We start from the raw sequence: 72,089 nt of genomic DNA, 5'->3' as shown, positions 1-72,089 counted from the left end.
CAAATAGTTAAAATAAACTGATTCCAATCAGTTATCTTTAACACAAATTAATTAAGTTTCATTAATTGAGCTTATCTAAGGCTAATTTGACTCCATGAGTTCATTTTGCACCTTCATTTCATCTTCTTTGAGCTCCAAATGTGAGGGTGAGTGAGAAGAGTGAGCTTAGAGTCATTTTGGAGAGGAATTAAGCGCAAGTTAAAGGAACTGCTAGGAAGTGAAGGCATTGGATTTAGAGACTCAAGAATTAAGACTCTAGCTCCCACTTTGGAAAGCCTAGGTAAGAATTCAACCCTTAGATTGTACAATTCTGATGTTTAGGACATGAATTCTAGAGAATTAAGTTGTGTAATACAAGAATTGAGCTAATAAGTTGGTAGGAATATCATATCATGCATGCATGTTCATTTCATCACAATATGAGTTTGATTTCAAAGAATTCTCACATGCATGTGCTTCTCTTGCTTTTGTTTTAAGAATTCAACATGGTTTTGTGCTTAACACCTCATTTGAACAAGGTTTGAAGCTTTGAAGCCAAGAACCTTCACACATGTTATGTTCATGAAACATCAAGTTTGATTTACATAATTGACATGCTTCTGGGCCTTTATTTTTGCGAAATGATCTTCAATTCATGATATTCTACAAATTTCCAAATGTTTTCTTGAGTTTTAGCCCAAGAGGATGAGTTTTGATGTGTTAAATTCGAGTTTTGAGCTTGGGAGTGCAATCTGGAAATTCCAGAATTTTGCTCATTTGCTTGAGCAACAAATCATGCGCTCGAGCGACTACCTTTATTTTTGCACCTTTGCTCGAGCGACCAAAAGTTGGCTCGAGCATAAATTACATGCTCTTAGAAGTTTTCATGTTTTGCAGACCGCTCGAGCGACAAAAGTTGCGCTCGAGCAAAGACCTCAGTCTCACGCTTGAGTGACCAGCAAGCATGTGTTGAGCGGAAAAATCAAACAACCAGTACTTTTGCAAAGTTTACAGACCGCTCAAGCGACCAGAAATGCACTTAAGCGACCTCTCACATTTTTGAACGTTCACTGGAGCGAAGGAAGTTGCGCTCGAGCGAGGCTCTTGTTTTTAACATATGTGACTAAGTATTTTCAAGTGCATTTTAGCATCCTCATTGCATCCTAGGCATTCCTAGGCCAAGATTAAGACATAATAATGAGGATAAGATTTAGAAACACACGAAGAACGAAATGAAATAAATTAAGTAGGATCCGAGCGTGTGTTTCAGTATGTTTATCTGTTATGTTTGTGTAGGTCATGAGCCATGAGCTATTGATCCATTGGTTGCCATCAAGCTATCTATACAACTATCTGTGAGTAATAACTTAGTAAAGCTATGTTTTGATATGAAGTACTTTCTGGACATTATGATATGATACGAATTGTTTCTATATGATATAAAAGGCTATTTTGTGATTCAATGAATGATGATCCATATCTTTGACATGTACTTGTGATATCCTTAGCAAAGGCCCTCGCCCAGGGGACATAATACGGTGGCTTATAGTCATGAGGCCCTCGCCTGGGGAAAAGAATACCATGGCCAGGCCCTCACCCAAGGGAAACAATACCGTTGCCCATGTATGAGATATGTTACGCGGTACCGAGGTTTCCTTTATGGAACTTGATATGCTTGACCAAAGTGATATGTTAATGCTAATGGAAGTACCACACATGATTTGAATACGGTATGAACATGACTCTTTTTTTATACGACCATCCTTATCTCATATGAAACTGGACATCATTCATTAAAATCTTTACTCTGTTATTATTCACTAAACTTTCGCTCACTATTTATATTATATATGTAGGTGACCAGATGCATGACCAGGCTTAGAGTTGATGACCCGGAGTCTCTGTTTTCTCGGCCAACCATTGTGCCTCCTGAGGAGGTTCCGGAAAGAGTTCAATGGTCGAGTTTTGTCAACCAAGACATAAGCTTAAGACTTTTGTTGTTTTGTGACCAATTCTTTTGTTCTACTTTGTAAATAATACCAAGGTGTGATGGATGTATATGAAGTCATATATGTATATATATACAAGGTTTTAAATTATCTGTCCCATATATGTCTACACAGCTCAATGAACTATGTATGTTTCTATATTTGCTTTCACAGTCCCTTATTACATGATAATCTATTCAGAGGCCTTTGGTAATCCAAGGATTTGGCCAGTTACGATGCTAAACCTATAGGGACGGGTTTGGGTCGTGACACATCAAATGTTATTTATTAGAATGTTTAGATATGTTATATATGTTTCTATTGCACTCCTTTAGAACAATAAAATGGGTCCTCAATGTAAACTTGGAATTTATGTTAGTTTTGAGTTTATATCTATTATTAGATATCTTGAACCCTTAACATGCGATGGATTTAGAACATGTTTTGAAGATTGTCATTTTGATGAAATAGTCTTTCCATCATCAAGGAGAGAAAAGTCGCAATAGGAAACTAGACGTGAAATTGCTTGAAATATTTCAATGTTATCTTATCTTGATATTTGCCAAGTATAAGCAAGTCAATTACCAGATGCCTTCACTGACACTAAAAATATAGTAAAATCTTATATTCCAGCTGCTAATGCTCCAGCAAGAATTGATGTTCCTGAAGGACAATCTGCTGGTATAGCTGTAAATGTATCTAAGTCATGCCAGAAGTAGGGTAGACCTATCAATACAAAAGACAAAGTTTCTTGAAGGAAGAGGACAGTTGGTGTAAGAACCTGAATTTTTGGACAACTAATTAGTTTGTTAATAACAATATTAAGTCAATTAATAGTGATTATTAAATTATAATGTTAATAGCATCATAATTAATACCAATATTAAATTCCTTTAAATAAAATATTTATCTTTCTGTGATTAAATTTTTGTATCTAAATACAGTTGTGGAAACTAAATGAGTTAAATAAATAGTAACTAAATTAATCAGAGGATAGTAGGGAGCAAAATATCTAGTGACTAGGTTATATATATATATATACATTGATTTTTATTTTTGTACACACATCCAAAAAAAAAAATGAAACCAGATTTTTTGTTTTAGACAGAGGAAGGAGGCTGCTGAGAGTAAGCATGCTAAGGCATGCATACAACCACACTCTAAGCCTGCACATTGTAGGTAATGTTCCCAAGTCAAGTAGAAAAGAAAAATAAAAAATTGCCTCCAAACTCCTACAAATAGAATACTATTACACGGCTGAGGAAAAAGAAAAAGAGAGAAGAAAAGAAAAGAAAAAAAAAAGAGGAAGAGGAAAGGGTGCTTGGTAGTCACCATTTCAAAACTAATCTTAAAAATAGTTTGTAAAAAAGCTCTTGAGGTAGGAAAACTCTATCTCTATCCTCTCTTAGATATTTTTTTAAGGCCTCGTTTGGGAACATGTTTTTTTAGTAACTTTTTAGCTTTTTGGCTAAAATGTGATGTAAAAAAACATAGTATGTTTGGGATAACTTTTTGACTTTTTATGAAAACATGTGCAAAAAGTAAAAAAAAAAAGAAATCTTTGACTTTTTAGTATGGGTTGTTGATTTTTTGATTTTTTTAGTAACTTTTTGGTTTTTTAACTAAAAAAGTCACTTGCCAAACAAGGCCTGAATCTATATATTAAGGCCTCGTTTGGTGAGTGGCTATTTTAGCCAAAAAGTCAAAAAGTTACTAAAAGTTGTCACATCACCTCTCTACTTTTCTGCACATCTTTTCGTAAAAAGTTAAAAAATTACTAAAATAACTTGTTCCCAAATGAGGCCTAAATATATATAAGAGTATGCATTGTTAATACATACATAGCAAGAATAGCTCAATGCATGTTTACATTTTGATAGAATGAGAATTTCATGATTATATGATTTCTATTCTTTCTTGCAAACATAAATTAGATGGTTTAGCAACTGATTTATCTTCTTATGTGCTCAAATATTCTCCATAGTTTGAAATAATCTTGCATGAGAGTAAAATGAGATAAAGTTGGTTCACTTATACTTGAAACTTATATTTTCTTCACTGTTTCAGATTTTATTAGATGAAAAATGCTCAAATAAATTGCAAAAAACTTGTGTTAAAAATCTGTTTTTACTAGGACTATATATAGGTGTTCTATACAATGAAAAATTTCTATAAAATCATTGGACACCATTTTCTTACGGAAATAAATATTTGTTCTAAGTGTTGCTTACAACACAGTAGGAACATTGACTTCAAATAGATCCCATTTTCTCTGAAAATTTTATTTTTCTGCACGACCACTTGGGATAGTTAGATATAAGAGTTATCTTTCATTTGTCTCTAATTTCACAAAACATGGATAAGTCTAAGAGAAGAAATTGCAATTTTACTAAAATGCGACAAAATCTGTCCAAATTTATTAGAAAAATTATTTGACCATCTTTCATTGGTTTTCAGTCTTCAAACTCTTTGCAAATATGTTCTAAACTCAAATATCTAGCAAGCCATTCTGACCACACCTCTTTTTGACACCATTTGAGGCTCCTTTTTATTTTTTAAACACAAAACATCTGTGCTGGAAGTTACTGTAACTCACTGTCCTAGAAACCAATTTTGTTCCAAATTTTATTTCTCCATTTTAAAATCATTTTTAGCCCTGGTATTCTTCTTGAAATATTTTCCTAACTCAATGAAATAGTACCATTTAAAATATCGTAATATTTTCCTTATTAGGTTGATCTTATTCTTGTGTATCATTTCATTATTAAGTTGATTTGATTTCCTGTATCATTACCATAGTGGTTTTTTTTATTCCTCAACACTACGCCTCCTCTATATAAAAAGGTATTTATATTTTCCTTATTAGATTGATCTTATTCTTGTGTATCATTTTATTATTAGGTTGATTTGATTTCCTGTATCATTACCATAGTGGTTCTTTCATTCCTCAACACTACGCCCCCCCTCTATATAAAAGGGTATTTATATTTTCCTTCTTAGGTTGATCTTATTCTTGTGTATCATTTCATTATTAGGTTGATTTGATTGCCTATATCATTACCATAGTGGCTCTTTCATTCCTCAACACTACGCCCCCTCTATATAAAAGGGTATCAATGTATCTTGTATCAACATCATTAAATCATGAAAAAGAATGAAGAATTAGAACTATTGTGAGTCTAAAACTCTAAAATTGGTTGTAAAGTCCTCAACTTTTTAGCTTCTTCATAGAAGGAAACTTCTTGGTGTTCTCTCCAAGACACCATTACCAAGACTGACAACTTCTCTACGTAACAAAGGAAGTCAGGTCTCGACCTCGACGTGCGAATGAAGCTGATAGCAATGTTTCTCAACTTTTTATGGAGATCACAGGAGACAGGCATTATCGACAGCATCCTAAGAATGTCAAGAACAGGCTTCGGATAGCTGCTCTGGAATAGCCTCCCTTCATTTTGAAAAATGAAAGTGTTGAGTTCAAGATCACATGACAATATTGTTGGACAACCAAAAAGATGAGACTTGAATACTCTTCCATACCTGAGAAATCATAATTGCAAAAAAAGAAAAAAACAAGAAGAAGCTATTTCAAAAACATATCTAAATTTAAAAACAAAGTAAATAGACTATAAAAAGAGACTTTGTGGAGTCACCTGGAGCAATGCTTTTGTAGAAAGCTTCCCATGGAGTTTGAGTTATGTGGGGTGAGATAGGAAAGAGTCTCTCCAACAAAGGGCAATCCCATGGTTCCATTGGGTATGTTTGATGGCTCTTGTCTGACAAAGAAGAATTGAAGAATAGAGAAAACCAGAGGAAGTAGGACTCCTAACAGAAGGGCTGCTGCCAATGGAAAAAGTCCTGTCATATTGCCAAAGAAAGAAGAAAAGATTTACCTTTGCCCTTGTATTCGTGGGTTTGTCCTTTATGGTTGCTATATATATATCAAAAAATTGTAATCAAATCTTGATCATTTATTATTGCAGATCCTCTTTTGACTTTAATATAATTAACTTGCATTTTTTGTTAACATTCCCTATTTTTTCTTCATCAGTTATACTCCTTTCCTAATGTTAGAGAAAATTTCCTTATTAGATATTATTTTGACTATATTTTCCTTATTAGGTTGACCTTATTCTTGTGTATCATTTTATTATTAGGTTGATTTGATTTCCTTTATCATTACCATAGTGGTTTTTTCATTCCTCAACACTACGCCCCCTCTATATAAAAGGGTATTTATATTTTCCTTATTAGGTTGATCTTATTCTTGTGTATCATTTCATTATTAGGTTGATTTGATTGCCTATATCTTTACCATAGTGGCTCTTTCATTCCTCAATACTACGCCCCCTCTATATAAAAGGGTAACAATGTATCTTGTATCAACATAATTAAATCTTGAAAAAGAATGAAGAATTAGAACTATTGTGAGTCTAAAACTCTAAAATTGGTTGTAAAGTCCTCACTTTTTTAGCTTCTTCGTAGAAGGAAACTTCTTGGTGTTCTCTCCAAGACTCCATTACCAAGACTGACAACTTCTCTACGCAACAAAGGAAGTCAGGTCTCGACCTCGACGTGCTAATGAAGCTGACAACAATGTTTCTCAACTTTTTGTGGAGATCATCAGAGACAAGCATTATCGACAGCTTCCCAAGAATGTCAAGAACAGGCTTGGGATAGCTGCTCTGGAATAGCCTCCCTTCATTTTGAAGAATGAAAGTGTTGATTTCAAGATCACATGACACTATTGTTGGACAACCAAAAAGATGATACTTGAATACTCTCCCATACCTGAGAAACCACAATTGCAAAAAAAGAAAAAAAAAGAAAAAGAAAGCTATTTCAAAAACATATCTAAATTTGAACACAAAGCAAATAGACTATAAAAAGAGACTTTGTCGAGTCACCTGGAGCAGTGCTTTTCTAGAAAGCTTCCCATGGAGTTTGAGTTATGTGGGGTGAGATAGGAAAGAGACTCTCCAAGAAAGGGCAATCCCATGGTTCCATTGGGTATGTTTGATGGCTCTTGTCTGACAAAGAAGAATTGAAGAATAGGGAAAACCAGAGGAAGTAGGACTCCTAACAGAAGGGTTGCTGCCACTGGAAAAAGTCATGCCGTATTGCCAAAGAAAAAAAAAGATTTTCCTTTGCCCTTGTATTCGTGGGTTTGTCCCTTACGGTTGCTATATATATATATCAAAATTTTTAATCAAATCTTGATCATTTATTATTGCAGATCCTCTTTTGACTTTAATATAATTAACTTGTATTTTTGTTAACATTCCCAATTTTTTCTTCATCAGTTATACTCCTTTCCTAATGTTAGAGAAAATTTCCTTATTAGATATAATTTTGACTATATTTTCCTTATTAGGTTGACCTTATTCTTGTGTATCGTTTTATTGTTAGGTTTACTTGATTTCCTGTGACATTACCATAGTGGTTCTTTCATTCCTCAACACTACGCCCCCTCTATATAAAAGGATATTTATATTTTCCTAATTAGGTTGATCTTATTCTTGTGTATCATTTCATTATTAGGTTGATTTGATTTCCTAAACAATTACCATAGTGGTTCTTTCATTCCTCAACACTACGCCCCTTTTATATAAAAGGGTATCAATGTATCTTGTGTCAACATCATTAAATCATGAAAAAGAATGAAGAATTAGAACTATTGGGAGTCTAAAACTCTAAAATTGGTTGTAAAGTCCTCACCTTTTTAGCTTCTTCGCAGAAGGCAACTTCTTGGTGTTCTCTCCATGACTCCATTACCAAGACTGACAACTTCTCTACGTAACAAAGGAAGTCAGGTCTCAACCTCGACGTGCTAATGAAGCTGACAGCAATGTTTCTCAACTTTTTGTGGAGATCACCGGAGACAAACATTATCGACCGCTTCCCAAGATTGTCAAGAACAGGCACGGGATAGCTGCTCTGGAATAGCGTCCCTTCATTTTGAAGAATGAAAGTGTTGAGTTCAAGATCACATGACACTATTGTTGGACAACCAAAAATATAAGACTTGAATTGTAATGACCCCAAATCATGTGTCATATTTATCAGTAATTAATTATGTGTTTATGCGAATTAATGGAAGAATATCTGTTTGAATTGGAAAAATATCTATTGGAACTATAACTTCGGGACCGAAATTGACGACCGTAATGGGTTCAGAAAACAAAATTGAGCACGCCTATGTGATACCGGGAATTTTTAGAACCATTTGGGAAAATAAATTGAAGACTGAATTTCGTCTGATTCGTTAAGCCTTGTTTGGCTCAAGATTATGGCACAATTCTATTTTTTTTGTGATATATCTATACATAGATAAGGATGTTGACTCTTTGACTCAAAAATAAGAAAAGAAAACTCTAGAAAGAGAGAGAGAGAGATAGAGGAGAATTCGTGAGAAAGGGGAAGAAGGGGGAAAAAAGAGAATCAAGCTACATCTTCTCCAATTAAGTGCTTAAGGTAAGAATTTCTTCTCTACTCTCTTGAAATAAGGTTGAATCATCCTTAATCTCATGGCAAGTAAAAGGATTGAAAGGGGAAATGTGTTTAATTTGAGCATGCATGGTATGAATAGATGATTTATGTTTATATTTGGCATTCTTGAGGAAGAACCTCCATGGATATGAAGAAATGAAGCTTTTACATGAATAGTTATGATTCTTCACCTCAATTCATGGTTTGATCTTGTATATGATGCATTTGGATTTGTTTAGAAGCTATAATGTTTAATTCAAGTTGTGTTTCAAGTGTTTTGGGACTTGAGTTTCATCACTTTGAAGTGGTTTTGCAAAAAGGAGAGATTGAAGCTTGAGAAGAGTCCAGAATTTCAGATTTTTGCATGGTCCGCTCGAGCGGAGGGATTCCCGCTCGAGCGTGAAAATCGGCCTCCCAGCAGTTTTGGAAAATTGTGCAGTCCGCTCGAACAGACAAAGTGGCGCTCGAGCGGGGCACTTATTTTCAGGAAAACTTTGGAGGTTGTATTCAGTTCATAAATAGCATGAATTACTTGATTTTATCATGTTATTGGCATCATTTGGCACCTCATGAACATGAAATTTTATAAGGAAAGGATAGAATGGCATGAATTAAGTGATTTAATGATAATGTGTATTGAAGAAATGTGTTATCATGTTGATAATTGCAGGTCAAGAGGCGAAGACCGTGCAACCGGTTTTGGAAACCCACTGTGAGTAACATTTCTGTAAAGATATGTTAGTATGATCTATGTTTAAAAGTGCTACGTTATGCTATGGTTTTGAAATGATAAATGTTTTCTGTGAACGAATGTCCAGTTTGCGAATCTAGTATGGCATCCATAGATAGTCCTAAGTGGACCAGTTTACGAGATCTCGGTATGTGTTTAATCGGTGTCCGGGACCGGTTACTCTAGTCGTTGGACGACAAATGTTATGTTCTATGGAGTATGCCATTATGTATGTTCTGTTATGAGAAGATTATGTTTATGAATGATTTATGTTATGGATATATGAAATGTGGAATTCGTTCACTACTCCTTTACTTTAATGTTACTTGCTGAGCTTTAGCTCATTGTTTGTATATATGTAATTATAGGTGAGCACTCTGGGAGTCAAGCCTAGGCGGAGTCCGAGCTGAGCCGCCATTTTGAAGCCTACCCGGTGTTTTGGTGCCTCCGAGTTGGGGCTAGGCCGTTAGGAAGCTTGGTTTTGGTTGTACATGTGGCGTGAGCCTATGTCTTGTATATGAATTTTGATTATATGTGATGTAATGTAGTGGGTAAATTAACATTTTTGGCATGTAATGTATGTTCATATAAATGCACAGCTCTTTGGACTATTAGTGTTTTGTTTTCGCTTCCGCAAGCCCCGGTTATGTATGTTTTGTACAGAAAGGCCTGTGGTAATCTAGGATTACTGGCCGGTTACGATGCCAACCTTCTCGGGGCGGGTTTGGGTCGTGACATGAATACTCTCCCATACCTGAGAAACCAAAATTGGAAAAAAAAAAAAAAAAAAAAAGCTATTTCAAAAACATATCTAAATTTAAGAACAAAGTAAATAGACTATAAAAAGAGACTTTGTGGAGTCACCTGGAGCAGTGCTTTTCTAGAAGGCTTCCCATGGAGTTTGAGTTACGTGGGGTGAGATAGGAAAAAGTGTATCCAAGAAAGGGCAATCCCATGGTTCCATTGGGAATGTTTGATGGCTCTTGCCTGACAAAGAAGAATTGAAGAATAGGGAAAACTAGAGGAAGTAGGACTCCCAACAGAAGGGCTACTGCCACTGGAAAAAGTCCTGTCATATTGCTAAAGAAAGAAGAAAAGATTTGCCTTTGCCCTTGTATTCGTGGGTTTGTCCTTTATGGTTGCTATATATATATCAAAAATTGTAATCAAATCTTGATCATTTATTATTGCAGATCCTCTTTTGACTGTAATATAATTAACTTGTATTTTTGTTAACATTCCCTATTTTTTCTTCATCAGTTATACTCCTTTCCTAATGTTAGAGAAAATTTCCTTATTAGATATTATTTTGACTATATTTTCCTTATTAGGTTGACCTTATTCTTGTGTATCATTTTATTATTAGGTTGATTTGGTTACCTATAACATTACCATAGTGGTTCTTTCATTCCTGAACACTATGCCCCCTCTATATAAAAGGGTATTTATATTTTCCTTATTAGGTTGATCTTATTCTTGTGTATCATTTCATTCTTAGGTTGATTTGATTTCCTAAATCATTACCATAATGGTCCTTTCATTCCTCAACACTACAACCCCTTTATATAAAAGGGTATCAATGTATCTTGTGTCAACATCATTAAATCATGAAAAAGAATGAAGAATTAGAACTATTGTGAGTCTAAAACTATAAAATTGGTTGTAAACTCCTCACCTTTTTAGCTTCTTCGTAGAAGGCAACTTCTTGGTGTTCTCTCCATGACTCCATTACCAAGACTGACAACTTCTCAACGTAACAAAGGAAGTCAGGTCTCGACCTCGACGTGCTAATGAAGCTGACAGCAATGTTTCTCAACTTTTTGTGGAGATCACCGGAGACAAGCATTACCGACAGCTTCCCAAGAATGTCAAGAACAGGCTTGGGATAGCTGCTCTGGAATAGTCTCCCTTCATTTTGAAGAATGAAAGTGTTGAGTTCAAGATCACATGACACTATTGTTGGACAACCAAAAAGATGAGACTTGAATACTCTCCCATACCTGCGGAACCACAATTGCAAAAAAAGAAAAAAAAAAAAAAAACTATTTCAAAAACATATCCAAATTTAAAAACAAAGTAAATAGACTATAAAAAGAGACTTTGTGGAGTCACCTGGAGCAGTGCTTTTCTAGAAAGCTTCCCATGGAGTTTGAGTTATGTGGGGTGAGATAGAAAAGAGTCTCTCCAGGAAAGGGCAATCCCATGGTTCCATTGGGTATGTTCGATGGCTCTTGTCTGACAAAGAAGAATTGAAGAATAGGGAAAACCAGAGGAAGTAGGACTCCTAACAGAAGGGCTGCTGCCACTGGAAAAAGTCCTGTCATATTGCCAAAGAAAGAAGAAAAGATTTGCCTTTGCCCTTGTATTCGTGGGTTTGTCCCTTATGATTGCTATATATATATCAAAAATTGTAATCAAATCTTGATCATTTATTATTGCAGATCCTCTTTTGACTTTAATATAATTAACTTGTATTTTTGTTAGCATTCCCAATTTTTTCTTCATCACTTATACTACTTTCCTAATGTTAGAGAAAATTTCCTTATTAGATATTATTTTGACTATATTTTCCTTATTAAGTTGACCTTATTCTTGTGCATCATTTTATTATTAGGTTGATTTGATTTCCTATATCATTACCATAGTGGTTTTTTCATTCCTCAACACTATGCCCCCTCTATATAAAAGGGTATTTATATTTTCCTTACTAGGTTGATCTTATTCATGTGTATCATTTCATTATTAGGTTGATTTGATTGCCTATATCGTTACCATAGTGGCACTTTCATTCCTCAATACTACGCCCCCTCTATATAAAAGGGTATCAATGTATCTTGTATCAACATCATTAAATCATGAAAAAGAATGAAGAATTAGAGCTATTGTGAGTCTAAAACTCTAAAATTGGTTGTAAAATCCTCACTTTTTTAGCTTCTTCGTAGAAGGAAACTTCTTGGTGTTCTCTCCAAGACTACATTACCAAGACTGACAACTTCTCTACGTAACAAAGGTAGTCAGGTCTCGACCTCGACGTGCTAATGATGCTGACAACAATGTTTCTCAACTTTTTGTGGAGATCACCAGAGACAAGCATTATCGACAGCTTCCGAAGAATGTCAAGAACAGGCTTGGGATAGCTGCTTTGGAATAGTCTCCCTTCATTTTGAAGAATGAAAGTGTTGAGTTCAAGATCACATGACACTATTGTTGGACAACCAAAAAGATGAGACTTGAATACTCTCCCATACCTGAGAAACCACAATTGCAAAAAAAGAAGAAAAAAAAAAAAAAAAAAACTATTTCAAAAACATATCTAAATTTAAACACAGAGTAAATGGACTATAAAAAGAGACTTTGTGGAGTCACCTGGAGCAGTGCTTTTCTAGAAAGCTTCCCATGGAGTTTGAGTTATGTGGGGTGAGATAGGAAAGAGACTCTCCAAGAAAGGGCAATCCCATGGTTCCATTGGGTATGTTTGATGGCTCTTGTCTGACAAAGAAGAATTGAAGAATAGGGAAAACCAAAAGAAGTAGGACTCCTAACAGAAGGGTTGCTGCCACTGGAAAATATCATGTCGTATTGCCAAAGAAAGAAGAAAAGATTCTCCTTTGCCCTTGTATTCGTGGGTTTGTCCCTTATGGTTGCTATATATATATATATATATATATATCAAAAATTGTAATCAAATCTTGATCATTTATTATTTCAGATCCTCTTTTGACTTTAATATAATTAACTTGTATTTTTGTTAACATTCCCAATTATTTCTTCATCAGTTATACTCCTTTCCTAATGTTAGAGAAAATTTCCTTATTAGATATTATTTTGACTATATTTTCCTTATTAGGTTGACCTTATTCTTGTGTATCATTTTATTATTAGGTTTATTTGACTTCCTGTGACATTACCATAGTGGTTCTTTCATTCCTCAACACTACACCCCCTCTATATAAAAGGGTATTTATATTTTCCTTATTAGGTTGATCTTATTCTTGTGTATCATTTCATTATTAGGTTGATTTGATTTCCTAAATAATTACCATAGTGGTTCTTTCATTCCTTAACACTACGCCCCCTTTATATAAAAGGGTATCAATGTATCTTGTGTCAACATCATTAAATCATGAAAAAGAATGAAGAATTAGAACTATTGTTAGTCTAAAACTATAAAATTGGTTGAAAAGTCCTCACCTTTTTAGCTTCTTCGTAGAAGGCAACTTCTTGGTGTTCTCTCCATGACTCCATTACCAAGACAGACAACTTCTCTACGTAACAAAGGAAGTCAGGTCTCGACCTCGACGTGCTAATGAAGCTGACAGCAATTTCTCTCAACTTTTTGTGGAGATCACCGGAGACAAACATTATCGACCACTTCCCAAGATTGCCAAGAACAGGCACGGGATAGCTGCTCTGGAATAGCCTCCCTTCATTTTGAAGAATAAAAGTGTTGAGTTCAAGATCACATGACAGTATTTTTGGACATCCAAAAAGATGAGACTTGAATACTCTCCCACACCTGAGAAACCACAATTGCAAAAAAAAAAACAAAAAAACAAAAAAAAAAACAAAAAAGCTATTTCAAAAACATATCTAAATTTAAAAACAAAGTAAATAGACTATAAAAAGAGACTTTGTGGAGTCACCTGGAGCAGTGCTTTTCTAGAAGGCTTCCCATTGAGTTTGAGTTACGTGGGGTGAGATAGGAAAGAGTCTATCCAAGAAAGGGCAATCCCATGGTTCCATTGGGTATGTTTGATGGCTCTTGTCTGACAAAGAAGAATTGAAGAATAGGGAAAACTAGAGGAAGTAGACTCCTAACAGAAGAGCTGCTGCCACTGGAAAAAGTCCTGTCATATTGCCAAAGAAAGAAGAAAAGATTTGCCTTTGCCCTTGTATTCCTGGGTTTGTCCCTTATGGTTGCTATATATATATCAAAAATTGTAATCAAATCTTGATCATTTATTATTGCTGATCCTCTTTTGACTGTAATATAATTAACTTGTATTTTATTTAACATTCCCTATTTTTTCTTCATCAGTTATACTCATTTCCTAATGTTAGAGAAAATTTCCTTATTAGATATTATTTTGACTATATTTTCCTTATTAGGTTGACCTTATTTTTGTGTATCATTTTATTATTAGGTTGATTTGATTTCCTGTAACATTACCATAGTGGTTCTTTCAGTCCTCAACACTACGCCCCCTCTATATAAAAGGGTATTTATATTTTCCTTATTAGGTTGATCTTATTCTTGTGTATCATCTCATTATTAGGTTGATTTGATTTCCTAAATCATTACCATAGTCGTCCTTTCATTCCTCAACACTACACCCCCTTTATATAAAAGGGTATCAATGTATCTTGTGTCAACATCATTAAATCATGAAAAAGAATGAAGAATTAGAACTATTGTGAGTCTAAAACTCTAAAATTGGTTGTAAAGTCCTCACCTTTTTAGCTTCTTCGTAGAAGGCAACTTCTTGGTGTTCTCTCCATGACTCCATTACCAAGACTGACAACTTCTCTCCAGAACAAAAGAAGTCAGGTCTCGACCTTGACGTGCTAATGAAGCTGACCGCAATGTTTCTCAACTTTTTGTGGAGATCATCAGAGATGAGCATTATCAACAGCTTCCCAAGAATGTCAAGAACAGGTTTGGGATAGCTGCTCTGGAATAGTCTCCCTTCATTTTGAAGAATGAAATTGTTGAGTTCAAGATCACATGACTCTTTTGTTGGACAACCAAAAAGATGAGACTTGAATACTCTCCCATACCTGAGGAACCACAATTGCAAAAAAAGAAAAAAAAAAAAAAAACTATTTCAAAAAGATTTCTAAATTTAAAAACAAAGTAAATAGACTATAAAAAGAGACTTTCTGGAGTCACCTGGAGCAGTGCTTTTCTAGAAAGCTTCCCATGGAGTTTGTGTTATGTGGGGTGAGATAGGAAAGAGTCCCTCCAAGAAAAGGCAATCCCATCGTTCCGTTGGGTATGTTTGATGGCTCTTGTCTGAGAAAGAAGAATTGAAGAATAAGGAAAACCAGAGGAAGTATGACTCCTAACAGAAGGGCTGCTGCCACTGGAAAAAGTCCTGTCATATTGCCAAAGAAAGAAGAAAAGATTTTCCTTTGCCCTTGTATTCGTGGGTTTGTCCCTTATGGTTGCTATATATATATATATCAAAAATTGTAATCAAATCTTGATCATTTATTATTGCAGATCCTCTTTTGACTTTAATATAATTAACTTGTATTTTTGTTAACATTCCCTATTTTTTCTTCATCAGTTATACTCCTTTCCTAATGTTAGAGAAAATTTCCTTATTAGATATTATTTTTACTATATTTTCCTTATTAGGTTGACCTTATTCTTGTGTATCATTTTATTATTAGGTTGATTTGATTTCCTGTATCATTACCATAATGGTTCTTTCATTCCTCAACAGTACGCCCCCTCTATATAAAAGGATATTTATATTTTCCTTATTAGGTTGATCTTATTCTTGTGTATCATTTCATTATTTGGTTGATTTGATTTCCTATATCATTACCATAGTGGTTCTTTCATTCCTCAACACTGCGTCCCCTTTATATAAAAGGGTATCAGTGTATCTTGTATCAACATCATTAAATTATGAAAAAGAATGAAGAATTAGAACTATTATGAGTCCAAAACTCTAAAATTGGTTGTAAAGTCCTCACCTTTTTAGCTTCTTCGTAGGAGGCAACTTCTTGGTGTTCTTTCCATGACCGCATTACCAAGACTGACAACTTCTCTACGTAACAAAGGAAGTCAGGTCTCGACCTCAACGTGCTAATGAAGCTGACAGCAATGTTTCTCAACTTTTTGTGGAGATCACCGGAGACAAGCATTACCGACAGCTTCCCAAGAATGTCAAAAACAGGCTTGAGATAGCTGCTCTGGAATAGTCACCCTTCATATTGAAGAATGAAAGTGTTGAGTTCAAGATCACATGACACTATTGTTGGACAACCAAAAAGATGAGACTTGAATACTCTCCCATACATGAGAAACCACAATTGCAAAAAAAGAAGAAAAAAAAAAAGAAGCTATTTCAAAAACATGTCTAAATTTAAACACAAAGTAAATAGACTATAAAAAGAGACTTTGTGGAGTCACCTGGAGCAGTGCATTTCTAGAAAGCTTCCCATGGAGTTTGAGTTATGTGGGGTGAGATAGGAAAGAGCCTCTCCAAGAAAGGGCAATCCCATGGTTCCATTGGGTATGTTTGATGGCTCTTGTCTGACAAAAAAGAATTGAAGAATAGGGAAAACCAGAGGAAGTAGGACTCCTAACAGAAGGGTTGCTGCCACTGGAAAAAGTCATGCCGTATTGCCAAAGAAAGAAGAAAAGATTTTCCTTTGCCCTTGTATTCGTGGGTTTGTCCCTTATGGTTGCTATATATATATCAAAAATTGTAATCAAATCTTGATCATTTATTATTGCAGATCCTCTTTTGACTTTAATATAATTAACTTGTATTTTTGTTAACATTCCCAATTTTTTCTTCATCAGTTATACTCCTTTCCTAATGTTAGAGAAAATTTCCTTATTTGATATTATTTTGACTATATTTTCCTTATTAGGTTGACCTTATTCTTGTGTATCAATTTATTATTAGGTTTATTTGATTTCCTGTGACATTACCATAGTGGTTCTTTTATTCCTCAACACTACGCCCCCTCTATATAAAAGGGTATTTATATTTTCCTTATTAGGTTGATCTTATTTCCTAAATAATTACCATAGTGGTTCTTTCATTCCTCAACACTATGCCCCCTTTATATAAAAGGGTATCAATGTATCTTGTGTCAACATCATTAAATCACGAAAAAGAATGAAGAATTAGAACTATTGGGAGTCTAAAACTCTAAAATTGGTTGTAAAGTCCTCACCATTTTAGCTTCTTCGTAGAAGGCAACTTCTTGGTGTTCTCTCCATGACACCATTACCAAGACTGACAACTTCTCTACGTAACAAAGGAAGTCAGCTCTCGACCTCGACGTGCTAATGAAGCTGACAGCAATGTTTCTTAACTTTTTGTGGAGATCACCGGAGACAAACATTATCGACCGTTTCCCAAGATTGTCAAGAACAGGCACGGGATAGCTGCTCTGGAATAGCCTCCCTTCATTTTGAAGAATGAAAGTGTTGAGTTCAAGATCACATGACAATATTGTTGGACAACCAAAAAGATGAGACTTGAATACTCTCCCATACCTGAGAAACCACAATTGCAAAAAAAAAAAAAAAAGAAAAAAAAAAAAAGCCATTTCAAAAACATATCTAAATTTAAAAACAAAGTAAATAGACTATAAAAATAGACTTTGTGGAGTCACCTGGAGCAGTGCTTTTCTAGAAGACTTCCCATGGAGTTTTAGTTACGTGGGGTGAGATAGGAAAGAGTCTATCCAAGAAAGGGCAATCCCATTGTTCCATTGGGTATGTTTGATGGCTCTTGTCTGACAAAGAAGAATTGAAGAATAGGGAAAACTAAAGGAAGTAGGACTCCTAACAGAAGCGCTGCTGCCCCTGGAAAAAGTCCTGTCATATTGCCAAAGAAAGAACAAAAGATTTGTCTTTGCCCTTGTATTCGTGGGTTTGTCCCTTATGGTTGCTATATATATATCAAAAATTGTAATCAAATCTTGATGATTTATTATTGCAGATCCTCTTTTGACTGTAATATAATTAACTTGTATTTTATTTAAAATTCCCTATTTTTTCTTCATCAGTTATACTCCTTTCCTAATGTTAGAGAAAATTTCCTTATTAGATATTATTTTGACTATATTTTCCTTATTCGGTTGACCTTATTCTTGTGTATCATTTTATTATTAGGTTGATTTGATTTCCTGTAACATTACTATAGTGGTTCTTTCATTCCTCAACACTACGCCCCCTCTATATAAAAGGGTATTTATATTTTCCTTATTAGGTTGATCTTATTCTTGTGTATCATTTCATTATTAGGTTGATTTGATTTCCTAAATCATTACCATAGTGGTCCTTCCATTCCTCAACACTACACCCCTTTTATATAAAAGGGTATCAATGTATCTTGTGTCAACATCATTAAATCATGAAAAAGAATGAAGAATTAGAACTATTGTGAGTCTAAAACTATAAAATTGGTTGTAAAGTCCTCACCTTTTTAGCTTCTTCGTAGAAGGCAACTTCTTGGTGTTCTCTCCATGACTGCATTACCAAGACTGAGAACTTCTCTACGTAACAAAGGAAATCAGGTCTCGACCTCGACGTGCTAATGAAGCTGACAGCAATGTTTCTCAACTTTTTGTGTAAATCACTAGAGACAAGCATTACTGACAGCTTCCCAGGATTGTCAAAAACAGGCACGGGATAGCTGCTCTGGAATAGTCTCCCTTCATTTTGAAGAATGAAAGTGTTGAGTTCAAGATCACATGACACTATTGTTGGACAACCAAAAATATGAGACTTGAATACTCTCCCATACCGGAGGAACCACAATTGTAAAAAAAGAAAAAAAAAAAAACTATTTCAAAAACATATCTAAATTTAAAAACAAAGTAAATAGACTATAAAAAGAGACTTTGTGGAGTCACCTGGAGCAGTGCTTTTCTAGAAAGCTTCCCATGGAGTTTGAGTTATGTGGGGTGAGATAGGAAAAAGTCCCTCCAAGAAAGGGCAATCCCATGGTTCCGTTGGGTATGTTTGATGGCTCTTGTCTGACAAAGAAGAATTGAAGAATCGGGAAAACCGGAGGAAGTAGGACTCCTAACAGAAGGGCTGCTGCCACTGGAAAAAGTCCTGTCATATTGCCAAAGAAAGAAGAAAAGATTTTCCTTTGCCCTTGTATTCGTGGGTTCGTCCCTTATGGTTGCTATATATATATATCAAAAATTGTAATCAAATCTTGATCATTTATTATTGCAGATCCTCTTTTGACTTTAATATAATTAACTTGTTTTTTTGTTAACATTCCCTATTTTTTCTTCATCAGTTATACTCCATTCCTAATGTTAGAGAAAATTTCCTTATTAGATATTATTTTGACTATATTTTCCTTATTAGGTTGACATTATTCTTGTGTATCATTTTATTATAAGGTTGATTTGATTTCCTGTATCATTACCATAGTGGTTCTTTCATTCCTCAACACTACGCCCCTTCTATATAAAAGGATATTTATATTTTCCTTATTAGGTTGATCTTATTCCTGTGTATCATTTCATTATTAGGTTGATTTGATTTCCTATATCATTACCAGAGTGGTTCTTTCATTCCTCAACACTACGTCCCCTTTATATAAGAGGGTATCAGTGTATCTTGTATCAACATCATTAAATTATGAAAAAGAATGAAGAATTAGAACTATTGCGAGTCTAAAACTCTAAAATTGGTTGTAAAGTCCTCACCTTTTTAGCTTCTTCGTAGAAGGCAACTTCTTGGTGTTCTCTCCATGACTCCATTACCAAGACTGACAACTTCTCTCCATAACAAAGGATGTCAGGTCTCGACCTCGACGTGCTAATGAAGCTGACCGCAATGTTTCTCAACTTTTTGTGGAGATCATCAGAGACGAGCATTATCGACAGCTTCCCAAGAATGTCAAGAACAGGCTTGGGATAGCTGCTCTGGAATAGCCTCCCTTCATTTTGAAGAATGAAAGTGGTGAGTTCAAGATCGAATGACACTATTGTTGGACAACCAAAAATATGAGACTTGAATACTCTCCCATACCTCAGAAACCACAATTGCAAAAAAAGAAAAAAAAAAAGAAGCTATTTCAAAACCATATCTAAATTTAAAAACAAAGTAAATAGACTATAAAAAGAAACTTTGTGGAGTCACCTGGAGCAGTGCTTTTCTAGAAAGCTTCCATGGAGTTTGAGTTATGTGGGGTGAGATAGGGAAGAGTCTCTCCAAGAAAGGGCAATCCCATGGTTCCGTTGGGTATGTTTGATGGCTCTTGTCTGACAAAGAAGAATTGAAGAATAGGGAAAACCAGAGGAAGTAGGACTCCTAACAGAAGGGCTGCTGCCACTGGAAAAAGTGCTGTCATATTGCCAAAGAAAGAAGAAAAGATTTTCCTTTGCCCTTGTATTCGTGGGTTTGTCCCTTATGGTTGCTATATATATATCAAAAATTGTAATCAAATCTTGATCATTTATTATTGCAGATCCTCTTTTGACTTTAATATAATTAACTTGTATTTTTGTTAACATTCCCTATTTTTTCTTCATCAGTTATACTCCTTTCCTAATGTTAGAGAAAATTTCCTTATTAGATATTATTTTTACTATATTTTCCTTATTAGGTTGACCTTATTCTTGTGTATCATTTTATTATTAGGTTGATTTGATTTCCTGTATCATTACCATAATGGTTCTTTCATTCCTCAACACTACGCCCCTTCTATATAAAAGGATATTTATATTTTTCTTATTAGGATGATCTTATTCCTGTGTATCATTTCATTATTAGGTTGATTTGATTTCCTATATCATTACCATAGTGGTTCTTTCATTCCTCAACACTACGTCCCCTTTATATAAAAAGGTATCAGTGTGTCTTGTATCAACATCATTAAATTATGAAAAAGAATGAAGAATTAGAACTATTGTGAGTCTAAAACTCTAAAATTGGTTGTAAAGTCCTCACCTTTTTAGCTTCTTCGTAGAAGGCAACTTCTTGGTGTTCTCTCCATGACTCCATTGCCAAGACTGACAACTTCTCTCCAGAACAAAAGAAGTCAGGTCTCGACCTTGACGTGCTAATGAAGCTGACCGCAATGTTTCTCAACTTTTTGTGGAGATCATCAGAGATGAGCATTATCAACAGCTTCCCAAGAATGTCAAGAACATGCTTGGGATAGCTGCTCTGGAATAACCTCCATTCATTTTGAAGAATGAAAGTGGTGAGTTCAAGATCACATGACACTATTGTTGGACAACCAAAAATATGAGACTTGAATACTCTCCCATACCTCAGAAACCACAATTGCAAAAAAAGAAAAAAAAAAAGCTATTTCAAAAACATATCTAAATTTAAAAACAAAGTAAATAGACTATAAAAAGAAACTTTGTGGAGTCACCTGGAGCAATGCTTTTGTAGAAAGCTTCCATGGAGTTTGAGTTATGTGGGGTGAGATAGGAAAGAGTCTCTCCAAGAAAGGGCAATCCCATGGTTCCGTTGGGTATGTTTGATGGCTCTTGTCTGACAAAGAAGAATTGAAGAATAGGGAAAACCAGAGGAAGTAGGACTCCTAACAGAAGGGCTGCTGCCACTGGAAAAAGTCCTGTCATATTGCCAAAGAAAGAAGAAAAGATTTTCCTTTGCCCTTGTATTCGTGGGTTTGTCCCTTATGGTTGCTATATATATATCAAAAACTGTAATCAAATCTTGATCATTTATTATTGCAGATCCTCTTTTGACTTTAATATAATTAGCTTGTATTTTTGTTAACATTCCCAATTTTTTCTTCATCAGTTATACTCATTTCCTAATGTTAGAGAAAATTTCCTTATCAGGTATTATTTTGACTATATTTTCCTTATTAGGTTGACCTTATTCTTGTGTATCGTTTTATTATTAGGTTGATTTGATTTCCTGTTTCATTACCATAGTGGTTCTTTCATTCCTCAACACTACGCCCCATCTATATAAAAGGATATTTATATTTTCCTTATTAGGTTGATCTTATTCCTGTGTATCATTTCATTATTAGGTTGATTTGATTTCTTATATCATTACCATAGTGGTTCTTTCATTCCTTAACACTACGCCCCCTTTATATAAAAGGGTATCAATGTATCTTGTATCAACATCATTAAATTATGAAAAAGAATGAAGAATTAGAACTTTTGTGAGTCTAAAACTCTAAAATTGGTTGTAAAGCCCTCACCTTTTTAGCTTCTTCGTAGAAGGCAACTTCTTGGTGTTCTCTCCATGACTCCATTACCAAGACTGACAACTTCTCTCCATAACAAAGGAAGTCAGGTCTCGACCTTGACGTGCTAATGATGCTGACCGCAATATTTCTCAACTTTTTGTGGAGGTCATCAGAGACAAGCATTATCGACAGATTCCCAAGAATGTCAAGAACTGGCTTGGTATAGCTTCTCTGGAATAGCCTCCCTTCATTTTGAAGAATGAAAGTGTTGAGTTCAAGATCACATGACACTATTGTTGGATAACCAAAATATGAGACTTGAATACTCTCCCATACCTGAGAAACCACAATTACAAAGAAAGAAAAAAAAGAAGCTATATTAAAAACATATCTAAATTTAAAAACAAAGTAAATAGACTATAAAAAGAGACTTTGTGGAGTCACCTGGAGCAGTGCTTTTCTAGAAAGTTTCCCATGGAGTTTGAGTTATGTGGGGTGAGATAGGAAAGAGTCTCTCCAAGAAAGGGCAATCCCATGGTTCCATTGGGTATGTTTGATGGCTCTTGTCTGACAAAGAAGAATTGAAGAATAGGGAAAACCAGAGGAAGTAGGACTTCTAACAGAAGGGCTGCTGCCACTGGAAAAAGTCCTGTCATATTGCCAAAGAAGGAAGAAAAGATTTGCCTTTGCCCTTGTATTCGTGGATTTGTCCCTTATGATTGCTATATATATATATATATATATATCAAAAATTGTAATCAAATCTTGATCATTTATTGTTGCAGATCCTCTTTTGACTTTAATATAATTAACTTGTATTTTTGTTAACATTCCCTATTTTTTCTTCATCAGTTATACTCCTTTCCTAATGTTAGAGAAAATTTCCTTATTAGATATTATTTTTACTATATTTTCCTTATTAGGTTGATCTTATTCTTGTGTACCACTTCATTATTAGGTTGATTTGATTTCCTGTATCATTACCATAGTGGTTATTTCTTTTCTTAACACTACTCCCCCTCTATTTAAAAGGGTATTAGTTTGGCATGGGTTTCATTATTTTTAGTTCGATCATTCAGTGCTAAAAATAAGAAGTGTGGGAAATTATAAGAAATTTTGCGATGACTCTTAAGACATTCTGTAATACTCATTTTGGTTGCCATACATGGTTGTGTTTTGCTATATAAACCTTATGTCACTATGGTTTTCAAACTAAAACTCGCACATGCATAAAAATATGAATTCAACAAAGTAAAGAAACACGAAATTGAACTGATGCTTTAAAGTTTAAAGTGATGGAGTGAGCTTGGTTTAGAGTCTTGCGCAAGTGAGTTGTGAACCCTAACATGGCACAGGAAGGTATTTCGGCTCTTATCAGTATAGGCGATATAAGGTTGGTGGTGCGGGTGTCACAACATAGACCGTTCCCTTGAGGCAGACTGTGATGTCACGACTCAGGTACATAACCCTGGTGTGTGGGCATCGTTGTTAGTTACAGCAAGTAACATTTGAATATTTGACCAAGTGGGAGTCAGAATTGCCCGTGGTCATTGCTTAGCAATTGACTGGAAATAGTGCTCTACTGGGAGATACTTAGACTTACCTGATAAACTAAATCTATGTGAATTTAAAAGAAAAGTTGGCATCTTCCTTATGATGAAATACCACTTTGGCTTGCCATTGTTCTTATTGTCACTTGCTATTATTTTGACTGATAGCATTCTTGTTATGCATATTAAACGTTGCTTGTTACTTTGTTACTACATAGTATTCATTAATTGTGAGTATTATTATCGGGGTGGGTATTTCGGGTTGTAGTTTCTTATTGAGTTCATCGCTCATTGGCATTCTCGCTGCCTTGGCGTTTTATGCCAGGTACTAAAAAAACTGAAGGAAACACTGAGGTCTTGGAAGGTGACATTCAGCCTTAGTTAGCTTGAAGTGTGCCCATGTCCCATGAACTGTTTTTCTGAGTTTTCTAGTTTTTGTCTAGTTTCCTTTTTATATTTGTGTTTTTCTTTCATGAATGTACTATGACTAAGTTTTAAGTTTGATTAGAGTTGTAATTTAAGAGCTTTTAATTTCTGTTTTGTTAATTAATGGATGATGGCAAACTTCGTGGTAACAATGATTAGAAGTTCTTAATTAATAAAATTGATTTTAAGTTTTAAACCTTATTATGATGTCCTCAAATTTTGGGACGTCACAATTGATACTCCTGAAGAGACCATATCTAGCATTCCTGAATAGGTGCTCCAAAAGAGACTATACCTAATACTCTTGAAGAGGTTAAACCCATAATTCTTAGTGCTCCTGAAAAGGCTAAACCCACAAAACATACTATTATAAATCTGTCAGATGTCCTACTTATAAACCTCTTGAAACAGAACCTCCAGAAGAAAAATCTCCTGAAAGTTATCCCCTGAAGTTGAATCTCCTGAAGAGTTATCCCTTGAAGTGGAACATTTTAAAGAGTTATTCCTTGAAGTGGAAAAGGTACTTAAAAATAATGAGATATCAATATATTATATAAGTACAAGAGATATTTGAGATAGAAATCAAATTGTTGTTGATAATATATTTTCATTTAAAATTGCTCTTGATATTACCAGAAGTCATAGTGAAAACATTATAAGAAGTGATGATGATAATAAATCACAAACCGTCGAAGAATGACGGCGTAGAAATAATTGGCCAATGTGAAAAGAAGCAATACAAGCAGAGTTAAACTCACTTACAAAAACGTGAAGTATTTAGATTTGTAGTCCAACCTCTGGACATAGCCTATCAGATATAAATGGGTATTGTTGGATATAAGTGGGTATTTGTGCTATAGTGCAATAAAAAAAAAAACGAAATTGTTAGATATAATCTGCAACTTATTCTGCAAGGTTTTTTTTGCAACAACTTAATATTGACTATGAGAAAACTTATTCACCTGTAATGAATGTAATTGCATTTGGATTTCTAATCAGCTTGGTAATCATAGAAAATTTAGATATGCATGTAATGGATATAGTTACAACATATTTATGAATCACTAGATAGTGATATATATATATATATATATATATATAAGTCCCTAAAGGATTTAAGATGCTTGAAGCATTTAATTCAAAACCCAGAAGTGTTTATTCTATCAAGGTACAAAGAGTTTTATACAGGTTAAAACAATCCAGACACATGTGGTACAGTCGCCTCAGTGAGTATCTGTTGAAAGAGGGATATAAGAATGATCCCATTTGCTTATGCATTTTTATTAAGTAATCAAAATCTAGATTTGCAATTGTTGCAATATATGTTGATAATTTCAATCTTGTGGAACTCCAGAAGAGTTTACATAAACTGCAGAATATTTAAAATTTGAAATAAAAGATCTTAGCAAAACAAAATTTTGTATCGACTTGCAAATCAAGCATTTGCCAAATGGAATTGTTGTTCATCAATTAAAAAGTCTAGAAGAACCTTTATATGAAAAAAGCTCATCCATTAAATACTCCAATGGTTTTCTCGCCCTACAGAAGATGGTGAAGAAATTCTTGGTCCTGAAGTACTATATCTCAATGTAATTAGTGCTATTATATATTTTATAAATTGTACAAAGCCTAATATTGCATTTGCAGTCAATTTATTAGCAAGATATAATTCTCCATCAACCCAAAGACATTGGAATGGAGTGAAACAAATATTTTCATTATTTTCGTGGGACAACTGATATGAGATTATTTTATTCAAATGAATCAAAGCAGCAACTAATTGGATATGTAGATGCTGGATATCTCTCTGATCCACATAAAGCCAGAACACAAACAGGATATGTTTCTACCTATGGAAATATTGTTATATCTTGGCGAACAGTAAAACAAACATTGACTGCTAGTTCTTCAAATCACTCAGAGATACTTGCAATTCATGAAGCAAGTCGAGAATGTATTTGGCTTATATCCATGATCCATCATATTCAAGAAAAATGCGGAACAAAAAATAGTTTGACCATATTATATGAAGATAATGTTGTGTGCATCACATAGATCAAATGAGGCTATATCAAAAGTGACATGACCAAACACATTTCACCAAAATGCTTTTACACACATGAGCTCCAAAAGAATGGTATATTGATGTTCAACAGATAGGCTCAAATGATAATTTGGTAGATCTATATACTAAAGCAGTACCAATTGTAACATTCAAGAAGCCGGTGCATAATATTGGGATGCTTCGACATAAAGATCTATTATGCGGCATTGAGGAGGAGTCATCTATTTCAACAGATTTGTAGATTATACTATTTTTCATTCGTCTAAACTTTTTTCCCACTGAATTTTCCATAGCAAGGTTTTAATAAGGCAATCTAAACAAATCACGTACAAGAATATTATACTTTTTTTCCTTCACAAAAGGTTTTTTTTCCCACTGACTTTTTCTTAGTAAAGTTTTAACGAGGCATATTCTTAGTATATGGTTATCCAAGAGGAAGCGTTGTAAAATATTTGGATAACATCAAAAGAGATGCAATTGGAATTGAAAAGTATTACTTCATTATAATAAAGAAGTCAAATGGAATATAGAAGAAGATAATAGAAAGATGGAGAAATGGAGAGCTCTAGAGAAGTTTGGTCTTGGTGAAATCAGTGATTGGTTCAATATGTGTGGGCGTGCGCGCACAAGCGTGTGTTCTTTTATGAGCAGAGGAAGTAGAAAAGATATTATTGTGTGGTAAAAGGGCATTGATTTCCTACCACGTATTGGCTCCATTATAATATAGATGAGATTTTGTTTTTTTGGTTGCAATTTTGACATAAAAAAATTTGCATCAAACACACAATAGACTTGCACCGTATACACAGGACGCTTGCATTACTGTGAAAATGAAATTACTTTTCTATTACTCCACAAAATATATGTATATATATATTTTATAGATTTTACAAGGTAAAAAACAAAAAACAAAAAATATAAATAAATAAATAATCTTTATATAAAGTTATAAATAGGTGCAAGCAAGGCGAACCCCGGATTACATTAAATAAATAATTATTTAAATTAATAAATCATTATTAAAGATAAGTTCATAAATAATGATAACATTCTAAATGCATTTTCAAAACTTGAATTTCAATGATTCACCATTACAAAAATACAAATAAAAAGTAATATTACATAATTTACTTAGGCGCTGTTTGATAAAACTAAAAACTTAAAATTGAAGAATGAAAATTAAGTATTAAAAATTGAATACTGAATTCTTTAAGATGAAAATTTGTTTGACAAAAATTCAAGTGTTGAACTAAAAATTAATTGTTTGATATGTATAAGGTCAAATTTGAAATTTATTATATTTAAATTGTATATTTTAATTTTTATGTTATGATGGTGGTGGTAGTGGTGGTGACGGTATAATGATGGTGGCGGTGGCAGCAGCGGCAGCGTGGTGGTGGCGGTGGCGGTAGCGATGGTACTAGTAGTAACAATGACAATTGTAATGAAGGTGGTGATAGTAATGGTAGTGGTGGCATGATGGTAGTGGTAGCGGTAGCGGTAACGGTAACGGTAGCGATGATAGTGGTAATGGTAGCAGTGGTGGTAATAGAGATAGTAGTGGTGAGTTTATAATAGTGTATATCGATACTTATGTTTGGTATTTATAAATTTAGTCAGAATTAAATAAATTTTATATGACTTACTTTCTTCTTTTTTTTAAATTTAAGCTTACACTTTAAGAGATATTTAAATTTTTAAGTGATATCAATTATGGTTATCAAACGAGTTTAATTGATTATTACTTAATACATTTAATGTTAAGTATTAAATCATATTATCAAACACCCCTTCCTCACATGAATAATAATGAGTTCAAGATTGCACTATCTACATAGAGGGAAATAGTTAAAGTGAATAGAAAAACTATTATACACACTTTCAAAAGATGCGTGTTGTATCTATTTCATAATCACAATAGTTTGTAATAAAATTACAATGATTTATGAGTTAGGTAAATTATCTCATTAGTCTTTTTAATTTGAGTAAAGTTTCACTTTAATTGTCATAGTTTTAATTTGAAATCAACACTTTCAATTTTGTTGCAATATGGTCATTATTATATTTTTAGTGACGAAATTAGGTAATTAGTGACGAATTACTATTCTTTCATAACCAAATTTTGTCTCAAAAAGTAAAATTTTTTTATAGCAAATTTTCTTGTGCCTAAAAATACATTTATTAGTGATAATTTTAAATTTTTGTTGCTAAAAGTCAATTTTTTAACTTTTCAGAATAATATTTTAGCAATGACCCTCACGACGATAGAAATTAGTCTCAAAATATTTTGTACTACAAAATTTTCACTTCTAAGAACAAAAAAAATTGATCCCTAAAACATTTATATGTTGAAGTGATATATTGCTAGATAAACCTATCTGTCTTGTTTTTTAATTTAAAAGTGCATAGATATATATTAGATATACCTATATGTCTCATTTTTTTTTTTTTTAAATTTCATATTCAGCATAAATCTTATTTTAAAGATTTCAAAGGCAAATCATAATGTACAAATTTATTGAAAACATAATAACATAATTCAACTTATGAGATTTTAAACTTTTAATGCAAAATACACTTACAAAAAAAACCTCTAGAAAGTTTGTTGCCACGAGGATATGATTAGGAGGATAATGAGAGACACGCTTAGAGACACTCTTAGGAATGTAATTCGAGCGGGTTCGATCGGGTTAGGAGGTTGTCTAAGCTTAGTCTAAATTGTACTGAGATCTGTCCAGGCACCCCAAGCCCAAATTGTAACCCGAAGTTGCCTGGCTAAGTTCGACCCAAGTTAAACCCAAATTGACCGAGTTGTCCGAATTGCCCAAATTGTATTTTTTATTTGCAGCTCATTATTAAATTATTAAAATTTGACTCTATTTACATTTTTTATATATATAGAAAATCATTAATACTATCAAAACAAATAATTTATATAATGTAAGAGAGATGTCACTATAGTAGTCTTTATAATTTATGAGTGAAAATAAAAAATAAAAAATAAAAGTAAGATTTTATGTTATTTGTGTGTATAATATATATTCAATATGATTTAATAATCTAAATTACTTTAGTATCATGTAATGGCTAATAATTTATATATATGTATATATTTAATATTTTTATATATCTATATATGTATAATTCAGGTTTCGAGTTGCTTAGGTTATTTGATGTCTTTGCCCAAACCCGTCCAAATTTAATTTGGACTTCTGAATTTTTGTCGAAGTCCGTACCAAATTTAAAAATATATTGTCTAAGTCCTAAAAAAATTCAAATTGAGTTCGGATTGCTCAGGTTGAGCCCGTCCAAATTGCAACACTAGACGCACTTGGGTAAATTGAGGTTATTTTCGTCATAGTGCAAATGCATATACTTGTTAATAGATTAGCGTTTGGACTAATCTGCTACTAAACTAATATAAAAATATGAAAAATCAGTCATGTTTTTTTATTTATTTTTTAAAATTTTAATTTTGTCTTCACAAATCTATTATATTTTCTAAAAATTATGTAAGAGTCATATATAAACTATCTCTTTATTTTTTGTGTTGAACACTCAAAAATGATATATCTGTTTGTAAGAGTCATATATAAATATAAACAAACCGTCTCCATTTTTATCCAAAAAAAAATTGTCTCTATTTTTTACATTAATGATGATTAAAGAACAAAAAAACAATTACTCTTTCTTATTTTCAGTATCTACTTCTATACTGATATATATATATATATATATATATATAATATTTACAATTGTCCATCATAGATTAAATCATTGTAAATAATTTTGGTTGAATATTAAAGTTATATGCATTCGTTTGAATCTACACAAAGGAATGCACATACATTTTTAAAACAGTGATTTATGTTGTATCTAAAAAATTCACAGGTTATCTTTATATACTTTCTTCTTTTTTTTTTAATTATATTTTATGAACTGTAATATTTTACATGGTACTTTATAACCAAAGTATAACGTCAATATTCTAAACAAGAACCACTTTTGTTTGTTTTATTTTTTAAATCTGTTTTTCGGTTTTTTATTTTTCATATTTTCTTGGTTTTGGTGATTAAAGATACCAAAGTTTTTTCATATTTTATATTTAAATTATACTTTTACATGAAAATCTAATATCTAATAATATAAACAGAATTAAAAAGTAAAATATTGGTAAAAAATTTATAAATTCGAACATGTATTGATTTTTTATTATTATATTTTTTTAATTATTATTATTATTTTCACACAAAGAATACATAAAAAATTATTTTCTAAGTGTATTTAGATTAAGTGAATCTAAATCTAAATCTAATATCTAATAATTAAAAATTCACAAGTTATTTTCATACACTTCCTTTTTGTTTAAATTATATTTTATGAACTGTAATATTTTACGTGTTACTTTAGTAACCAAGATATGATATCAAAATTTTAAACAAGAACCACTTTTGTTGGTTTTATTTTTTAAATCTGTTTTTTAGTTTTTGGTTTTTCATATTTTCTCAATTTTGTTAATTAAAGATACTGAAATTTCTTCATAATTTATATTTAAATTATACTTTTACATGAAAATCTAATATCTAATCATCTAAATAGAATTAAAAAGTAAAATATTGGTAAAAAGAATTTATAAATTCAAACATTTACTATTTTTTATTATATATATATATATTTTTTTGTTTTTTTCTAAGTGTATTTAAATTAAGTGAATCTAAATCTAACAGTAAAATTAAAAAATTAAAAAAGTATTAAATCAAGTGAATTAAAAAACAAAATAAAAAGGTTATGAATAAAAAAGTTTCAAAGACATAAAATATGAAAACTAAATAATTCAAAACAAAAGTTTGAAAAAATAAACCAAACTAAACACTTATACAATTCTCTTTTTATTTTATTTTTTTATTAATCTCTAATTTTACACAAATTATTCATAAATTCCTTTCAATTTTTATGTGAATTTAATAATCTAATTAAAAACTAATACATACACACAAAAATGTAACATAAACATTTATATTTTGACCGATTATTTAATTATGAATAATTAACTTCTCATTGTTACCTGTATTATATTTTTGTAAAAGATTTTACATATTACTTTTGTGATGTCTTATATATGTTAATGTTTACCTATATAAATATATATAAGAAAATATAAATGTAAATTTATATATGTTACTGTTTTTGTGCATTGTCAATATGTAATGCTATATTACCATCGGATACTTTAATTTTCTACTAATAGATATCGTTTTAGTAATATAGTTATATTTGTTAGGAAAAAACTGCAACTTATGTTCAATATATATATACATACATGTCATATAAACAACTGTTTACAACAAACACTTTCAATAACAAATCAAGACTTTGCAATACACCTACATCACGACAATAATTTTACTTTTCATATTAATTTTTCACAACAATTGTATAGCAATTGTATATTAATGACTAATGTTATATTTTTCATTATGCAAGATATTCGTGACACAAGAAACAAAACTCAACAACTCTTAGGGCTTGTTTGATTCCACAAGACTAATAGTGAGGTATAAATAATCCTATCAAATTAGTGTGGTATTCACAATCTCACCCCTACCCCATTATTAATAATCCTACAAATTTGTTGGATTAATTATCCATTGGATTAATAATCCTAAAACAAATTGTCAAAACAAACATGGGATAATTGGGCCCACGGATTAATAATCCCAATCCCATGCTCTAATCCTTCCAATCAAACATACCCTTAATGTATAAAAATATATTACATATTGATATTAATATATTTTTACACCAATAGTATGCAAATAATATGTAATAGTAAGTTCAATGGATTTGTATTTTGAGATGGACTATTAAACAAAATTGTGCAATTGTTCAGTTAATTTCATTTCTTCAATTGTATTATAGATACAGATTATGAAAATTTGAAGTGGGAAGTTAATAGAAAAAAAATTATATAATACTATATATTTAAATGACCTATTTATTGTTTATTATTTAAAATAAGATTGTGGCCTCAACAATCTAGTTATACATTAATATTTATATTTATGAAATTTCTCATTTATTATTTAAATTCTTCAACCGAGTATGTATTTATTTCTTACTTAGTTGTATTTTGGATACATGTCAATATGTTCATACATGTCTTCATATTTTGTAGACATATCATATAGTAATTTAAGAGACACACACAATTACAATATTAACAGTCGATGAAAAATCACATGTCACATTCAACGCACAAGGTCCAACCACTGATAATAATAATAATAATAATAATAATAATAAGTTAGAACATTCAATTGAATTAAATTTAGGATAATATTATGGCACACACCTTAATTATGTTATTTATGAGTTTGATTATTACAAATGAAATGCCTTAGTATTATGAGAGTTATAATTAAAAAATTAAAAAAAAATTAAGTTATAAACAAATATCAAATGAGATATAATCAAATAATTCTTAAATCATAACCAAAATAATATTATAACTAACAATATAATAAGTAATAATTATTAATACAAAAGTCATAACCAAGAATATGTATGGTAAACACCTATAGAATTTTCCTTAAATTTAATCCACGTCCTCACCATGTTTAATCTTTTTCTTTTCTTTTTCAAAATTATAAAATACCAATTTGTTAGTAAAATTATATTATAAAAAAGAGTCACGGTTGTTCTATCAGTTTGAACACTTCGGTGTGTTTGGTTTGATTTTGGGATATAAATTTTTTTAAAAATCTTGGGAGAAAGAATTTAGAAATTTTTTTAGTTTATTTGGTTGTATATTTTGGAAATAATTTTGGAGTATGTGAGTTTTAGATGATTTGATATTTTATTGTACTTGAGTAAATGTGTGTGAAAAAAAAAAGTGATTGAGAAGGAGAGAGTAGAAACAAAAAATAATTAATTGATGTGTATGAGAGAGAAAATAATTTCAAATTTTTTTTTTTTAAAAATTTCCAACCAAACAAGGCCGTAACTTTTCACTTACCAATCCTAAAATATGATTACAAAATCCAAACGCAAGATCCTGTTTAATCAAAAATGACAAAATATGTTAAAATATTCAATAAGATAAAATATTACATTAAATTTGTAATTATTTCACTTTTTTTTTTTACAAATATCACATTTAATTATAAAAAAATTCAACTATCTTTCTAAATATAAAAATTTTAATATATTAAAATAATCAAAAACTAAAATAACTTATTAAAATAGTTACTTTCTCAGCACCGATTATAAATTCAAATGCTACATTTTTGTTATTATTTTTTTCTGCAATTTGTTTATGGAAAACGATTTAAAGTGCATTAACGGCGCATTTCGCAGGCGCACATGCGATTGTCTGGCCTTTTGCTCCAAATTCAAAAACCCATTTGTCTTTTCTCTTTACTTTTATTTTCTATTCTCTCTTGATAGATTCTCTCAAACCAATCACAGTCACAAGGCAGAGTGCGCAGAAGAAACAGATGACAGGGAAATTACAGAGCCCGTTCTTATCCCCTTGATAGGCAATTTTCATGTGGGTCCATTTTAAATCTGCTCCCTTGATGAGAAAAAAAGATTATTCAACTAGCATGAGCTTGTGTTAAATTACCGATGTGACCCTGCTATATTATTCATAAAAGAGCTTCTTGATCACTTGTTACCTGTACTTTAGAAGGGAAAAAAAAAATAATAATAATAACAAAAATTCTTGAGTTCAATTTATATTAACAGCATCCAGCTAATCAATTATTGAGATCTTAAGTTCGATTCACACTTATTGGTGTCACATTTAAATCATTCAATTCAAAAATGACACATGATAAACAAAGGACATTCTACGGAATATAACAAGATATGAAAGAGTACTACTTTCGAAGGAGCTCACGTCAGTTGCGAATGCAAGTTTGCAATTGTTAAAAGTCTTAAGTCACACATGAGAAGCACACGAGGAAGAAGTTAACAAGAGGACAGTTGCTAATAGTTATACACGCACAAAGAAAAGATCATGGCCCTGAGAAGTAGCAAGAAGAAAGGAGATCAAGGTAGAAGATCGTAGCCCAACTGCTTCGAAGGTGGTAGAAGAAGGCTATGAATAGATGAAAGCAAAGACTAAGAAGGCCTCCCGACCAAATCCAGACTTTACGTCTTTGCCAATTTCATTTATTTTAAAATTTCAGCACTTTACTTTCATGCATTGCACTTATCTTTTATAGGAGTAGATTAATTTTGTAATTTCAGAATTTGGTTGGTTTAAAATTTCAAAATTGCCTTTACTAAAGGTAACACTTTGTAATTATTTATTCAATTAATTAATTACAATTTCTGTCCAGTCTCTCCCTCTCATTCTGTTACAAATTTAAGTTGAAAACATTGGTTTATCTTTTCAACATAACGTAGCTTGCATTTGGCATGCCAGGCTTTTTGGCTTTTTTAATCACAAAAAGACAAAATAAATTTTTTAACCCAAATAAAACAAAACATCACATTCAAATCATAATCATTTCATTTTTTCTTTCATAAAAATCAAAAAAGCCAAAAACTCTATCCCAAATGAGATTTTTTAGCCCTAGGATAAAATAGTCCAAAAGCCAGCCCACATCTCAAAAAATCCTCTTCATTAAGGCTAAGAGAATCGTAACACAATCTTCTGATAAAATTGGCGTTTATTATCTATAAGGATTTTTCAGATCCTTACTAGCATGCTCTAACTACATTTCTAACTTTTTAAGTGTCAAAAATAGACAACAACACTACAACAACAGATAATATGGTAGCTAGATAAGTTTGGTCTTTTGATTTGTTTGATACAAACCTTCAAGTTCTTACTTAATAAAGAAATGTTAAATTATAAATACACTTCCTCAAGTTTATTTAAAATATAGATTGCCTCATGTGATTTAGAAAATTATAAATACTCCATTATCACAATTTTTTATTTAATTGAATTAATTGAAAAAATAAAATTTCTAACTACTCTCCTCTACATTAACAAAATTACCTGAATTATTAATTAAAATAAAATTTTGATGTTATTAAAAACTGTTAATTAACTTGATGATTTATTAATAAAATGATCCAATTGTTATGAAATTCAAAATGTCAAGGGAGAGTATGTAATTTCTAGAATCACAATGGACAATTCGTATTTTAAGCAAATCTTAGAAAATGTATTTGTAACTAACCCATAATTAAAATAAAAAAAATCAAAATTCTTAAATAATTAATTTTTTAAAATTTATTTAAGTTATTTTCTTACATACTACAAGCAAAAACTGCATGAAAAATTTTTTTAAAAAATAAATAATAAATAAATAAATAACTAGAAACATTTTTAATAAATTGCACCATATCGTGGCAAAGTGACTGATATGTTTGTATTATTGTATTATGTGAGAGGGATCATTGTTTGGCATATACTAAAAAAAAAGTTAAAAAGTTAAAAAATCACTATCCTATTTAAGTCACATCATCTTATTTAAATCACATCACCTCTCTATCACATCACTTTAAACTCAATTCATACACAATCCATATTTCATAAAAAGTCATACACAATCCATATTTCATAAAAAGTCAAAAAATACACTTATTTAGAACATTCCAAACCACTTTGTTTTATTACCGTAAAAAAGTCCATGTAATGTCTGTACTGTGGCATTGTAATAGTTACGGTACGAATCATATACTTGTACTGTAGTATGTGTGTTTTGAAATTTCCGCTTTGTCTATATAAGCATATGTCTGGTAAGTTGGGTTTCAGGATATTTTGGTTAAAATAGTCGTAAAAAAATAAAATAAGTTTAATTTAATAGGATAAAATATAACATCTAACTTATAATTATTACATTCTTTTTCTTACAGAAAAGTCAAAAAAATTAAAAAAGCCAAAAATCCTTCTCAAATTAGGCTTTTTAACTACAAGCTAAAATAACTAAAAAAATTAAAAAGTCAAAAAGCTAACACACTCTCCGAACGAAGCCTAAGAAGCTCCTATATATTGCAATCGTCATCAGACTAGGTGGATTTATTGCTAAAGATTAGAAATTAAAAGTTCCAAACAATAAATTTTGCCTCTGTTTGGGAAGTTGAGGTTGGAGTTTTTCTGGTTAGAATAACGAGCAAGGATCCTCTCTTTATCTTCCCTACTTCACTTCCTCCTTACAATGGTCAAGATTCATTTTAAGAGAATTTAATGGTGTAGATCATTCTAAAAAAATTATTTTTTAATTTTTAATAAAGTAATCTGAGCCATTAAATTCTTTTAGGATGAATCTTAACCATTGCAAGGAGGAAGTGAAGGAGGGAATGCAAGGAGAGAATCCTTGCTCTAGAATAACCACAAAAAAATAAAATAAGTTTTTTAATTCACTAAAATAAAACATCACATCTAACCTATAATCATTACATTCTTTCTCTCATAAAAGGTCAAAAAAATTAAAAAGTCAAAAAATCTTCTCAAACGAGATCTTTTAACCCCACGTTAAAATAACTAAAAAGTCAAAAAACCAACTCACTCTTCAAACGAACCCTTTATGATTCAAGAGTCTAAGAAGTCTCAATGCAATGAACGACTTAATCCTAAGTAACGACATTTTGAGATTTTATCAATTTATTGTGATTTCAGTAATAGAACAATAGTACATTGAAACGATTGGTGTTAAATAAATGTTTCGTCTTAACTTACCATTCTAATAACCAAATCCTTGGGTGCTCATCAGTTTTTTCTCTTGTTGGAGCAGGAGAAACTCTTGTGTAAGACTAAGGACCGTTTGAGAATATGTTATTTTAATAATTTTTTAGTTTTTTACGAAAAAATGTATAGAAAAGTAGAGGGAGTGATGTAATATTTATAGTTACATTTTAATTTTTTTGACTAAAATGTATAGTTGACAAACGAGACATAATACAGAAATTTGTAGATCTAAAAAAGACCAGAAAAGATTAGGATTGACAATTTAACACAACAAATTATAGAAGGAGAAATTGGTCTTTTTGGTGTATAAATAGGCATTGTGTGTCCCTAAAGTTGACGGTTAATAACCAACTTATGATTATGTGTGTTGAAACAACAGGATCTGTTTTTCACTTTATGAGATTTGATCTAGACCGTGAGATCTCTTTTTATTTATTTTTTGTTGTGACCACTACGAGTCTACAGATGCTGAAACGAAAGCCGTAGAAGATTTTCCAACCTTTTCTGTTCCTATCTTGCACCTTTCGCTGTTTACATACAAATTGTGTTTTGTTTTGTCCAAACTCTGGACTTGGATACTCTGTAGCTAAAAGTCAAATAAAAAAAAACATATCATTCTCATTGTTAACTAACAAACCCAATCATGGTTGTTATGATATGTTCGTGATTAGCTGGTAACCATTGTTTAGCTTATGACAATGGATTAAGATTTTTGAAAGTTTAAGATTAACTATTAAAATGAAATTTTATATAATTAAATTTTTGAAAAGTTTGGATCATTGTTTATAAGAATTTTTTCAAAATTTTTCGGTGAGCTTTAGACAACAGTCTAATAGATTTAATAGTTGAGTCACCTCTAATGTTAACTGTTGTGACACTATTTCACATCAAATTGAACTAAATTGAGTTTTGAAAATATCTGAAGAAAATTAAAACATTCTAAAATCTATGGAAAAGTATTTTGTAATTTATAAAATATCTTCTTTTTTTTAAAATTTTATTTTAATTCTTTTATCTTTTTGTTATGTCCCATTACTTGTTGGAAAGATCCTCCTACCAAATTTGTTTGAATAGAAATAAGGATAAGAGATAATATATCACTGACTCCACATTTTTTTTCAAACATACAATTGTCAAATTACGAGTCTCTTTTTGAACCGTGGGTTTCACATCATTTTACTCCAATCCTCATTTTAAAAAATTGATTTTATGTGTTGAGTGAGTATTACAGCATACATAACTCCGTTCCTTTTATCCAAAACATGGGATTTAAATACTCATCAATATTTTCCTCTACAATCAATGTGGGATAGGTTATACACCATTCCCAAAATTTCATTCATGGGGCCACCTTAATCGGTGGTTCGGACTTATTTTAATTTTACATTAAAATTACTATAAAATCATTTTTTACAACAGGAGGCTACAAGGGTGACAGGTTGGGCTAAGATGGTAGTAGTTGTGGAGTTGAGGGTGAGTGAGAGGTAGTTGGAGGTGGTGGCTTGCAATGGTGGGATAAATGGGACAGGCAGTGGCTTCAATGCTGGCATTGATGATAGGTGGCAAAAAGAAATTGACGATACAAAAATTTAGATTTGAAAATTTTAGGATTTATGTCTTTTTCGATAATTTGATATAAGGATAAAATTATAATAAAAAAACTAAATTTGAAGGGTGTAATGAGATAGTTGTGTTCTGTTAAAAAAAAGAAAAAAAGAAAAAAATCACTTGGTATCTAGGATCAAGCTCTCAACCTGGTGAATATTGTGTTCATTTTTTCTTTGCAAAGAATGAAAAATTATTAAATACTTTTGAAGTGCCATGTAACACAAAATATAAAAAAATCACAATACACATTAAATATGTCATCTTTTCATCTCTTAATTATCTAACGAATATAAGTAAACATGTCACTCCACTAAAATAAACAACGGAATAATTACCCCAAAGAATAAGCACTTTGTTGCATGCATGCCATCTTTAAATTTATCTTGTTCAATGAAAATTATATTCAACTATCAATCATTTAAGTGAAGAACATTGCTCATTATTCAATTTCAAAATTTTGATTGAATACCATTGCAATCATGATTATATTTGAGGAGAAATTTTAGAGACTTGAAATTTTAGAGACTTGCAACTTAAACTCACAAGATTATCTATAATGATTTAGCACATGAGTTAGATTCTATATAATTGAATATATGATACATTAAAAATTAACACATATCATATTATATCAGATTAAAATTACTTTTTTGAAAATAAACATTTTCCATAGTTTTCATTGGATTCGTTAGTTCCTAACAAGCATGGAACACCCAAGTTGGTTTTAGGGGAGATTACAAAATAGAGGAATCTTTAAAAATTAATTACAAAATCATGAGAAATTTATAATTTTACTTTGGGAAAATTACACAAAGGTCCCTATAGTTTTCTTCAAGTTTTATTTTGATTCTTGATATTTCAATTTGAACACATTTACCCTCCATGTTTTGTTTTTGTGTCAAATAATGACAATTGGGGATGGAAGTTGAGTTTTTGGATGGAAAATTGTCAGATGCATTGCACGTGACCATCTTTTAAGGATAAAATAGTCTTTCTATCATTCCCTCTCTAATTCATTTTTCTTTTCACAACAGCAACCATCACCAAAACACCTTCTCTTCCACACCACCACCTCATCAAAGTAACTTTAAACTAGCAAAAAATTGACCCCAAACAATTCGCTCACTCTTTCAACCCAAAATCCACCTCCCACCACCCTTAAACCACCATCAGAGCATCACAAACTCTCTCTACCCTGCCACCCTCGCCACCCTAAATCCAACTTCAAATCCTCCCATCAAAATTTGTCTTTTCAAGGAAACAGACCATTGAATCTAGCGCAACAACCTGTAGTGAGAAACTTTTATATACATATCACACACACACACACATACAAATTGAAGTGGGTTTGACTAATGTGCTCAATTCTTTTCCTTGTCTCATATATACACGCAACACACACACACATACATATAAATTGAATTGAATTTGTTCGTTGGAAGATGGGTTTTATGCAATTTCTTGTAGAAATAGTTTATAAGAGCTTTAATAATTGGGTTTTGTGACTAATGAGTCCTAGTGAAGATAACAAGAGAGCAATTGGAGTTTTTCCCTCTCTGTTTCAATCAACATGTACATTCATATACATATATAACTCAATCCCATAACCTCAATTGATTACAAATCAAATTTCTATCTTATCGACAATGATCAATTTCAACGTAATGTGTTGGCTTGAAGAGAGGTGGTTTGTGCAAGGAGGTGGGTTTGGTGATTTGCGCAATAAAGGGTTGTGGAATGGTATGCTCAGAGAAGAGAGGAAGGGCAGTTTGAGCAAGAGTAAAAAGGAATTGATGGATGATATTTGATTTAGGAAAGAAAGAGAGGGAAAAGTGAGGTTGTAGGTGAAGGAGATGAAATGAGGAGTGCTGGTTGTGTGTTGCAATGTGAAGTGATAAATATGGTGATATGGGGTTGGTAGGTAAGCAAATGTGAGTGAGTCAACTCAATAAGTGACTCAAAGCGAATGAACTCAATAGGCTAGTATATATTTCCATTTTTGCCCCTAAAAGATGGTCATGTATAATATATGTGACTATTTTCCATTTAAAAACTTAATTTCCATCTACAATTGTCCTTATTTGACACAAAAGCAAAAATTGGAGGGCAAATATGTTCAGATTGAAATATTAGTGACCAAAATAAAACTCAAGGAAAATTATGACATTGAGTGAAAATTTTCCTTTTATTTTTTAATGTTTAAAAAATAAATCACTAATCTAAAAATATTTTTCAAACATACACTGATATGAAATTTCCCTAGTATTTTTTTAAAGTAAAAACACTATAGCAACCTTCCCAAAATTTTCAATTGCCCATTGGAAAGAGGCTTTAATCATAGGGGTAATTCCAAATCAATGAAAATTTGGAAGAGTATTTTCAAATTAGTGAGAAATTTTATAAAGGGGGAGGTTTCTCTCCAGCCCATACAGTAGACTGTAATATATTGTTGGCTCATCACATGTCCCTTTCGATGATCTGAATCGTTCAATGTATAAAACTTGTCGATTACTTTATGCCTGCAAAAAATCACTCTGATCGGATATCCGTAGCTCCTTGATTGGAACAAATTTTTGTTAACAATTTATTTTTGGTCTTTTTGGTGTATAAATAGGCATTGTATATCCCTAAAGTTAACGGTCAATAACCAACTTATGATTCTGTGTGTCGAAACAACAGAACCTGCTTTTCACTTTATGAGATTTGATCTAGACCGTGAGGTCTCTTTTTATTTATTTTTTGTTGTGACCACTACGAGTCTACCAGATGCTGAAATGAAAGCCGTAAAAGATTTTCTAACTTTTTCTTTTCTATCTTCCAGCTTTCGCTGTCTGCATGCAATTTGTGTTTTGTTTTGTCCAAAATCTGGACTTGGACATTCTGTAGCTAAAAGTCAAATAAAAAAAAATCATTTTCATTGTTAACTAACAAACCCAATAATGGTTGTTATGATATGTTCGTGGTTAGCTGGTAACCATTGTTTAGCTTATGACGATTGATTAAGATTTTTGAAAGTTTATGATTAAATATTAAAAATTTTTGAAAAGTTTGGATCTTTGTTTATAAGAATTATTCAAAAAAAATTTTGTGCGGATTGGGTGATTATTCAGTACTTCCGAAATATGAAGACGTGGTACCCTATAAAGTTTTGATTAGCAGAGAGAGATGGGGGCCACGATTTATGTTGGAGATGAAGAATAACATGAGGGCTAAGTGATTGGTGATTGGTTTGGAGTATGGCCACGTAGTGTTTCGGGATTATTAAATAATTTCTTGTGTGCTTTAGTCACCTATAATGTTAACTGCCGTGACACTATTTTACATCAAATTGAACTAAAATGAGTCGAAAAAAATTAAAACATTCTAAAATCCAGTGAAAGGTATTTTGTAATTTATAAAATATCCTTTTTTTTCTTTCCTTTTATATTTAATTCTTCTTCTTTTTTTTTTTTTTTTTTTTTTTTTTTTTTTTTTTTTTTTTTTTTTTTTTTTTTTACGTCCCCTTACTTTTTAGAAAGATACCAAATTTGTTTTCGGAATAGAAATAAGGATAAGAGATAATATCACCAACTCCACATTTTTTTTTATCAATATTATGAGATTATATATATTATTAAAATCAAGTGAGATAAATAATGGGATGAGACTTTAAAAATTGTTTTATACCATTGAATGGTTAAGATATTCCTAAACAGAAAACTAATTGTTCCAAAAGATGGAATTAGATACTCCATATGAGAGATTAGAGACCAGTCCTTATTGTTAGTCCAAACAAACAAATGTCGAATTACAAGTCTCTTTTTGAATGGCGGGTTTCACATCATTTTACTCCAATTCTCATTTTAAAAAAAGATTTTAGGTGTTGTGTGAACACTACAACATACAATCTTTCAAACAAATACAGTCTTAGCTCAATACCATTTCTTGAGGTCTCTCCTGCAAAAAATATCCGAAGTTCTGGAACACCACACGGCCATGTCCAATGGTGGAGCTAGCAAATTATTTCAGAAAGGGCACTTGTTAATCACAAATTTGAAACAAAAGAAATTCAATAATCCGCAACAATAGTATAATACGTGAAAGATTAGTTTGAGAGAGTGAGAGAAGTTATAGAGCAAGAGAGAGACTCTGAAATGTTTTGTATATATGTTAAATTACAAAGGGAATGAAGGCTCTCTTTATAGAGAGAAACATGGGCATTGGATGCCACACTCACCGAAAGCAAAAGCTATACAATTGATTGAGTACCACCGAAAGCAAAAGCTATACATTTGATAATATAAAGCGAAAGCTATGTAACACTATACAATTAATAATAATAAATTTAAAACTATTCTAACAGCCCCCCGCAAACTCAAGGAGGGAAAGCATCAACCAAGTTGAGTTTGGAAACAAGATCAGTGAAGCGGCCAGGAGGATGAGCCTTAGTGAAGATATCAGCGGGTTGATCGACGGAAGCAATAGGAAGAAGATGAACAGTTCCACAGGTGACATGCTGGCGAATAAAATGACAATCAATTTCAATATGTTTGGTGCGATCATGAAAAACATCATTGTGAGCAATCTGAATGGCACTCTGATTGTCACAGTAGAGAGGAGTAGGAGCAGATGAAGAAACACCCATATCAGCAAGGAGCCAGCGAAGCCAGAGAAGTTCCTGAGTAGTATCAGCAAGAGCTCGGTATTCAGCTTCGGTGCTAGAGCGGGCAGTGAGGGATTGTTTTTTGCTACGCCAAGCAAGAAGAGAATCCCCTAAGAAGAAACAGAATCCCGTGGTGGAGCGTCGATCCGTAGGATCCCCAGCCCAATCAGCATCGGAAAAGGCACGTAGGTCAAGAGAGGAAGAAGCCGAGAAGTGAAGACCATGGAACATAGTGCCTTTGAGGTAGCGAAGGATACGGAGTAGAGCAGTATAGTGGGGAGTGCGAGGAGCCGACATGTACTGACTGACAATGTGAACAGCATAGGCAATGTCAGGACGAGTGACTGTGAGATAGACAAGACTGCCGACGAGCTGGCGATAAAGAGTAGCATCAGAGAGAAGAGGCCCATCGAGAGGAGTGAGACGAATCTGAGGATCAACCGGAGTAGAGGCAGTTTTGCAATCAGTAAGACCAGCTCGAGCCAGAAGATCGGATGCATATTTGGCCTGGGACAAATAGGAACCAGTAGAATCATGAGAGACTTCAAGGCCTAAGAAGTAGTTAAGAGTACCAAGGTCCTTCATCTCAAACTGTTGGTGGAGAAATTGTTTGAGGTGGAGAATACCAGCTTGATCATCACCAGTGATAATCATATCATCCACATACAGAAGAAGAAGAGTAGTACCATGAGAAGTAGTCCGTATAAAAAGAGCAGAGTCATAGGAGCTAGAGGTGAATCCGAAGTCATGAATGGTAGAACTGAACTTAGCAAACCAAGCACGAGGCGCTTGCTTGAGACCATAAAGAGCACGCTGTAGTTTGCAAACCTGATGAGGTTGAAAAGTGGACCCAGGTGGAGGTTGCATGTAGACCTCTTCAAGAAGATGACCATTGAGGAAAGCATTTTTGACATCCATCTGAAAGAGCCCCCAGTGGCGAGCAGTAGCAACAGCAAGTAAACTGCGAACAGAGGTAAGCCGAGCAACAGGAGAGAATGTCTCCTCATAATCAATGCCATATTCTTGGTTGAAACCCTTGGCAACAAGACGAGCTTTGTAGCGTTCAATAGAGCCATCAGAATGTGTTTTGATTTTGTAAACCCATTTGCAGCCAATCGCAGTCTTGCCAGGAGGAAGAGCAACAAGATCCCAAGTATGAGCTTTGTCCAAGGCATGGAGTTCATCAGTCATAGCTTGCTGCCAAAGAGGATTAGTACAAGCCTCACGATAGGAGGTAGGTTCATAAGTAGAGAAGGCAGCAGATCCAACAATATAATCACGAAGATGGATAGGAGGTTGAGTTACCCGGCGGGGTCGACCCGTAGGAGGATCGGTGGGAGGAAGAGTCGGTGGAGAAGGAGGTAGACCTTCAGGTAGAGCAGGCTGGACAGGATCAGGGGTGAGCAGGGGCGTCTCGATGGAGGAGGAACCTGTATCAAAATCAGCAGAGAAAAGATCGATGGAAGGATTAGTAAACAATGCAGTAGTGGAAAGTCTGGGTAAGTGAAAGGAGGATAGTGAGGAAAACATTTGGTGTTCCCAGAAAACGACATGGCGGGAGATACGAAGACGTTTAGAGAGAGGATCCCAACAGCGAAAGCCTTTATGTTCAATACCATACCCAAGAAAGCAACAAAGACGAGAGCGAGGTTCAAGCTTGGTGTGTTCGTGGGATTGAAGTAGAACAAAACAAGCAGAGCCAAAAACCCGGAGATTGGCGTAAGGAGGGGGAGTGCCATGCAGACGTTCAAAGGGAGTTTGATTATGGATGACAGGGGTAGGAGCACAGTTGATAGTGTAAACAGCAGTGAGGGCAGCTTCCCCCCAAAAGTTTTCAGGACAGGAAGAAGAGAGAAGGAGAGCGCGAGTAGTGTCAAGAATATGCCTATGTTTCCGTTCAGCGCGGCCATTTTGCTGGGACGTGCCAGCACAGGAACGATGAGGCAGTGTACCATGATGCTGAAGAAAGGAAAGGAAATCTGAATCCCGATATTCCATAGCATTGTCAGAGCGAAAAATTTTGATGGTTTTGGAGAATTGGGTGTGAACCATTTGTGCAAATCGATAATAAATGTGTTTAAGTTCAGACCTATTTTTCATGAGAAAAAGCCAAGTAAACCGGGAAAAATCATCAATAAAAACAACAAAATAGCGGGATCCCCCCATAGTAGTAGTAGGGGAGGGCCCCCAAATATCCGAATGTATAAGATCAAAAGGGGCAAGAGAAACAGAAGTACTTTTATTAAATGATAAAGCAGGTTGTTTGGCAAGTTGACAGGGTATACAATCGAAATGATCGGGAATTACATGACCCAACTGTCCACTAGAAACCAAAGACCTTAAACGAGTAACAGAAATATGCCCTAAGCGACAATGCCAAAGATGAAAGGGAGATAATAAGGAAGTAGATGTAGGAGCAGCAATCTGAAGAGAGGCAGGAACATGAAGGTGAATGAGTTCATAGAGACGTCCACGCTTACGGCCGATCCCAATAGTCTGCCCTGTCTGAGGGTCCTGTACCAAACAATCAGTAGCAGAAAAGGTGACAGTTAGACCAAGTTCACATAATTGACCAATGGAAATAAGGTTTAAGGTAAGAGCAGGGATATGATAAACGTGAGGTAGAGATAAAGAAGAGGTGGAAACAGTACCAACATGACGAACAGACATGAGGGAACCATCAGCAGTATGTATTGAGGGAATATGAGGAGATGAAGATAAGGAAGAAAAGATAGTAGAACTGGAGGTCATATGATTACAACAGGCAGAGTCAAAATACCAAGAAGAGTTACCTGGGATTACAGACAAAGCAGTAGGAGGAGGTGTACCAGATGAGGAGAGAAGTTGTTTAAGCATGGCCTCTACATCCGTTGGAGAAAAGTGAGGAGTAGATGGAGCAGGTGACTCAGAGAACCCTGCAGAGGGGGCAGTGTCAGTGGGATGAGACTGAGTCCCGGAAGCAGCAGCAGCAGTGTGATAAGACTGATTCCCGGAAGCAGAAGTAGCAGTGTGATGAGACTGGTTGCCAGAACGATGAAAACTTCCCCGGGAAGAGCCACCGCGAGAGGAGTGGCTATTGGAGGATGAGCGGGATGGATTGCGAAAACAATCCTGTTGCAGATGACCAGGACCAAGTTTGTTGCAGTAGCGGCAGGATCTGACAGGGCAATTGACCAGGAGATGGGTTGAAGGAAGGCCCCGATTCTGACAATAGAGGCAAGCAGTTGTCCGCTGGGTAAATGATGGCCGGGACGGAGGAGTGGCAAGAACAGAGTCCACATGATGAGTTTGAAGAGTACCTAGACGAGTCTCCTCTGATAGCAACTCAGAAATGGCTTGTTCAAGAGTGGGCAAGGGATGGCGATGAAGCAGAGAGGCACGTACGGGCTCAAAAGAGGGGGTAAGAGCCATGAGAAATTGCACCAACCTTTGCTGGTTGCGATGGTTAGTAAATAAAACTGCATCTTCGGGGTCATGCCAGGTTGGTTCTGAAAGAGCAAGCTGATCCCAAACAGAGTATATTTGAGAAAGGAAGTCATTAATGGACTGAGTGGATTCTTGGCGCATGCGGTGAAGTTGGTTCTGAAGTTGATATTGATGGGCAAGACCAGTAGTCTGGTATCGTTCTTTCAAAAAATCCCAGATGTCTTTCGCAGGAGTAGTTACAGAGTCAAGCTGAAACCGGCCAAATTGAAGACTGATAGAGGTAACAGAGGTATTACGAAACCAGGTAATGATTTGGTAATTCTTACTGTCCCATTCCTCAAGTCGGTCTTCATATGTAGCAGTATGAACAGGAGTTTCAGTAGTGACACTGTCTTTGACTGGTTTAGTCACATCCCCGGTGACAATTCGCCAGAGCTTTTTCCCTTTAAGAAAGGAAGACATAGCTTGGGTCCACAGAACATAGTTTGAACCATTCAGAATAACGGAAATGGGATGGGAGGTGTCAAGACGATCCATAATACTAGTTAAGTAGGATTAAAGCAGCAGGAAGAGACCTGTAGGAGCAAAATTTGGTAAAACAGAGTGTACCAGTGAGTCCGGAAGGTCGAAAATAGCCAGAAAAGGCTGCTGGACAGAGATGATGTCAGCGATGATGTCAGCGGCGCACGTTAGCAGAGTGCAGGGAGGAGCATGTTAGCAGAAAGGCGGCGGCGCACGGTAGCGAACAGGCGCAGGCGCGGCGCACAATAGCCGTTTTGGCGCACGCGGGTGCAATGTAGTGAAGCGGCGCACGAAAGGCGCACAATAGCAGGCGCGGCGTACGGGAGTGGCAGGGCTGACGTCAGCCGCGGTTGTGTGGGCGCGTGGAGGCGCGTGGCGGAGGTGAGGAGCAACAGATGGCGCGTGCGGGCGCGTGTGAGAGTGGTGGCGGAGCTGGTGACGCGCAGAAGGTAAAGGCGGCGCGTGTGGGCGCGTGGAGGGTGTTCTGAGAACGGGCTAGGTGCCGTTGGAATCGTGAGAAAATTCCGAGCAATTTGATGTATGCCACTGTGTACGGGACTAAACACCAAAATCGAAAATTGCCAGAAATGTAATACTGGGCTCTGATACCATGAAAGATTAGTTTGAGAGAGTGAGAGAAGTTATAGAGCAAGAGAGAGACTCTGAAATGTTTTGTATATATGTTAAATTACAAAGGGAATGAAGGCTCTCTTTATAGAGAGAAACATGGGCATTGGATGCCACACTCACCGAAAGCAAAAGCTATACAATTGATTGAGTACCACCGAAAGCAAAAGCTATACATTTGATAATATAAAGCGAAAGCTATGTAACACTATACAATTAATAATAATAAATTTAAAACTATTCTAACAATACGAATTTTTTGAATTAGTAGTTAACACAATACATACATATTTATTACAAACAAATATTTCGCAAAAATATGATAGTGTAAGCAACAATATTATGATAACCATATTTTTATATTATATTTAGTTTACAATTAAGTTCTCAACACACTACATTATAAACAGACATAAGTGATGAGACTCATTCAACCAATCTAGTGGTGGCAATTCACATGATACTTCAAATATGGTATAAAAATATGATTGCTGTAGCATTGTTGACATATAAATAATAAACATGGTTTACGCATTTCAAATTTCCTCAATTAATTTGAGAAGAGTGAATAGACAATTTTTTTCATCTTAATTTATGTTCAATTTATTAATAGGCATTACCAATTTTATCAAATTGACATGATGTGAAAAATTAAAGAATAAAATTGATATAATTGGAACTGTAAGATCAAGTTGACATAATGGACAATCCACAAGGACTACATGCATAATTTCCCTAATAAGAAAAATTAGAGAAAATAGAGAAAAAAAAATAAGACTCAATTATTTACGAATTAAGAGTTCTTATGTGATTGCAACATATCAAAAGCTTAACATATCATTATAAGTAAATTGTAAGACTTAAATGGTGGGTAATTTTTTTCCAATTAAAAGACGGGCTTTTAAATATTAATTTTTAAAGACTTTTAAATAAATTAAGATGGATACAATTATAATTTTTTAAAGGATAAATAGAAAATATTTTGTAAACATGTAATTACTAAGTGTAATTAAAAAAAAAAAATTTGAGGAGAGACACGTGTCGCTGGTCCTTTCCTTCCACCGTCCCTGACCATGTCGCAAACTAATTGTCATGTCAATCGTAAACAAATTCTTGAGCCTCACCTATCTCAACTATTTCATTAATGACGTTACGTTTCAAGCACCAGATGGCATGACTTCTCCCTCGAGTAATGACACGACTAATTCTTCAACTTAGTATATGATTTGATTTGATTGAGGGAACATGCATTTACACGTAGATTCGAATTACTACAACATAGACAATTTTGAAGAAGCATATATATATAATATAAACTCTAATTAGTTGGATTCAATTTTTTTCAAGATTGAATATAAATTTGATTGGCATGTGGGGACTCGTGAGACCCACCACAATGCTTAAAATGATTATTTAAATCGTTTATTTTATAATAATTTTTTTTTGTGTATTATTTATGAAAAAAATTAGATCTATTTGATAAATATAGTATCTTTATTTTTTTTGTGTTTGTTTTTTAAACAAAAGACAGTTGTAATTTTTAAAATAAAGCTTTTTTTTTTTTTGTTGAGACAAACGTAATAAAATGAAAAAATTAAAATTATTTGATCGATTTAATTTTTTTCATACATAATATATATGAAGAGTCTTATAGAATAAACAGTTTAAATTATTGAAATATGACTCGTAAATCTAAACATACTAATAAATTCATATTTAAAATTTGAGAGAAGAGTTACTCATCGTGTCAGTGATAGTGCTTAATTTCTTCTTTCAACTCAAACTTTTTTTATGAAATAGTTGTGAACTTCATGGGTCGAAATTATTACAAAAACATGATACTCTGTATCCATAAAACTTTTTGTTAGATTTTGAAATTCTAACACCAAAAATCAAAATTGACAAACGACATTCAAAATGGATGAAAAAAAATGATTTGAATAGTCAGTGGTTTCACTTTCAGATTTTATTACTTTAATTTGCATGCATACTTTTTTAATGAATTATGTAATTGATGACAAGTAATTAAGATAAAAACTTATTTTGTGTTTAGTTAAATAAATATTTTAAAATTTTATGTCCAAATATTATTAAAGATTTAAATATTATTGTTTTATTTGAATTTTGTTAATGTGCCTCCAAGTGCATATGTTAAGATAATTGAAAAGAATGTATATCACCATGAAAGTGAATACATTACAAAATATATAATGTCTTTTAAATTTATTTTAACATATATCATAAAGGCATATGCTTTTACTTTGACTCTAAACATGTAACTAGCATCTAATACTCTAAGCAAATATGTATTCCCGTCATTATATTGCTTGCTCTATCTATGTTTCTTCACTAATTCAGTTATCGAAATCTCACAAGCTTTGTTTTATTTATTTTTATTACATACTTATATTTGATAAATAGAGATTGATAGTCTTATGTGATAGAAAATTTTGGAAATGTCCCATCAAGCTTTTATGCGAAGTTATTTGTTTAGAAAAAAGATATTTTTTTTATAAAATATTTATCATTTCACAAATGTCACATACTCTCGATAACTATGTGAGTAGTGTCCTGTCAATGTCATGCCATGAAAAAATATATATTATTTTGAATTTTGCATATATAGTATTAAAAAAATAAAAAATTGATAGAAGTTATTTTGGATGGTTAATTGAAATAGAAAATCTTGTCATATTATAGTACACACTAGAAAGCCTTTTTTAATTACTTTTGCTACACAAAATACATAGTAGTAGGGCTAGACATTATTTTTTAATGTATTTGTTTTTTATTATTTTTGTTTGCTATGTAAATATTGTAGGAAATTGAATCTATTTCTTCATGAAGAGAAAATTGAATTTGTTAATTACTTTTGAAATTAAAATCAATCTTATATTATATTGAATCTGAAAGTTAAAATTGAATTAGGAAATTGAAAAAGGTTTAATTCGCAAATCGCCTACAACCATCCGCACATCCACGAACCCAATTTGCACAAACCGCACCCCGCACTGTAGGCGATTGTGGGTTGAATTTTTTCCAAACTGCATTTATGCGGGCGAGTCCAAACCGATCCGCAAACTGTTCAAAATCGAACCGCAAACACTTCTACGTAATAGTGTTGAAGTTGCTAAAGCACAATTTTAGTCTTCAAGTCGGTTATCTCATTTGAGAGCATTTGGGTTTGACAGGTCTATTTTGCGACCAACATTCGTGATTCGAACTATTTACTTTTTATAATTCATTGAGTAGAATATTCATGAAAAAAAAACTAAAACAATTGGATATTGATAACTATATCTTTGAATCATATTTATATTACAAAAAAATGTATGATTATTCTTGAAGTTATATTTGTCATACATTTTTAAAAAATAAATATATTAATTTTTTATATGAATATTCTACTTAAAAAGTAAGAATCACAAGATTGACTCCAAAATGGGACTACCAACAAACTGAAAAGAATTCAAATCCATACAGGTCCCATTAGGTCTTGTGATAATTAGTGACATTTTTATAGAAAGTGTCAATAATTGTTAGTTTTAGCGGTAGTTTAAAAAAAATTGTCATAGAAAAAACGTCAATTTTTAGCAACATATTTATAAAATCGTAAAAAATAATAATAATTAATTATCAATTTTTAGCGACAAATTTAAAAATTTATCAAAAAAAATCTGTTTTAACAATCATTTTGTTGGGATTAATTTTTAACGACGAATTAATAAAATTTTATAAGAATTAAATTGAATTATTAATTTACTTTAAAGGAAACTCTGTTAGCTTAGTGCAAATGCATTCCACGATATGGGAAATAATTTGATGAGCACATAATTTCAGAGTATAGCGTGGAGAGGGAGGTTGATGATGTATGCAGCCCGTGATGAGTGGAAGACTTTGCTTAGAAAGGGCAGTAATCTTTGTGATTAGATATGCTAATTTGTGTCTCTAAGTGCGTTTGTTGTCTCTAACCTCCTCTAATATTATTATTTAACTAACCCTTGGATGCTTTTTAAACTTTTCAATTCAAAATAATTAAATCATAAATAATTAAATAAATCAAAACACTTCAACCAACCACCAACTATTTGGCGGGTAGTTTTTAGAAGTTTCCGGTATTATGATTGAAAAAAAATAAAATAATATTACATACTTAAAGTTATTATTATTACTTTTTTCCAATCATATTAAGGAGTGTTTGATAACATAATTTAATATTTAAAATTGAATTGATTAAGTGATAATCAATTAAATCCGTTTGATAATTATAATTGATATTACTTAAAAATTTAAGTGCTTCTTAAAATATAGACTAAAATTTAAGAAAATTTTAAATCATATAAAACTTACTTAATTCTAACTAAATTTATAAATACTAAACATACATATCAATATCCACTATTATAAATTCACCACCACCACCATCATGTCACTGCCACTATTGCCACTACCACCATCACTACTGTTACTATTACCACTACCACCATGCCATCGCCACCACTACCACTACTACTACAACCACCACCACCACTACTACCACCACTACCATGCCACTGCCACTACTATCACCACTACCACCATTACTACCGCTACCAACATCGCCACTAATACCAGCACCACCACCACCACCATTACTATCGCTATCACCACCACCACCACCGCCGTCAATACTACTATCACTTTTATCGTCATTGTCATTATTGTCATAAATACCATTATCATTTACTACCATTAGCATCATCACCACCACCACCACTGCCACCATCACAATATAAAAATTAAAATATATAAAATTTTAAATTTGATTTTATATGTATCAAACAATTTATTTTTAATTCAGCACTTAAATTTTTATTAAACAACTTTTCAACTTAAAAAATTCAATATTCAGTTTTTAATACTTAATTTTTAATTTTCAATTTTCAATTTTCAATTTTCAACTTTTTCAAACAACAACTAAGTACTTAATTTTTTATATGAAAACATCAATATATGATTTAAATTTATTTTATAGATCAATCTCACTGTCTATCAATATCTCTGTCTATCAATAAAAAATTTTAATTACACTTCTCCATCCATGATAATTTAAAGTTTTTAAAAAAGAAATGCTTTTAGAGCCATCTACTAAAGAACAAAGGGTCTCAATGATTAACCACGGGATCAACCAAGGGGTTAGTGTACTTTTCAATTTTTTAATGATTGTGCAATGAAGACCATTTGATTTGGGTAATGATTTTTGATATGGGGAATGTGGATATGATTAATAAGTACTAACATGTTGCCGACACTAATCGTAGTAATTGATTTTCACAAAGTCACAGCATTGTTTCTTTTTGGAAAAATTACAGAAATATAGAAAGAACTAAAACTAATTTAATTGCTTGGTTTCCAGTTTTTCAAAACACTTTTCAGAAAATTCTACTCTCTTATTTTTCGTATTTTTTTGTTTTTACTGAATTTTTTTAATATTTTAAGTAATTTTTTTTACTTTTTAGACACACCTAACATAAATACACCTAAAAAGTAAAAAAATTATAAAAAAAATCTTTTAAAAATTCATTAAATATCAAAAATACAAAAAAATACAAGAATTCAGTACATTTTTTATATTTTTATGTATTTATTAATTTTTTCACAATTTTTTTACTTTTTAGATACATCTAAGTAAGGTGCATCTAAAAAAGTAAAAAAAAAATGTTTAAAATTTAAAAAATATTCATTAAAAACAAAAAAACACAAAAACCAAAAAAATCAGTTTTCAAAAAACTTAATTCAGAAAACTCAAACCAAACACAGTGAATAGTGCTTGAGCATTCTTTCCCTCTACCCTTTCCACTCTTTCATCGCGATCTCACTTTGCCCATTATAGCGATTGCAACCTCTTCTCTTCCATCGTGTTTTTTTATAGTGATGGTAGCAACAAGTAACAAGAGTAAGGGATTGGGGAAAGAAGGGGGAAAATCGAAGGGGTTAGGATTAATGACAGCAGCGGCGGTGAGATTGAGGAAAGGGATGGATTGTTAAGATTTATAAAAGGATGGCGACAACAGTGGTGGTGGTCAAGAAAAAAGATGGGGGCAAAGAGAGGGGTGGGAGAGAGGAAGAAGAAGAGAGACAGAGTATGGCGAAAATGGGAGTAATTTTATAAATTATGCTATAATTTTGAATTTACTATTTTTGTTTTCCATGTTTAGTTAAATTAAGAAAAAGTATCATCTCTTTTTTTGTAATATTTGACATAAACTAAATAAGTGTACTTATTTCGATAAGTGTAATTATTTGAGTCACATCATTTCTCTACTTTTTTGCACATCTTTTCATAAAAAAAATAAATATATATCTATATGTACTTATTTAAATTATTTCAAATAACCTCTTAGTACTTCCCATTTTCTAAAAATAAGGTTCCCTTTCCTTTTTATCATGGACCATTAGAATTAAATTCCAAATGGTTTCCCATAAAGTTTCTCATAGAAGTTTGTAAAAATTATTCGTTCAACCTTTAAATTGGTCCTGTTAAAAGTTTGGAATCAATGAATTACAATGCAATCCCACTTCTGAAAAAGTTTATTTTGATTAAGTTCAACGTTAAATAATTAGATGATTGGTTTTCTTAACGGAAATGTTGTTGGATTTGGTGGCCCACCTCAAGCCCATTTTAATAAGTTGAAATAGGGTTTGTTACATTTTACACTCCTATATTATTATTAAATTGTCTATTTAATTTTTAAATTATTAATTGAATCTAATAAAACTTTATAGTTTATAAATCAAAATTTATTTAATTCTTAAACTATTGATTGAATTTATTAAATATTAAAATATTTAATTCAAATTTATTTAATCTCTGAAAGGATTATAAAAATAAAATATAAATTCATAAGTATTATAAAATAGTAAAAGATCCTATATATTTAAAATTTTATTTTTTAAAAAAAATCTTAATATTTTATTTTGGGCTCGTTAAGGAACTTGGCTATTTTCGTTGGCTTTTTAAATTTTTAATTGTTAGTTTGACTAAAAAAAAGTTATATTTGGGATGATAGTTGACTTTTTTATTTTATTTATTTTTTATTTTTTTATAATTGATTTGATAGTTGTGAGGAAAAAATAAAATGATTATGATTTAGATGTGACATTTTGTCTTATTAATTATTTTAACATATTTTTTCTTTATTGGCTATTTTGGCTAAAAGCTATCTTTTCAAGAACTCTTAATTTTTGAAAAGTAGGCATAAGTTCTTATGTTAATTTTCTTTATGAAGGGTAAGGATAATAATTTATAGTATTTTTTTACTTATCTTTTACAATAGCTGTGTGTTTGTCTTTATCTAGTAGTATTCTATATTAGATTTCGTTTATAATTTATAATTGATTGTTTTTCAATTTTTTGTTAAATTCTTTTTTTAACATAATTAATATAGGGGGTGTTTGGGAAGGAAAAAAATAGACTAGTTTAGGCTAAAAATCACAAAAAGACAAAATAGACTAAAATAGTTAATAAGACAAAATATCACATCAAACCCATAATCATTTTACTTTTTCTCTCACAAACATCACATCCAACTACAAAAAAATCCAATCATCTTCTCAAACACAAAAATTTTAACCTACTAAAATAGCCAAAAACTAAAATAGCCTACTAAAATAGCCACTTCCCAAACGAGGTCATATTGTTTTGTTCAATTAACATTTGTAGCGAAGTGTTATTATTTAAATTATCATATTCTACTTCTTTAGTATATTTAATAAGCATACAATTTTATTAGCAATGTTGAGAAACCAAACTCAAACTATTTTAAACACACAACGAAAAAAAATATTTTTTAAAAATTAAATAAAAATTTAAGATTTTTCCATAATAAAATCAAAATTAGTGTGGGGACATAATTTTTGAATGACAACACGTGACTGAGGTGACACCGAAGTGTCAGCTGAGGTGTCACGTGTCTTAGTCATGACACCGAGATGATCTCGGCTAGGCTGAGGTTATCTGCGAAGAAACCGGAATCTGGGATAAACGGATAAGGGACAAGAGTCCTAGAATGGGAGAGGACTTCAGTTTGGGTAAAGATAGGATTCTTAGAGAGTTTATCCCAATCCTATTAGGAGTCCAAGATTAGCAGTAATCCTAAGTCCATTGAAGCTAGGTTTCTATTGGGACTAGGTTTGTGTTCGCTATAAAAAGGAGGCACCCTAATGGGTCTAAAGTATACTTTTTATGCTCTGAATAGTGAGTTAAGCACTTTTGCTATCTTTGAGAGATAACTGACTTGATCGTCGGAGTGCCCCCGGGTGGACGAACCACCGCTGGAATCTCTTCCTTTCTGTGACAGGTGGTTCTGGCAATCTATTATGTCAGTGTTCTCCAACTGAGTACCAGTTTGGCAGTGTGGTCAAAAATTGGCACACACAATTTGGCGCTACCTGTGGGAAAGAAAGAAGAATAGATGGCCAACGACGGACAGAAAGAGAAGGTTGGGGATGACACCCCTACTGAGAGTGGGAAACATATTGACCTTGACGTCGAAGCAGACAACTGCAACGAAGAGACTTGTGATAAGAACCACGGGGAGAAAGACGCCGGCCAGGAGGGCGGCATACCAAAGAAATCAGACCGGAGCGAGTATTATAACGAGGACGACCTCCATGTATGGAAAGATAGATGCTTACGAAGGGACAACGAGATGAAGGGAATGGCGAACAAATTGGCGGACCTGCATTCAGTTGTTAATTTCATGATGCAGAACAACATCATGTAGCCACCGTTCCCAAAAAATGCTGATTCCAACGGCCAAGAAAGATGCCCAGAAAGGGGGGCAGAAAACAGTTCCTGCAGTCCCTCAGCACGACAGGGCAAAGGGGCATTCTCATCGGCCCTCACGGGAGGTCGGGCACGGAGAATCAACGAGAAGAGAATCCCAGAAGACACGTCAAACCAAGGAAGCCTGCACCAAAGAACATCGGGATGTTCAGGGGAAGGAACTTTGTTTCGATACGACCAGTGGAGGGAGGTCCAAAAGAACTCACAATGACACTGGAAGTAGTGTACCAAAGAAGCTGAAATCCGAAGATAGCCGAGCTCCTGGACAAACCAAGGGGGGTCTAAGGGATTACCTCCAGAGAAAGCGACAAGTTGCCGAGGTGACCTCTCCGGTCAAGCCGTGGACACCGTTCTCAGTAGAGTTAGACAAATTTGAGTCCCCGAAAAGGTTCCATATGCCGAGATTCCAGATATACGACGGTAAGTCGGACCCAAACTTTCACGTCGGCTTGTACCTGAACTCGATGGCATTAGACACTGAGAACGAGCCGTTGCTCTACAAGGTGATCCCCTCATCCTTTAGAGAAATTGCATCAGACTGGTTTCACAAGTTGCCGAAAGGAACTGTGAAAACCTGGGAAGGCTTGGCCGAGATGTTCGTAGCCAAGTTTGTGACAAACAAACTACAGCCATTAAGGGTGGACTCCCTGATGGCTCTGAGAATCAGTGAGGATGAAAGCCTTAGGGCCTATGCCAAGAGGTATTATGAGGTATTCAACCGAATACCAGGATGCAACTAAGAGGTGGTGGTCGTGTCCTTTAAGAACGGCCTGAAAGATGATTGTCCACTTCGAAAGTCACTGGCAAAGGCACTGCTAAGGAGTATGGAGGAACTCATGGCCAGAATTGAGAAATATGCTAGAGCCGAGGAAGACGTGCGGGGGCAGAGAGCTGGAGAATGATGCTTGCGAGTTGGAATTTACAAGCTAAGATTAGTTTAACACTTGTTGAAATTTAAATTTACAAGTTGAAGTTAAAACTGAGATCATGTTTAACATTTGTTGAAATTTTAAATTTACAAGTTGAAGTTAAACCGAGATCATGTTTAACACTTGTTGAAATTTTAAATTTACAAGTTGAAGTTAAACCAAGATCATGTTTAACACTTGTTGAAATTTAAATTTGCAAGTTGAAGTTAAACCGAGGTCATGTTTAACACTTGTTGAAATTTAAATTTACAAGTTGAAGTTAAACCGAGATCATGTTTAACACTTGTTGAAATTTTAAATTTACAAGTTGAAATTAAACCGAGGTCATGTTTAACACTTGTTGAAATTTAAAGTTACAAGTTGAAGTTAAATTTCAAACCGAGGTCATGTTTAACACTTGTTGAAATTTAAATTTACAAGTTGAAGTTAAACCGAGATCATGTTTAACACTTGTTGAAATTTAAATTTACAAGTTGAAGTTAAACTGATGACTGGTTTTAGCACTTGTTGAAATTTTAAGAAACATTTACAAGTTGAAGTTAAATCGAGATTACATTAAAAGAAGATTGGTTTAAACACTTGTTAAAATTTTTGAAAAAAATTTACAAGTTAAGCCAAAGTTATGTTGAAAGAAGTATCTACATACTTGCCGAGATTACCATATTGCCAAGACTTTGAAGATCTTTGAAGATAGAAGTCTTGTTAAGTAAAGAGTGAAGTATTGAGTTGTAAATAACACTTGTGAAAATATTGTAAAAAATATTTTCAAGTGTTAGGCCAAAGCCGAGATAAACTGTTAGTGGGTATAACCGAAGTATTCCACACCGAGAAGATTACACAGTTAAGGTGTACGTTGAAAACATGCAAATTATTCTAAATCATTGATGAAAACAGACTGTAAATCTTGGTCATATTAAGCCGATGAATGATGACCTCGGTAGTAAAGGAAGCAAGTTTAGCCGACGTGCTTAAAGAAATAATATAGGTTCCATCACCACAGGATGCCGAGGTAATAGAACCTAGGGAGCTATTGTGGGGACATAATTTTTAAATGACAACACGTGGCCGAGGTGACACCGAAGTGTCAGCCGAGGTGTCATGTGTCTTGGTCATGACACCGAGATGATCTTGGCTAGGCCGAGGTCATCTGCGAAGAAACCGGAATCCGGGATAAGCAGATAAGGGACAAGAGTCCTAGAATGGGAGAGGATTTCAGTTTCGGCAAAGATAGGACTCTTAGAGAGTTTATCCCAATCCTACTGAGAGTCCAAGATTAGTAGTAATCCTAAGTCCATTAAAGTTATGCTTCTATTGGGACTAGGTTTGTGTTGGATATAAAATGGAGGCACCCTCATGGGTCTAAGGTATATTTTTTTGTGCTCTGAATAGTGAGTTAAGCACTTTTGCTATTTTTGAGAGATAACTGACTTGATCGTCGGAGTGTCCCGGTTGGACGAACCATCGCCGGAATCTCTTCCTTTCTCTGACAGGTCGTTCGGGCAATCTATTCTACCAGTGTTCTCCAGCTGAGTACCAATTTGGCAGTGTGGTCGGAAATTGACACACACAATTAGGTAGGGTCTTTTATTAATTTATAATACTTATGATTTTATATTTTAATTTTGTAATCATTTAAGGAAATAAGTAGATTTGAATTAAATATTTTAAGAACTTAATAGATTCGGTTGACAGTTTAGAGACAAAATATATTTGGATTTATATATTTTAAGGACTGAATAGACTCAATAAATAGATAATTTAACAATAGTTTACCAGTAGAAAGTGCAATAAACCCTTTGAAATATTGATTAGGTTCTTTGAGTTAATTGTTTTTGAAATAAATTAAGTTTGATTGGACAATTAAAAATTGCTTGATCAGGGGATGTTTGCCATTTTTTTGACAATCACGTTTATCTTAAAATAAAAATAAAAATAAAAATAAAAATAAAAATGAATAAATAAATTTTACTTGTTAAAAACGTAATGCTATAATACACACATTTTAAAAAGCGCTGCATGGTAAATTATGATATTTTATTGTACCACAAAATGTTATAATCACATAATTTTTTGCTATAAATTAATAGATTATAATCAAATACCTTTGAGGTATTAGAGCATCTCCAACGGTAATAGGCATTTTACATATCTAAACATTACTATAAAGTATACATTTTATTTTGCCTATCAACTGTTTCATGTTTCTGCTCCAACCATGCTCTTTATTTTAGCTATTCGTCCAAATACTATTAATTTTATAAAATGCCACATCAGCAACTAAGATGGAGGGAAATAATCCTAATGATTAAATACATTTTGCCTAGCCTTAAAGGCTAGCTACATGTAGCTAGTGAATTTGAGTTGAACTAAAATGCCTAATCACATGCCTAGTGCATTGGAGTTGAAAAAAGTGAATCATATTAGGCATTTTACCTAACAAGCATTATATGCCTAGTGCGTTGGAGATGCTCCTAAAGATCTCTTTGGTCATAACTGAAATTATAACAACAATACGTGATAAGTAAGTCATAACCAATATTACAACGTGTCATAACCAAACACTTGAAGCATAATCAAATACTCTTTTGGTCATAATCAAAATAATTACCACAAGAAGTCATAACTAACTTATAACCAACTCCACAATGAATTATAATCAAAACATAATCAACACTATAATTAATTATAATCAAATATTACAATAATTATGACAATAACATATGACACACATTTTTTACGGTGTATATTATAGAATTTCCCTACATGTCACGTAATGATAATCTTTTAGTTATGTGTCCCAAATTTAATGTAATATAATTAAAGGGAATTTTAATGTTAATGGGAACCTTAAAACTTAATCATAAATCTATGAAAAATTTTATGATTTTACTTTTTAAGGGAGAGGCTTCTCTCCAGTACTGTTGGGCTCACTATGGGTCATGTTTTGATAATCTAAATTATTCAATGTGTAGAGCTCGTCAAGCACTTTATGCTTACAAAAAATCATATTGATCGAATATCAGTAGCCCTTTGATCGGAACATATTTTTGTCAATGGTAAATATGATTTTAAAAATAAATTATTAACAAAAATATGTTCCGATCAAGGGCTACGGATATCCGATCAACGTGATTGTTTGCAAACATAAAGTACTCAATGAGCTCTATACATTGAACGATTCGAATTATCGAAATGGACCTGTGATGAGCCTTATGGGCCCAATAGTATATTGTAGTCCACTATGTGGACTGGAGAGCAACCTCTCCCTTTATAAAATTTCTCACTAATTTGAAAATACTCTTCCAAATTTTCATTGATATGAAATTACCCTATGATTAAAGCCTCTTTCCAATGGGCAATTGAAAATTTTGGGAAGATTGCTATAGTGTTTTTGCTTTAAAAAATAGGGAATTTCATATTAATGTATGTTTGAAAAAATATTTTTAGATTAGTGATAAATTTTTTAAACATTAAAAAATAAAAGGAAAAATTACACTCAATGTCCTTATAATTTTCCTTGAGTTTTATTTTGGTCCATGATATTTCAATTTGAATATATTTTCCCTTCAATTTTTGTTTTTGTGTCAAATAAGGACAATTGTGGATGGGAGTTAAGTTTTTAAATGGAAAATGGCCGCATGTATTGTACATGACCATCTTTTAGGGACAAAAATGAAAATATATACTAGCCTATTGAATTCATTCACTTTGAGTCACTTATTAAGTTGACTCACTCACATTTTTTTAACCTACTAAGACCATCTCCAACCGTTAAGAAAAACCATCACCAAATTTGAATTTGGTGAAAAAAAAACAACTTTTTTGGCTCTAATAGTTTTATCAAACTGATATCAAAATGAAAATCGGCCAAAAATTTCACCAAAATGAACCGCTGAGCAGATTTCACCAAAACACTGTGCATTTACGTTGGAGGTGGGTCCCACTGGACAACCAGCCGGATGTCTGGCCGGCTGTCATACCGGTCGCCCGGTTTACTAAAAAAATGCACAGTTGCTTCGTTTTTGGTTAGCTGTTGAGCAGTTGTTATCTCCTTTCCTCCTGTGCGTTACAGATACAACAATTCAAACAGCTTTGGGTAGAACAAGAAGATGATTTTAGCAACACAAATGACAAATTAGACCCAGAGATCTTTGCTTCTGCCACCCAACCCCTTTCTTCAACCATTGTTTCCAAGATATATCAACAACAATTCACCTTTTTTATGTACATCTGTGTGCATGTGTGTGTGTGTGTGTTTAGAAAAACCAACCAATCACATGGCCCTGGATATATTAGTTGGTCGGCTAATTCTTGAGCAACAAAAGGAGGAAGAAAACCGAACACCATGTGCATTAGAATTTGTTATGACAGAAGAGCAGAGAATAGAGATGATGACGGTAGCTCAAAATGGAGAAGAAGAAATTGATTGTTCTCTTTATTAGTTGATGGATGGATGGTCAACCAACCCACATCATCAAGTGCTCTTCTTCCACCCTTATTGTTGGAAGCAAAGCAGCCAAGAGCACAATGAAGGACCAACACGAATTGGGAAACAGAAATGAAGGGAAAAAAAAAAATTCAGTTGCCTTGTCCGGTCGACCGGCCGGTCATCCCGCCGAATGTCCCTTGCCTTTTGATGAAAGCTACAGTGGAACCATTGGAGCAGTTCATATCAGATTAAAGAAATTGACTTTTTTTTTTTACTCAGATTTAGTGAAAATTTTGCTCAACCGTTGGAGATGCTCTAACCCCATATCACCAGATTCATCACTTCACATTGCAACACACTACCAGCACTCCTCATTTCATCTCATTCACCTGCAATCTCACTTTTTCCTCTCTTTCTTTCCTAGATCAAACTATCATCCATCAATTCCTTTTCACTCTTACTCAAACTGCCATTCCTCTCTTCTCTGAGCATACCATTCCAAAACCCTTTATTGCGCAAATCACCCTACCCACCTCCTTGCACAAACCACCCCTCTTCAAGCCAAGACATTACGTTGAAATTGATCCTTGTCGATGAGCTAGAAAATTGATTTGTAATCAATTGAGGTTATGCGATTGAGTTATATATGTGTGTATAAATATATATATATATATATATATGTGAATGTACATATTGATTGAAACACGGAGGGAAAAACTCCTCTCTTGTTATCTTCACTGGGATTTATTAGTCACCAAAACCCAATTATTAAAGCTCTTATAAACTATTTGTACATGAAATTGCATAAAACCCATCATTTCAACCAACAAATTCAATTCAATTTATATGTATATATATGTGTATGCTGTGTGAATATTTATGAAATAAAAGTAAAATAATTGCACAAAGCCCATCATTCTTGCACCCCACGAATTCAATATATGTGTGTATGTGTGTGTGTGTTGCGTGTATATATGAGACAAGGAAAAGAATTGAGCACATTAGTCAAACCCACTTCAATTTGTATATATTTGTGTGTGTAACTATGTATGTGTGTGTGATGTGTATATAATGTGATCCTATTGCACAATTAAACAAGATAAATAGATTCATGATTTATTAAATTAAATAAAAGAACATCAAATAAAACCATACTTGATAAATTACATTGTAAAGCATAAACATGAAACGAGATTAATAGAAAAACATATTTAATTGAAATATGAAAACAAGAAAACGAACCAAATTCTGTGTGGTACCACAGTGTCCTTAAAAAAGATTAGCCGCCTCACTGTGGGTGCTGGACGAACGTCAGCTTCTATCTCTCAGGATAACATGGCTTAAATCGGCTAACGCAGAAGCACTTTCTGTTAGCTTGGCAAACCGACAATGGCATCACTCTCTCTCACATATGAAGAATATTATACTAGTAAGCAAACTGACTATATGACTGGAAAGCAAAAACTTGTGTACAAAACCAAAGGGAGATGGGTCTCTGCTTATACACAATGGGGGAGAGAGAAGGAGTCTCCAGCTATCAAGGCTGGCCACTACTCCTACAAAACTGCTGAGTAATGTACAAAACTGATGAGAATTCAAAGTGTAAGTTACACAATATACACATATGTGTATATACATTTCTGCAACAGACTTGGGCTTGTAATAGACCTAGCCCAAAAAGAATAAGTTGGTGGACCACCAATCCGGCCCAGCCCAAACCAGCCTTAAGCCCAAGATCCACAGACTCGGACCTGGCCCGGTCCGGGTGGGCGGGCGGCGCGTGTGCGCGTGGCAATTTTACCATAACCAACTTGGACCACAGTCTTGGCCCAAGCCCATCCTTAAAGCATCCATGCCTTCCTTCCTTCGGAAAATTTGGATGCCCGATGAGCCCTTCTCATAATCTTGAGGCTTAAAAACCCATCAAAACTTTCTTTCACAATCAATGTGGGATTGGTAATTATACACAATTTCCAAAACCTCATTCATGAGGACATCTTTATGAGACAATTTCTCATTCAATTCTCAAAAATTTTTAGTCATTCTTTATGTGGTGTAAAGATCTTGTTAGAAAGAATCTAAACTCATTTAATCCCACTTCAACCAATGGTAGGGATCTACTTTAATTTCACCTTAAAGTTTACCAAAGCCCATTTTTTCTAACATATAAAAGTTTCTCACTACAGGTTGTTGAGGTAGATTCAATGGTCTGCATCATTGAAAAGGCAAATTTTGATTGGAGGATTTGAAGTTGGATTTAGGGTGGTGAGGGTTGCAAGGTAGAGAGAGTTTATAATGCTCTGATGGTGGTTTAAGGGTGGTGGGATGTGGATTTTGGGTTGATAGAGTGAGCGAATAGTTTGGGGTGAGTTTTTTGCTAGTTTAAAGTTACTTTGATGAGGTGGTGGTGTGGAAGAGTAGGTGTTTTGGTGGTGGTTGGTGTTGTGAAAAAAAAGATGAATTAGAGAGGGAATGATAAAAAGACTATTTTATCCTTAAAAGATGGTCATGTGCAATGTGCAATGCATATGATAATTTTCCATCCAAAAACTTGACTTTCATCCCTAATTGTCCATATTTGGCACAAAAACAAAACATTGAGGGCAACTGTGTTCAAATTGAAATATCAAGAATCAAAATAAGACTTGAAGAAAACTATAGGGGCCTTTGTGTAATTTGCCCAAAGTAAAATCATAAATTTTCATGATTTTGTAATTAATTTTGAAAGATTCTTCTATTTTGTAATCTCCCCTAAAACCAACATGGGTGTTCTATTTTTGTTAGGAACTAACTAATCCAATGAAAAATAAGGAAAATGTTTATTTTCAAAAAAAGTTATTTTAATTTGACATACAATGATATAATATGATATGTGTTAATTTTTAATTTATCATACATTCAACTATATAGAATCTAACTCATGTGCTAAATCATTATAGATAATCTTGTGGGTTTAAGTTGCAAGTCTCTAAAATTTCTCCTCAAATATAATCATGATTGCAACGGTATTCCATCAAAATTTTGAAATTTGAATAGTAAGCAATGTTTTTCACTTTGATAGTTGAATATAATTTTCATTGAACAAGATAAATTTAAAGATGGCATGCATGCAACAAAGTGCCTATTCTTTGGGGTAATTATTTCGTTGTTTATTTTAGTGGAGTGACATGTTTAATTATATTTGTTAGATAATTAAGAGATAAAAAGATGATATATTTAATCTGTATTGTAATTTTTTTATATAGCGTGTTACATGGTACTTCAAAAATATTTAATAATTTTTCATTCTTTGCAAGGAAAAAATGAATGCAATATTCACCAAATTGAGGGCTTGATCCTAGACACTGAGCGATTTTTTATTTTTTGATTTTTAAGAACACAACTATCTCATTACATCCTTCAAATTTATTTATTTTTTAATTATAATTTTATCCCTATATCAAATTATCAAAAATGACATAAATCCTAAAATTTTCAAATCCACATTTCTGTAACACCCATCTTTTTTGCCACCTATTATCAGTGCCAACATTGACACCACTGCCAGTCCCATTTATCCCACCATTGCAAGCCACCAGCTCTCAGACACCCTCAACTCCACAACTGCTACCATCTTAGCCCAACCTATCACCCTTGTAGCCCCCCCGTTGTAAAAAATGGTTTAATGGTAATTTTAATGTGAAATTAAAGTAGATCCTAACCACCAGTTGAGGTGGGATCAAATGAGTTTAGATTGTTTGTAACAAAATCTTTATACCACAAAAAGAATGACAAAAAACTATTGAAAATTGAATGGAAAGTTGTCTCATAAAATTAGCCTCATGAATGAGGTTTTGGAAATAGTGTATAACCTATCTCACATTAATTGTAGAGGAAAGCGTTGATGAATATTCAAATCCCAAGTTTTGGATAAGGGCATGAGCCCTTTGGGGCATCCAATTTTTTTGAAGGAACGAAGTTATGAATGCTTCAAGGATGGGTTTGGGCTAAAACTATGGTTCAAGTTGGTTATGCAAAAATTTCCAAACATGCGCACGCACGTCGCCTCCTCGCCCACTCGAACAAATTTTCTGAAGGAAATGAGTTATGGATGCTTCAAGGATGGGTTTGGGCCAAAACTATGGTCCAAGTTGAATATGCAAAAATTGCCACATGCGCGCGCCGCCCGGACTGGACCAGGCCGAGCCGATAGGTCATGGATCTTGGGTCTTGGGCTTGAGGCTTGCTGGAATAGGTTAGGTTTGGATTGGGCCGAATTAGTGATCCTCCAACCTAATTTTTTGGGCCAAGTTTGTTAGGTGACTGCTGATATATATATATATATATATATATATATATATACACATGTGTATATTATGTGTAACTTACACATTTATGTTATATCAATTTTGGTGCATTACTCTATCAGTTTTGTAGAAGCAATTGGCTGCATTTGTTGTCATGGCTGGGAGGCTCCTCATATCTCCCCCATTGTGTATACAAGGAGGCCATCTTTCTTGGTTTTCACACAAAAATTCTTTACTCTCATATTATAGTCAGTCTACTCTTATCATATTATGCTTCCTGTGCGAGAGAGTACTGTCCTTGTTAGTTTACCGGAACTAAACAGAAGGTGTTTCTACGTTAACAGGTTCTAACCGTCGTATCTTTGGAGACAGACGCCAACATACTTTCAGCATCCACGGTGAGACAGCGAATTTATTTTAAGGAGACTGTGGTATCACATAGGTTTTAGTTTGCTACCTTTACTATTTTATTTCAATGTTTAACTTTGTTGAATATTTCTATTCATCTATTTTTAATTTCCAGCATGATTGCTTGTTTTGTATTTTTCAAATTAATTAAATATAAATCTATTTATTTTGTTTAAATATACGATTCGTACAATAATTTTAAAACAAATTATATTTTTCTCGCGATATTAGATAAATAGATTCACATGTAATAATTTACTTTTCCCAAGAACATGAATCATCACCGAAGTTGTAGAATATGGAATGTCCAGTGTTTCAATTACTGATTAGATATTCAATTTAATTTATATAATTAGGTCACTGTTTGTTATCTAAAGTGCATAATTAGAATTTTTAAAAAAGAAAATTTTTGTTGATGTAGAAGTCCTTCTACATAAATAAATAAATATATATTTTTTTTTCTGTTCATGTTTAGGAAATTCAGAGTGTCTATGGGCTAGAATTTGTATGCTACAGTATAATTTTATATTATGAGCATGATTCCTAAGTTCTTATCATGATTTACATGCTTTTTTATTTTATAGTTTTAGAGTATAATTTGTATGCTCATAAATGTTTAACTGTATTAGTTAAATTTAACATGTTAATTATTTTCTACTTTCTAGTATGAGTAAATTATACAAATAGTTCCTGTAGTTTATACGATATGTCAATTTAGTCCATGTTATTTCAATTTGCTTGATTTTGCCTCTTAATTTAACGGATTGTGTCATTTTAGTCTAATAAATAACGGTTGTTAAGTTTGATGGACATAAAGTCAACTATGTGTCAATTTGGTCCCTATAGTTTACACAATGTATCAATTTGGTCCCTGTCAAAATTGAGCAAATTAAAATAATATGGACCAAATTGACACATTGTGTAAACTACAGGAACCAAATCGACACATTGTGTAAACTTTCCGTCTACAAAACTTAACAACCGTTGTTTATGTTACTAAAATGACACAATCTATTAAATTAAGGGGCAAAATTGAGCAAATTGAAACAATAGGGACCAAATTACACATCATGTAAACTATAAGGACCATTTGCATAATTTACCCATCTAGTATAATATACATGTTTATATTTTCTAGATTCTAATTTAATTTGCATATTTACTAGATTCTAGATTTGTAGGATAATTTGCATGTTTTTTATTTTCTAGATTTTAATTTATGTTACATGTTTTCTAATTCATAGAATTATTTGCATGATTTTATTTTTAGAATTATTTACATGTTTATTGTGTAATAGTTTCATGCAACTCTTGACTATTAAATTTTTAATTTCATTTTTGGAGTTATTAGTTATTTTTGCAACTGGTTTAGCATTTCAATTCTTTACTTAATTAGATTGCTAGATGGTTTTAAATAGTATATTGCTTTTACAATTTCTTTCAATTATTTGTTTTTATATTTTGTTTTTCTGTTAACTTTCTTTACAGAAATACCTATGCGAAAATGAATGGGAAAAAAACAAAACAAAACCAAATGACCTATAGAATTTGGAACTGTAAAATTAAATTTGGACTACTAACCTTTTTGTTGAACAAAAATACCTAAGTGTGAAAGGAATTTTTTGGACCAAATAGAATCCTTATTTGGATTTGTTACTATTCTTATATTTGAAGCAATTTTTACTTGACTTCTAGTAGTGGTTAAATTATCAATTTTTATTGAAACAAGTTTGTTTGTTTGTAATTTTGGAAGCATTTTATTTGCTTGTAAATTATTGTAGCAATTTTTAATTGCTCCTAATTGTTGTAGCAATTTCTAATTGCTTGTAAGTTTTGAAATTTGGTTTGTTTAACCTAGTTTATCCCCCGCAAAACTTAATTCTAAATTTGTTTCCCATGAATTAGGAGTCAACACGCTCTTAAAAGGTTTGTCTAAGGTTAACTAGGTCTTAAGTTGGACCGGTATGACCCCTCTAATCTTCTTGAAAACTTTCTTGACCATGCTCAATTCTGGGGTAAGTGGTGAGGTTAGTTGTGAATTAAATTTTCAACTTTGGGATTTTCTAGTGTTATGTTAAGTTTAGTTTCTAGAAATACAGAACAGTGAAATTCTGTTGTATTTTTTAGAAATGACAACTGTAACTGATGTTGCTGCTGCTAATGTTGGTGGGGATCAGAACCCTGGGTTAACTGGCTTGTCAACCCCTACTGTGACTTCTGTGATCAATCCTATTGTTGTGACCTTTATGGTTAATCATGTTGCTACTCTTATTGTTTCGGGAGGACCACTAAACCATCATGAGCATGTAGAGAAGTTCACTAAGTGAATTTCAAGAGGTGCCAGAAAAAAATACTGTTCTATCTGACTACTCTTAGCTTTACGAGGTTTTTGAGTGAGGATCCACCAGCCGTAGAAGAGAATGAGCAAGACAAACAGAAGCTCATGGCTCTAGATGCTTGGAAGCAATCAAGCTTCCTTTGCCAGAACTATGTTTTGAATGGCTTGGCAGATACATTATTCAATGTGTTTTATGCCAAGAAGTCGGTAGAGGAGTTGTGGGATACTTTGGACACGAAGAACAAGACCAAGCATGCAGGGACAAAGAAATTTGTCATTAGCTAGTTTCTAGACTCCAAAATGGTGGACTGTAAAATTGTCATTAGCCAAGTCCAAGAGTTTCAAGTTATTCTGCAAGAGATTCATGTGAGGGGAATGTTACTGAGTGAATCATTCCAGGCAATTGCTTTGATTGAGAAGCTACCTAACAGCTGGAAAGACTTCAAAAATTATTTAAAGCACAAATAAAAGAAGATGACAGTCGAAGAACTCGTTGTCAGGCTCTAAATTGAGGAAGATAACATAAAAAAATGAGGGAGTACCTCTATTGTGAAAGCAAACATAGTTGAGCATGGCCAGTCCTCGGGAGTCAAGAAAAAGCCACCAACTAGCAAAATCTTGAAGTTTGGGGCTAGAGGTGGTGTCTCCAAAATGCGAGTCTACAAGCTACAGGAACCTACTTTTAGGTTCAATAAAAAGTGCTTCAATTGTGGAAGCGATGGACATCGAGTGGTTGATTGCCTCAAGAAAAAAAACCTTACAAGAAGAACCCTCCACAAAATAAAAGTCGTGCCTACATGGTTAAAATGGAGGATTTGTCAAAAGATGTAGACGACCTGCATCTATCAGTTGTCATCTTAGAGGTGAACATGGTGGGGTCCGACCTGAAGGAATGGTGGGTGGATACTGGGGCCATTCGCAACATCTGTACTGAGAAGAAGGTGTTCACAACCTTTGAACTGATTTCAAATTGTGAGAATTTGTTCATGGGGAATTTTGCGACCTCAACTGTTGAAGGGAAAGGCAAGATAGTCCTGACGATGACTTTAGGAAAAAAAGATGACTCTGAATGATGTCTTATATGTGCTGGACATTCGTAAGAACCTTGTCTCAAGGTCTCTCTTAAGCAAGCATGGCTTCCTCATGGTGTTTGAGTCTGATAAGGTCGTGTTGACAAAGAGCGGAGTCTATGTAGGTAAGGGGTATATGTCGGACAGTATGTTTAAGCTCAATGTAATGACTATTATCCCAAAAATAAATGAGAAAACTTCTTCTTATGCTTATATGCTTGAGTTCCCTGAATTGTGGCATGGTAGACTAGGTCATATGAATGCTGACTCTTTGAGTAGATTAATCAAGTTAGATCACATACCATCTTTCAAGATTAATCCAAATCACAAATGTAAAACTTATGTAGAAGCAAAATTGACGAGGACTTCATTTCATTCCGTTGAAAGAAGTACAAAGCCTTTAGATTTAGTACATAAGGATGTATGTGACTTGAAAGTCGTATAATTACGTGGTGGCAACAAGTATTTTATCACTTTTGTAAATGATTGCACTAAATATTGTTAAGTGTATTTGCTTAAAAGCAAAAATAAGGAGATTGATAAATTTATCATTTTTAAGAATGAAGTTAATAATCAATTAAGCCAAAAGATCAAGGTTGTAAGAAGTGATCGTGGTGGAGAATATGAATCGCTGTTTATTGAGATTTGTGCTCAATCAAGAATTATTCACCAAACTCCCCTCAATCAAATGGTGTGGTTGAGTGGAAAAATAGGACGTTAAAGGAAATGATGAATACAATGTTAATAAGTTCTAGGTTGCCACGAAACTTGTGGGGGGAAGCAATTCTCGCCGTGAATGTACTAAATAGAATATCTCGGAAGAAAGTGGACAGGACTCCGTATGAATTATGGAAATGCCACAAGTCTTCTTATAATTTCCCACGAATGTAAGAGTGTCTTGCAAGAGTAGCAGTAAGTGGGTTATGATAGGTCTGAAAACCATAGATTGTATATTCACTGGTTATGTACAAAATAGTATTGCATATAGGGTTTTTATACACAAGTCTGATATTTCAGATATACACAAGAATACCATTATGGAGTCAAGGAATATGTCATTCTTTGAGGATATGTTTCCTTGCTAAACCTAAGGAGATTATCAAAGTTCTGAGAAAGAACTTGAAGAGGATCCTAGTGATAGTGATCAAGATGAGGAGGTTGATGAGCCAAGAATAAGTAAAATGGCTAGGACTTCCAAGTCCTTTGGTCCGGACTTCTTGACTTGTATGTTAAAGGGAGAACCTTGAAATTTCCACAAGCTGTGACTTCACCTGAAAGTCTTTTGTAGAAAGAAGCGATTAAAAGTGAAATTGACTCCATCTTACAGAACCATACTTGAGATTTGTTTGATCTACCCCCAGGCAATAAGGCCTTGAGAAGTAAGTGGATCTTTAGAAGAAAGATAAAAGCTGATAGGTCAATTGATAAGTATAAATCTAGGCTACTTATCAAACGATACAGACAGCGAGAAGGCCTGGATTACTTTGATACGTATTCACCTGTGACAAGAATTACATTTATTCGCATTGTGATTGCAATAACAACTTTACATGGTCTGGAGATACATTAGATTAATGTAAAGAAAACTTTCTTAAATGGAGATTTAGATGAAAAAATCTACATATAGCAACTCGAGGGGTTGTCATCTCCAAGGCAAAATAAGAAAGTCTGTAAGCTTTTCAAATCATTGTATGGTTTGAAGCAAACTCCTAAACAATGGCATGAGAAGTTTGGCATCGCTATATTGTCAAATGGATTTAGAATCAATGAGTGTGACAAATGCGTATATGTTAAAGACACTAACAGAGATTATATCATTTTGTGTCTATATATCAATGACATACTTATTGTTGGTAGTAATGATAAAATAATTAGAGCGACCAAGAGACTGTTAAACTCTAAATTTGACATGAAAAATATAGGCCTTGCAGATGTGATTCTAGGCATTAAGATTACCAGAGTATTTGGTGGTATTGTACTTTTTCAATCTTATTATGTTGAGAAGATACTTAAGAAATTTGGTAAATCAGTGTGTCTAGGACATCGGTAAACTTAATTCTATACTTGACCGAGAATAATGGTAAGAGTGTCTCTTAGCTAGAATATTCTCAGGTCATTGGGAGTTTGATGTATCTGATGAGTTGTA

Source organism: Camellia sinensis, chromosome 11 (assembly GCF_055761805.1).
Source record: "Camellia sinensis isolate YWXY chromosome 11, ASM5576180v1, whole genome shotgun sequence".
Lineage (NCBI taxonomy): Eukaryota > Viridiplantae > Streptophyta > Magnoliopsida > Ericales > Theaceae > Camellia > Camellia sinensis.
The sequence above is the reverse complement of the archived record's forward strand: the minus strand, read 5'-3'. Positions refer to the sequence as shown.